The 71,389-nt window shown below is 50.6% G+C and overlaps 2 long non-coding RNA genes across 2 annotated transcripts; both read left to right on the forward strand.

Moving 5' to 3' along the window:
• Window positions 1–8,472: 8,472 nt before the first annotated feature.
• On the forward strand, window positions 8,473–41,392 carry LOC106730539. Its single transcript, XR_004326092.1, has 3 exons — window positions 8,473–8,706; window positions 25,234–25,374; window positions 40,356–41,392. It is a non-coding gene; the product is annotated as an uncharacterized LOC106730539 (long non-coding RNA).
• Window positions 41,393–65,630: 24,238 nt separating this feature from the next.
• Window positions 65,631–69,527, forward strand: LOC116668870. The gene is made up of 2 exons (XR_004326093.1): window positions 65,631–66,561; window positions 68,410–69,527. It is a non-coding gene; the product is annotated as an uncharacterized LOC116668870 (long non-coding RNA).
• The last annotated feature ends 1,862 nt before the right edge of the window (window positions 69,528–71,389 follow it).

The raw sequence follows: 71,389 nt of genomic DNA on the forward strand, positions 1-71,389 counted from the left end.
CCAGGTCAGCTGGTCGTGTCTTCCCAATGATGACCTCAGCCCCGCAGAAACCATCAGTCTCTGTCAGAGGGAGAGTTACCCGAATGACACACTGTTGCTGCCTGTTTGAGTTTCTTAATGCCTTGTCCTAATGGATTCCAGTAAGAAGTGATGGCGGAGGGGAAACGGGGTCCAGAGCCCCGGGGTGGCATGCACTGTGCTCCCATCCCCCAATTAAAGGTCTTTACCGTCCGCGCTGAGTCCTGAGTCATACCTGACGAAGCTCACGGGCAGGGCCGCTGAGGTCCATTCAAGGCAGGGAACCATTCTGCCGCCTTGAGAGGGATGAGTGAGTGAGCTGCAACAGCGTTCGCAAGACAGCGGGGCAGTTATTTTCCGTGTTTTCAGCAAGGAAACCGATTCAGATCAGGGAAAGAAGCGTGGGGCAGGGCCCCTGGTGTTTGCCCAGCGCATCTGTTCTCTGCTGTCCCCTGGTCCGGAGGCTGGCACGTTGAGTCCTTTAACAGCCCTGTGTGGTGGGTGGTGTCATTTTTGTTTCATAGGTAAGGAAACCAGGGTCCACACAGTTCAAGCAGCAAGTCAGAGGCCGTGTGACCAGTCTGCTACACCACTGGGGTTTCAGCGGCACGTGGGTGGTTCTACTTAAACGGTACTGAGACACACATCAGTGCAGCTTACTTATAAAACGGCTTCTCCCAGGACGTCTGATCTGAAGGAGAAAATAACTCGCCAGGCGGACTGAGGCTGACGACCGTCATGCCCTCCTGCCCTCCAGACGACAGCAGCGCTGACTGCGGGGGCCCGGTGCTCCCCTGTCCCCAGTCTCGTCGCAGAGTCACGGGAGGAGGGAGGCCAGGGAGGTGAGGGCCAGGAGGGAGGGGGAGGTGTGCGCGCTGCCCGCCTCCTGCGTGGCTCTGCGACTGTGACCTGGGGCTGGACAAGAGGAAGACCTGTAGGCCTGGCGCCATCAGCTGGTCCCCAAAGACGTTTCCGCGGCCCTGGACTCAGGGCAGTGTTGAGGGGGCAGTGCACAGACTTACGGCCGTTCTCTGGTCGCCAGAGCTGGCCCACTGCGTCCGCCCAGAGGCTGGGGATGCACACAGGCTCAGCGGGGTGGCTGTGTAGGAGCCAGTGGCCTCTGGGGAACTTACACCTTGTCACCTCTGCCTGCTTTATACAGAGGGAGTCTCTGCTTAGGTATCCTTTGACGAAAGGATTTCTTGGCTAAATCAAGCTGCACAATCACTTTGTGGGTCCTGTGTCCTCTAAGCTGACTGGATGTTTGGAAAGAGACTCTAGGGAAAAGACCATGCGGGGGTTACCCAGCGCCCTCCAGTGCTTTGATCACACAATCAGATACACTAGCACATAAGAAAATACACGCTTTTTCTTCCCTCCTCCTCCATAAAGGCACTTTAAGCTTGCACTCCTCCTCCGTCTCCAGCCCAGTTAAATTCCCTAGGTGGTCACCAAGCCTGGGAGGACATAATCGTCCAGGGCTGTTCTTCTCTCCTACAGCTCAGTGAGCTTGACTCAGTGTCCGTGCCTGCAACCAAAAGACAAGCCACAGAGGAATGAGGTCTTCCAGGAGCTTCCTCTGTTTTTCTATTGACGCTACTATATTTTTTAAGACACTGTCACTTTGTTTTGTTTACAAATATACTGAATATCCATCAAGGTTCCTGTTTTGTTATTGCCTTTTGTGAATTTCCTGCTCTATTTTGCCTGTCCTTTCGTTGCAGAAAAATGTGTTACAGCTCAGTTATGATAGCAACCTGGATCCAGGCAAGAGACCAAGCAGTACTTGGAGAGTTGGAGAACTCAGGTTTATTGCACCAGCAGGCCCAGAGAAGTTAACACTCCAAGCTCTGGACCCCGTCTGTCGGTTTACACCGGCTTTTATAGGCTACCAGTTGACACTTTGCCACATCATATGTAAATAAGGTATAAGGAAAGTTGACTAATTAAGAACAAACTTTGTAGAAATGGACCAATCAGGAGGGAGAGAAATAACCAATCAAGAGTGAGGGAAGTGGACCAATCAGGAGTGAGAGAAATAACCAATCAGGAGTGAGCTCCAAGCAAATGAAGTACTACCAATGGACCAATCAGAAGTTAAGGAAATGAACCAATCAGGAGTGAAGGAAATAACCAATCAGGAGCTCAGGGAACCAATAGAATTTTAGGTGTAAGTAAGCCGTTTCAGAGGCGAAAAGTGAGGTAGTGTCTCTGGGCCGGGGAACCGGGTGGTGCTGGCAGGAGAGCAGTGGCCCTGCTTGGGGGTCCTGCTGGTCTTTTTATGGGGCTTCCCACCTCACTTTCAGATAAAATTTATGATTTTATTAATGTTGCCAAAGACTGTAAGCAAAATTAGCAATTGTAGAGATAAAATTGTTTTTAAAAAACGAAAATAGAAACAGGAAAATAAAGAGGGAGATGCAAAAGTCCCATAGGTTAATATCTACATCTCTGCATTTAAAAAAAATCTATAGATTTCTATTTCTATGCATCTCTGGCTGTCCGCTTATTTTGAAGCAAATACATGAGAATGTTAGTAGTGGCTCTCTCTCTGACTGGTAGGCTTTTTGATGACTTTAAGATTTAAAAATTCCTCTATAAACATTTATTATTAATAATTAGAATAAGTAAATCATAGTATTTTGTAAAATGATGAACATAGAAATGATTGAAATTAGCATAGGAGTCTCAAAAAGTAGGACGCTTGAAAGAGTAATATACAGGGAATGAGCTGTCACTTGTAACCTTCATCCCGTAGTGAGGATAAAGTTCTGTTTTTCCGGAACAACAGCACATTAATTTCTCCTGGTTTATTTACGCAGAGTCAGCAATGAGTCATGTAAACACGCAATGTGAGACGCCACCCCCGTCACTGGTTCCTAAAATTTGTACAGGGAATGATTATGTTTCTGCAATTATACTACGTGACGTTTGATTTTAGCTGTGACATTTTTTATTCATTCTAAACCATGTAATTCACGTATTATTTGACTGGAAACGTAAAAACTGAGGCTCAGCTCTGATTGTTTGCAGGTTGGAGCCTGGAAGGTGGGGCTTCCCTTCTTGTTTAGACTCCCCACATCCCTCCCCATCATTTCCTGGAAACTACCCCATGGAATAAATCACCAACTTAGGAAATACTCGAACCAAGAAGAAACTAGGAATTACAATAATGCTGTAATTAGCTTAACTACTTAGCTCTTTGCGCCTTCTGGAATCTCTGCTTGGATTGTTGCAAATGGGCCTTCTGACTGGCCCCCCTTGTTTTCCATTCTCATTCCCCACAAGTATTCTTCCTTCTCAGAGTCACTTTGATTTCTCTGAAGTTTATATCTGACCGCCATGCTCCCATGGTGAACAGCTTCCCGCTGTTTTCAGGATAAAGTCCTAACAACAGGGCATGACGCAGAAGGTTTTCCATTAGATAGAAGTTTCTCCAAGGAAGATATACGAATGGCCAGCGAGCAAGTCCCAAAATACTCAGCATCAGTCCTCAGTGGGGGAATGCACGTCAAAACCAGAATGGGGTACCTCTTTACATCCCCTAGGATGACTCTAATAATAATAATAATAATAATAATAAGGAAATAAGTGTTGATGAGGATGGAGAGATAGTGGAACCCTCATGCATTGCTGGTGGGAATGCAGACACGCCAGCTGTGGGAAAGAGCCCGGCATTTCTTCAATAAGTGAAACATCGAATTCATAGGACCCAGCAATTCCGCTCCTATGGATACACTCAAAAGAATTGAGAACAGCTATTCAAACAAAGACTGTACAGGAATGCTCACAACAGCCAAAATGTGGTAACAATACAAATGACCATCAATTGATAACTAGATAAAATGTGACAGAAACCTACAATGGAATACTATTCAGCCATAAAAACACATGAAGTCCTGACATGTGCTGCCATGGAAATGAACCAAGGGGAAGAAGCCAGACTTAAAAGGCCACGTGTTCTGTGATTCCATTTAAATGGAATGTTCAGAGTAGGAGAAATTCATAGAGACAGAAAACAGATTCGTGGTTGCCAGGGACTACGAGCGGGGGGAGGAGAAGGAAATGGGGTGACTGCTCACTGCTGTGCGGGCTTTGGGGTGGTAGAGATGTTCTGGAGCTAGACAGTGGTGATGGTCACACAACATTGCGAATGGGTTCAATGCCACTGAATCGGGCACTGTAAAATTGTTAAAATGGTGACTTTTAAGTGATGTTCATTTTTTTTCTGTAATAATAATGTTTTAAAGGCTTTCCATATCCAAATCTAGTTTTTTCTCATTCTTCCATTCCAGGCCTGCCCTCAGTGGTCAGCCGGGCCCAGCACACAGAGTGTACAGGCCAGTTTGCCTCTTCCTTCTGGTGCTCACACTGCTCTCTGTGCATGAAATCCCTCTGCCTGGCGGACACTTACTGGAACATGTATTCGTCTTTTAGGGAAGAACTCTTCTTCTCACTTCATGGAATCTTGCCTCTACTCAAGGTAGACTGCACAACCACAATAAATGTGCGGAGTTTTATCAAATCCACGTGACATTGCTAAGGGCACTCTGGCTGTGTAACAAACCACCCTGAAGCTAAGTGGCTTCCAACAATAATATTCATTTTACTCACAAATCTGCAATTTGGACGGGACCTGGGGGTGAAGCTTCTTTGTTCCACTGGGCCTCAGACGGGGCACCCTGAGGGCTGGAGTCACTGAAAAGCTCACCCACTCATGGGTCAGGTGGCTAATGTGGCCACTGACCACAGCGCCAAGTGGGTCTTTCCATCTGGATCCCTGCACAATACCTGGCCCTGTCACCTGAACTCCCTTAAGCATGGTGACTGGGCTCCCAGGCAGGGTCCCCAGGTAGAGAGGGACGAGCAGACTGTCCTGCTTTGGATGGCCTAGTCTCCCGAGTCACATGGTGTCCCTCCTGCCACATTCTATTAGAGGTGAACCACTAATGGCTACCCATATTCAAGAGGGGGTGAATTAATCTCCACGTTTTAGAAGTGGGGTGCCAAATGATTTATGGGCGTCTTTTGAAATCATCACCCCTCACCCCAACCTAAGACAGGAACACCCACCTCGGGTTCCCATGGTCTTCCTTACTGCCACTGTTAATGTTCTTACTTACTTCTCATTTTGTGTCTCATCCTTTCTAGACGGTTAGCGGCATGAGATGACATGGCTTTGCTCAATATCATGTTATCAGCATGTAGCACTTGGCCTAGATATTTATTGCACAAATACATAGTATTTTATGGCATTTACCCGTTTGCTGTATTTTCTCATCCTACTGTGGCCTGAGGGCAGGAGCTGGGTTTTATATTGCTTCATAATCCGTGCACAAGTCACAGCAGAGCAGCGACGGCTGTTACCTGAGAAAGGAATTAATCAGGGCATGGAGTGACGGTTGTCTTTGGTACCTGGGCATGTGTGTTGTATTTGTGGGGGTGTGTGTTTGAGCGACTTTTTGTCAGCTAGCCTCAGCGAGAACAGACCTTTTTCTTGCAACTCCACACGCAAGGCTAGGAAATTATTCAACAGATAGTTAACATACAGTTTAACAGATTTCAGTGTATTGATTTGATTTACTACTTAAATGAATGATTGAATTTGAAGTGAGCACTTTCATAGGGAAATAAATTGGTAGCTATGAATTGTCAAATGGCTGCACCTCATGTTACATTTAATAGATTCTATTGTAATTTAATATTTGTTCAACAATCACTTATTAAAATATTAGCTGCGACCCAGTAATCAGACTGGAGCCGTGTCTCCCTGGCGGGGCCGACTTCGCCCTGAGGCACCATCTTGCCGTGTCTGGAGACGTCTCCAGTGGCCTCAGCCGCTCAGTGCCGCAGCCACAGTGTGTTTGGGGCCAGGGCTGCTGCTGGACATCCTATGGGGCACGGGACAACCCCCCCTCCACCAAAAAAAGAGAAGATTTCAGTCACATATTTCAATATTGCAGAGTTTAGGAAACCTGAAACTAGAATTCAGGGACCTACAGATGAAGAAGACAACCTTTGTCCCTAAAGGCACCACGGAAAACTAGACGTGGAAATGAGTGCTAATCTCAGGGTGGCTTCCCCACAACAACAGAGCACGTGGGATGGGGTGGGTGCTGTCAGCTGACCTGGACTCATTGAAACAGTTACACTGGCAGCGGAACAGCTTGTGCAGAGTCACACGGAAGCACTGAGCCTGGAGGCACACACGTCAAAACACCCAGAACGAGTAGGAACTAACTGGAAGGAAGTTGAGGTCCCTTTTATTGGAAAATAAACACTCAAGTTGGCCATTAAGTCATCTTCCAATATCTATAAAAGGTCTTCAGTGCTGCGACCGGCATAATGGACTTGATAGTGCAAATTTTTGATTTAATGATTGACAAGATAGTGAAAGGACGGTGTCTTCTTCCTCCCTTCCTCCCTACCTTCCTTCCTTCCTACCCTGTCCCTCCCTACCTCCCTTCTTTCCTTTCTTTTTGCTAAAACACAGAGCTTCTGAGGTTGGCAGTGGTCATGACTTCCTGTCTCTGCCTTTCTCCTCCCCTGACGTCTTCCTCCGGGTCGCGAGCTGGTGATCACGGGGTTGCCTCTCCGCTCTAAATCCATCCTTCTTCGCCCTGCCCTGTGCTCTGGCAGCTGGGCCCTGTTCACATTCCTCCTCTGCAGCTGGTGGAGTGTTGGCTTCACCAACAAAGCAAGGAAGTGCCCCCCAAAGGGCTGGAGGCTGAAGACTGTCCTGCTGGATTCAGGGCCGTGGCTCTTACTGCTCTGCTGTTACTATGTACAGTGATTATTGTTCAGTGCGGTGTCTGCTTACACATATGTATATGTGTGTAGTTTTCTATAAGGTCATGCAGCAGTAAAAAGTTGGAACTCACTGTTATCCATGGAAAAAGAAAGCCTGAAGAGAAGACAGCCAGTCTCTCCCTCTCCCCTGTGCACAGCCTCATCTCCGTTCCTGCTTCCTGGCTGAGCTCCTCCTCCTCCTCTGGTAACTCACGTGGTGAGTGAGTTTAGGGAGCATCTCAGTCAGACCTCCTGGGTTCCTATCCTGATTTAAAACTAATTAGATCTATCACTTTGGGCAGATTACATGATTTTTCTACGTCATGTATCATGATTGGGACTATTTTAAATGAGTATTGAAAGGAAACAGTTTCCCTAGTGCCCTGAGACTCAGTGGATAACATAGAAAAGGAACCTTACAGAATCCTCAGCACATGGTAAATGCTCAAGGCTTTGTTTACTTGTTTGTTTGCCTGTTTTGCTAAAATAAGACCCTGCCCAGGGAGCACAGGGAGGCGGCTTTATCTTGAAGCATCCGTGGGGTCTCGTCTCAACAAGACTGTGACTTCAAGTGTACACATCACAGCAAGAGGGAGAGTTCATAAGACAGCCATGGGCGAGCCGGGGCCGTAGACCAGAGCAACAAAGACAGCTCACTGAGCGCCACCCCCAGACCCGGCACAGCGCTAGGTGGCTGTGACATCTCAGCTCCTTTGATCCCGGCAGCCACTGTGTCAGCCCAGGTGGCGGATGATGGCTTTTCCGTCTTGGAGATGAGGGTGCCAAGGCTTCTGTCTCTTCCGGGACCTGTTTGAGCTACAGAGCTCAGGAGGGGGCAAGGTGATGGGTGGAAATCTGTGAGTCTTCGGTGGTGCCAGCGCCTACCCAGCTGATGGCCATGCTGCCTATGGAAGCTGTGAGTAGGTACCTTTTCTTGGCTCAAGAAAAGAAAGCTATTAAAAGGGTGACCGTGAGGATACTTTGGTACCAACTAGCCTAAATTCTTGGAAGCCTGGGAGCAGAGTGGAACCTAAGGGCCAAGTCACCTGCATAAGTCTGCACAGTGGTCCCCATCCTATGCCTTCTTCTGTGTCTCCCACGTTCCGCCAACAACACAATCCCCATTCTAATGTGCATTATTAATTTCCCACCTGGTTACATTGTTAAAATATCCGTGTCTTCCAGTCAACCTTATCCTTTCCGCATGGAGTTTAAATGCATATAAAGCGAATGCGAACAGGGCATTTTACAGGAAGGAAGGAAGGAGTGGTTGCTGGATTTCTTTTAAGAATAAAATGGCTTCGACTGATAGGCATTCCCAGGAAAACACTTGCTTCTTTACCAGTATCTAAACGCTGAGCACATATTCTAATTGGCTTAACTAATAAAAGAGAAGGACTTTAACAGAAGCCTTGGGATTAATCATTTCTTTGCTGAAAATGAAGAATTTTGGGCTGGCATCTTTCTCAGGGGGTGGGTTGTGAACCCCTGAATGTCTGGAGCCCCGGCAGAGGGAAGCTCGGGGTGTCAGAACGGTGGTATCGCAGGCGTGTGCATCCTTCAGAGACGTGAGGGCTGTGAGCTTGGGGACGAGACGGTTAATGCCTCCCTGCGCGAGCGAGTTATATCACACAGCGCCAGTGCCAGGTCAGCAGTCTGGCTGGAGCTCGGACGTGGCTGGTCGTGCCAGGCGGTGCCAGGCACCCCAGGCAGCCCTGGAGAGGGCTTCCAAATGCACGTTTCATTCTGCAGCCTGGAGGATGCTTTGACGACTGCCTTGCGAAAGGAGACTGGGAGCTGCATTGGTGATTCCCAGACCAGCCACGATGGAACGTGGAACTCTCCCAGCCGGAAGCCCTGATGCTGGGACAAAGGGAGCCCAGGCTGCGCCCTGCTCAGGTGAGACGAGGCTGCAGGATTAGCTGCTCTGCGTGGTCCTGCCTCTGCCGCGTAGGCGCGCGAGTCGGTCTGCTGGGACTAGACACTGCTATCAGGCAGATTGATTGCAAACGCCTTTCGCCTCTTCTCTAATTCCTTTTTAAAAAGGCTGAACTAGGCTGCTGGTGTGCTTGGGTCAGAAAGCCCCTCTAAAACCGGGGAGCCGGTTTCCTCTAGACTCTGGCTGTGGGGGAATTCCAGCTCAGGCTCCCAGATGTGCCAGCAGCAGACCAGAGTCAGATCAGCATGTCCCCAGAGGTGACTGCTTACACTGCCCCCGGATGAATACCGGGGTGGTGGCGACGGAATATGCCAGGGGGTCTGGGGTGCTGAGTTCTAACCAGGAAGCTGTGAAGTCTTAGAAAAAAAAATCGTAAAACCTCTTGGCATGTCAGTTCTTCATGGAAAAAGATGATTAAATATTTGCTGCGACAGGTTTGAGCTGGTTGGGGTCATAATCGAGTCCTGTTTACCGTTGCGTGCTGAGCCGCTGACACAGGATCTGGTGACCAGCACGCCTTAAAATTACCCATCCACTCGCAGTGAGCAGAGGACATAACACAGAATACGGGTGTAAACACGGAAAGGCCTGTGGGCATCTTGCGGACATCAGTTAGCCTTTCGGACCATTTGCAAAGTGACAAGAGGACAATGGTGTGCTGTGATGAGTGCGTGAGCTGAGCTCTGAGCAGCCGTGAGGTTGATGCAGGAACGGAGTGGGTGCCGTGGCCCATGTGGCCCGGGCGCTGGTGACATGAGACCCCAGTGAGAAGTCGTTGGGATGGAGAGCAAATGGTGGAAAGTCTGGAGCTCTGGGATGAGGGCATTTGGGGAACTGTCTGGAGGAAACCCAGTCCCAGTGGCCCAGGGGTATGGTGACCTTGAGCCAGACCCACACTGGGGTCAGCCTCCAAGATGTCCGATCCCCTGGGTGGGCTCTTTCCTTAGGAAGCCCCGTGGCAAACAGGGCTCAGAATCCAGCAAATGTTCTGGTTTTAATCACCAGCAAATTCATCCAAATGGCGCCTCTAACTGAACTCTTGAAAAGGCACACAGGACGGCTGCTTTCCTCACTGAGTCGCTGTGATGTCTCCTTGCTCCCTTGGGGCTGTGTTCGGGCTCCCTCCGACGACCCAGCAGGCTGGCCCCAGCCTCCGTCCTGTCCGCCCCTGCTCCCCTGTGCCTTCAGGGCTCGGCTCCTGACTCTGTTGTCCGCCTCCCGCAGTACCTGCTCAGTGCTCGTGTTTCCTGCTGGCTCTCTGGTGTTGTCATCAGCGGCTGGACCCTCAGCCTAGAGCACCCCCTCCAGCTGCCTATATGCATTAAGACCGAGCTTAGCTGCAGTTTCCTGCAAAAAGCTTTCTGGGGCTGATCTTGGCAATTCCCTTCTTGCCCTAAAGCGCCCTGTCTTGTTTCTACTACAGAATTGCATGGTAATTACTTGCATCCCCCACCCATCCATGCCCTGGAGGCCAGGGGCTGTGGCCTCAGATGCTGCCACACCCAGAGTCTGGCCCTCAGCAGGGAGAACCTCACCCAAGTGCAGGTAGAAAGAGAGAGTGTGCACCTCTGGGGAAGGCTGCGGGGGCCCCCAAGAGTTCTGTGGTCCTCCAGGAGTGGAAACCAACTGAAAAATCAGGGAACCAAAGCTGAAATGTAGCATCCAGACACCAGGACTTGGGGTGCAGGTCCCACACTCAGGAGGCTGAGTGTGACAGGTGCCCAGAGCTCAGCACAGGAGGGGAGGTTCGTCAGGTCGAAGGCACCGAGAGCCTCCCTCCAGGCTCCAGGACTGCCAGCCTGGCTCTGCACTAGACGGGAGTGGGGACCAAAGCACTGAGCTAAAGGCTGAAGCCAAGACACAACAGCAGGGCAGGCAGCGGTGGCCCAGCACCTGGGGGGAGCAGCTGCCTGTTTTCCAATGTGCAGTTCCTGCAGCGCTTCACTCTCACGTGAGGGGGCACTGTGATCGCCCCGCGGAAAATCTGCACAGAGGAGCCCGTAAGGCTCCAGCTTTGTCCCAGGATCAAAATCCAAGGCCGGCTGGTGTGGAACATGAGGAGGCTACCCCTGTGGGACCTGGGTGCCCAGGAGAAGAAACACGAGTGGGCGCCCTGGCCCCTGGTGCCACCCTGGTGCCACCCTGCCGCACTCTGCACAGGGCTGCGTGGGAAGGGCAAGTTAGAGCGCGTGAGTGACAAGCAGGGCCTAGCAGTCAGAGTCCGCGTGCACGTCTCAGACTGGTTTAGATGAGAAAGGACATTTATTGGGTGAGGGAACCAGGGAGAATCATGGTATGATTTTGCTTCTGTTCCCAGCGGGATCCAGGGGCTCAGTGAGGTCCACAGACACCTCTGGGTATTTATGTTTGTTTGTTTATTTTTTTTTTTCTGTCTCTCAGGTCTGCTTTTTTTCTTTTCTTTTCTTTTTTTTAGTTGATTTGATTCACAAGCCAACACTCCCTGTGGGGTGAGCGGGGATGACAGTTCTAATTAGTAAGCTCAGCGATAACAGAAAACCTCTTTCCCCAGCATTCAAGCAAAATCCTAGCATCCTTTGTTTGGTCTCGTTTGGGTCCCACTCCCATTCCTAAATGCAGCCCTGGGGTCAAGGGAATGCAGTGTTTTCAAGGGCCACTCCTGGGTCTGGATTCCTCCCCACCCCCAACCCCAAGAAGCAGTGGCAGAGCCATCCACAGCCACATGGGCTCCGAGCTGGCAGGCACAGGCCGCCCGGACAAGCAGGGAGCTTAGCGATTACCTGGTTAGCTTCCATCATTTTAGGTTTATTAGTTTTGGGGGGGGGGAAGGAGATGTGGAAATATTATACACGTATTGATTACAACTTAGAGAATAAAGAAAGAGGAATGATGAAAATAAGAACCATGCATGGTCCTCCAGCGTATAGATAACACCTCTCATTATTCAGTATTTTCCCCAAACAATTGAAAAGTTTTCTACCTAATTTGAAACATTTATATTTTGGAGTCCTGACTTGTACAGTAATCATTTTCTTTTATCATTTGTATTTTCTTTAAAATATACTTTGACGACAGCATGGCCTTCCCAGAAATGAGCACACAGGCTCATCTCAATTCTTTCTGCCTTGTCCGAGAATCAGGCCCTTCTTTCTGGAGGTGAGGAAGCTAAGGGCCAGAGAAGGGAAGTAATTTTCCAGGATTGACAGCAGGACAAAGATGAGATTCCAGGTGCTTCAATCCTGGTTCTCTCCCCTCTCACTTACCTAATGTCTGTATCCTCAATTATCTACCAGGGGTGCTGAAGTGTTCCATTTTTCTCTTTTTTGATGGCAAGAACTGATGGGTACTGTTTAAAGAGAGGCACATCTTAGCTAAGCAGGATTTCCGTCTATTGTAGGCACTGCCTGAAGTGCTAAAGAGAGAGTCCTACGGGGCCCTGACCTGCACGGCAGGTAGAAGGTCATTTCTAAAGGGGCAGCAGAATGAAGTCTTCTAAACTCTGTGAGGGTGGAGAATATTTTGAAAACACATATTTTTCTTTATAGGATGGTGTGTGTGGGTGAAAGTTCCAGGTGGTGCTTCTGCCTCCCCATTTATTTTCTAAGATGCCTTTTATGCCTTTTTTTATTTTATTTTTTATTAAAGCGTGGTTGAGTTACAATGCTAGTTTCAGGTGTACAGCAGAACAGCTCAGTTATTCATATACATACACATACATATATTTTTAGATTCATGTTATAAGACACTGACTATGGCTCCCGGTGCTATGCAGTAGGTCCTTGCTGTTATATCTTCTATATATAGTAGTGTGTTTGTGTTCTGCCTCCCTGTGTTCATTCATTTAGCAGACATTTATTGTGCATCTGCTGAGGACAAGCTGTGAGAGGAGAGTGGCTGTGCCCTCGGGGAGATCAGATGCTCTGCAGTGGAGGCTGGACAGAAGGTTAGACAAAGAAACAAAGGGAAGGGAGCACTATCAGATAGCGAGGAATACGAAGCAGGGAATTTAAACAGAAATCTCTGATGAGGCCTGGGGCACACTGATTTTGGACTTAAGTTGTCAAGATAGGCAACTTGGGATGTAAGCACCTGTTTGAGCTGGGAACAAGGTGAAGCATCAGGAGCAGGAGGGACCCATGCCAAGGGGAGAGTGAGTGCAAAGGTCCTGGGGTAGACTGTTCAGGGCTCATGTGAGGAGCAAGAGAGGCCAGCCAGCATGGCCGAGGCGAGGGAAGGGGGGGGCTGTGGTCCAGGCGGAGGTCAGGGAGAGGCAAGGTCAGTCTAGAATCTGTGTTTGTGAAGAGTGTACAGGGTGATGCTGGGAAGCTTTATAACTGGATTGTGACAACTGGATTGTGACACTGATTGGTGTTTTGAGAAATCCCACTGGCTTGTGGGGAAGGATGGATTTGGGGGGCAGGGATGGCGGTGGGGATATGGCTTAGAAGGTTATTGAGGAGGACCTGGTAGGAAATGATGGGCCCTGGACTTGGGGGAGAGGTGGCGGGGCTGATGCCTTTTGGAGTCCAGGGGACTCCTGAATGGCTGGATGGGGATGGGCTGGGGATGTCGGTGTGTCCAGGGGGAGTGGGAACGGAGGGGCATCACCGAGGTTTTAGCACACGGAAGCTTGGCACCTTGTCTGTTTCCCCCAGTTTCTACTTTGTTCAGAAGGAAAGGTGAGAAAGAGGGAGAAGTTCAGAGGCAGGTACTCCAGCGCTCCCTCAGACAGCCTGTCTTCACACTGTGCTTCCTCACGCACGCTCTCTGTCGTCTTGTACAGAGGAGTTCTGTCCCTTCGCGCCTGAGGGGGCCCCGGGCTTCCTGGTGCAGGGCATCCCCGTGGAGAGCAGCTCACAGTGGCTACCCATGTGCAGGTGGGGGTGCCCTGCCAGCAGAGCTGGGGCCACCGGCCCTCCTCTGCAGAATGACACCTGTGTTGTCATTTCGGATCCCCTGCCCTCCTGCTCTAAATGGTCTTAGATGGGAGGCCTGCCATCTCTCCTCTTCAGCAGCCTCCCCAAATAGAGGGGCCAAAAAGCTGACAGTGGATGCCAGCTGAGTTCATTCTTATCACCGGGACAGGATGGACACTGGGAAGGGACCTCAGAGGCTGCATCTCTGAGGTCTGGTCCAGGGCTGTGAGAGGTGGAAAGCCGGCCTCCATCTACGCCTGCTCTTACACAGTTTTTATAGTTTTATAATAAAAGGAGATTTAATGGCCAAACGAGAGAAGTGTCAGGCATCCAAGACCGTTGGGAAATAACAGATCAGGATGGGAATTGAGTTCCCCAGAAAGCTGAGCGTTTATTTATTTATTTTTTAATTTTGACCATTTTATATAGAAATTCTTTAAAATTAATTCTATCATTTTCTTTCTCCTTAAGAAGAGCAAACACCACACACTGTGTTGGAGTGCAGTGGTCTCTTCAGGGCTCTGCAGGAGGGTTTTCTGCTCCTTTAAGTAGCCTTAAGCTACCATGTCTCTTGAATTTTCATGTTCGTTTCAGGTAGTTCTCAACGTTTCATCATTTGTTTTTTTCCCCAGTCAACTGTCAGTTCTTGCTTCTTCCTCCCTTGGTGCATTTCCTTATCATAATAGCAAGGTTTCTCAGTGTGACGTTTTTCTTCTGATCTGGAGAGAACTAGGGATGTGCACGATGAAGCTGGTTACGACATGCGCACACGGGGCACGCTGGATCGCAGTGCGGGCCTGGAGCCGTCTAGGGAGACCCGGTACGCGGTGTCTGGAACAGGGCCCTCGCAGCTTCTGCTTCAGTTGATGCAAAGCGGTTTTGTCTGTTTATCTGCGGCCTTGGCTGTTTTACTGGTGGGTGAGATTGCTCGCAGTCTAACTCCCAGCCGTTTGAAGTATTTCAGCGGCAGCACAAATACTCCACTCCCCACAGTGGTGTAGGATGCCCAGATCCAATCTCACTGTTCAGATACTTGATTGACCCACATGGGCCTCGCAGGCTTAATGACCCTGTCCAGGCCGCTAAAGGGAACCCAGCAAGGGGCAGGGGGTTCACAGACACCCTCTCCCATCCTGGACAAAGCCCTGATTCCCTTGACAGAGCGGACACCCAGGCTTTCCTGATGGAACCTTTCTGGATAGTTGAACTTGTTCTGCAAAAACAGGCCACTTTTTTTGTTTTCTTATTTCAGTTTCTCAATAGGCTTATCAGTTACTCACCTGTTTGTGTGATGTTTTAGGTACAAGATGTCTGTGCTCATCTGTGCAAACAGGGGAGTGTGAGCAGATCTTCTTTGGTGCCCTGTATCTAGATGGTATTTTTATTGTTGTTTTTGGCATAACATTTACAAAACTGATGTTTGGGAGTCCCTGAGTGGCACAGTGCCTGACTGACTGAGTTAAGGACTTTGTGCCCTCGGTTTGGGAATTACATGTGCGCACCATTCGTGTGACGGGAGACTAAGGCTCCTGTCACCCTGGACCTGAACATAGGAGATTGGTCCCCAGGAACCTTGGTCCCTTTGGCACAGAGGTGACGCAGTCAGGTAGCCACAGGTGAGGCCACCGGCCCAAAGGGGTGAGGCGGCCCAGGTCCAGGGCTGCAGGAGCGCCCGCCCTGCCTGAAGCCAACCACTGGAGACCCCCAGTCCCGAGCTGCACGGGGAGCCAGATGTGGGAGCTGAACTTGGAGTCTTCTGACCCTGAGAGCCCCGGGCGCCACACCATGCCAGCTGTGGGAGGAGGTCTGAGGGTCCCCACTTTGCGACACCTGCTGGGTGCCATCCACAGAGTGCAGAGGTCTCCCCTGGAGGGCCCCGTCCCCAGGCCCAGACCCAGAACTCTTTCCTCGGGTTGGCTTAGTGATTAGAAAGTAGAATTTGAGTGGAAGTGTCTTTGAGGGGAGCTTCATCTCCGATTTTCCTCAGGCCTCACCGCGCCCCGCTGCACGGCACCAGCGCCGGTGCGCCCGTCAGCGCTTCCCATCTGACCCCGCGGCCGTCTGTGTTTTCTCCGTGTGTGCAAACAGACGCCCGTCGTAACCCCTGGTCTGTCCCAGGTTGCCCATCTCACTGGAGATCTAAAGCAGGAGGCCTGATAAATAAGCAGAGATAGAAAGTGTGATAAATGATGTCTCGGGGCCCAGCGGAGTCGGGAGGCCGAGTGCTCGCCGCCAGCCTCGGCTTCTCTTCTGCGGGAACCATCCCGTTCTGGCCTGTAACCCAGTTAATTGTGACACTAGAAACAAAACACCCAAAGCGTGGATTACGATGCCTAACGCGTAACAGGGACTCGATATACGGAAACAACCGATGGTTGCCCTGAGTGTCTCAGGATGATGATTTTTTCTACAGTAACCCACGTCAGGGGACCCAAATACACAAACGGCCTTGGAATCACCCAATGCAGAAATGCTTATATTCATAAACTCACACAGCCCCTCGGCAGTGTGCTTCTTACAGACACACACAATGGAGGTGGAATTCTAAAGCCCCAATTAAGTGGAAAAGGTCGCTTTCGTGGTAACAATAGGGCAGAGCTAAGCGACAAAAAAAAAGCTACTTAGTTTGGCAACCTTTGTTTGGAAGAATCCTCTGACAAAGCCCCCCTCGGAACCTTCTGAATGGGGCCTGAGCCAACCTTCTTAATTCCCTGCCTGTCTCACATAGGGTTAATTGAATGCTGGGGACGGGGTGGGTCCCCTTTTGTGGCAGGAGCTGGTCATCAAACAAAAACCAATTGCTAGGTTCCAAAGGGCTTCTCGCTCACACTCTGTGACAAAGCAAGCCCTGTGAGTCCTCTTCCTTCTTGGCCAGGAGGGCTGGAGGGAACGTTAGATCCTTCGAACACACAGAATTTGCTGGAAAAGGTGAACGTTCCATTTCAAGTTCCAAATTGAATGCAGACCCCCGGCCAGATGCATTGGTCCCTCTTTGTCCCTGTGCCGTCGGTGGACCCCACCGCTGGCCCCTGCCTCAGAGAGGGCGGGAGGGTCCCCAGCGCCCACCCCCACCCCAAAACAGCAGGCTGCACATGGTAATTAAACCTCTGGGGCCTGGAGATTCTGGACTCCGGTTTGGAGAAATATTAGGCAGAAGACACGCCCCATCCCCTCCTGCTCACCTGTGGGGATTTCCTTTAGTTACACATGGCTTCCCAGGTAAACAAGCTTGGGGAAAAAAAGTCACTGGTGGGGATCAAATTAGCACCTTAGTGTGGCTTGTAATGAACCAGTCTGCTTAATTAGATGATCATGAAATGATAATATTGAAAAACAAATTGTGGCTAAAAAGTGAGGCTTCCCCTGTCATAGGTCTCCTGCAGAACATCCTTTTTAAAGGTGCTGTTTTCTGAGATATGAAATGTGCTTTTTCCCAAGAGACAAGCGGGAACCGTGAAAGACCGGGCGCCTATCACCGAACGACTGTGCTTCTTCAGCGATGCCTGAGCCCTCGTTTCTCTGCGCCTCCTTTCTGCAAAATCTGCGAGACTCTTCCTGGCTGGCATCGGTCTGAGGATAATGTGAAGTCATCGTAAGGGCCACATTCTGGACACCGAGGACGTGCGCTGCGCTGGGCTCGTTCACCGGCACCTGCAGGCTCGTCTTGGACAGGGACACTCAGGGCTCTCCACGTGCAGACGGGGAAACATGGGGCACGTGGCGGGGGGCAAGCGCCCAGGACCACAGACAGCACGTGGTAGATGGAGCCAGGCTCCGAGGACTCAGAGCTTCTGCTTTCCTCAAGACGTGACCACTCCCGGCCCCGGGGCGCTCGGCGTGCATGGCTCGTTCACACGGACCAGCTGCCTCAGGGCCCTCCTCCTCCTTCAGGAGGGGAGGGGACGTCTTGCCCGGCCTGTGGTGTGAGGTCTACCTGGGAACGGTGGAGTGTTGCCCCAGGAGCCCCCGAGTCTACAATGAACAAACGGGCAATTTATTTCTGAAGTAATCCCAGGGCATCGCTGCTGGTCTGGGAGAGAAGGGAAGACCAACCTGTCATGAGGATGTCTTCAAACACACGGCTGGGACTGCCATGCTGGCCGCTCTCGAGAAAGGCGTGTGTGTCCGGGGACACGCGGAGGCCTTGGACGGGGTGGCACTGGGTCCCCTGGTATTTCTTTTATGGGTGGGCGTGGGCACCCCTGGCCTGAAATTCATCCCTCAGGCCTCGTGGACACACAGGGAAGAGGCGGGCTTCTCTAAGCGTCTTCCGTTCGCCTGAATTCCCACCGCTCCTCCAACAGGGAGAGCACGGCCTGCAGGCGGGAAAGGCCGGGGGCCGAGACCTGGGCTCCCCGCCCCTTCCGGGAACGTGACCAGGACTGGACGCTGAGCCGGCCTCGTTTCCCCAGTCATCTCTGAGTCCATTTCCGGTGAGACAAACCCAACAGTATCTGTCCACGTGTGGGCCCCACGGTCGTGATACCATCAGCAGATAAACGCAGAGCTGGGGAGACACAGTGGGAAGGCCGGCAGCTGCGAGGTTCGCTGCTGACCCAAGTCCCCGCGTGGTGTGAGCACGTTCGTCGTCGTCAGGACGCGGGGCTGGTCCGCTCGGCTGTCGCCGCCGCCGTCATCCGGCGTCCCCATCCTGCCCTGGGCATCCTGAGGGTGGGGGTGGGGAGGGGTGGGGGGAGGGGCGGGGGCGTTCTCCGAGAGGAGGGGGAGGATTTAGGGGAAGCGGGGAGACTTGGTCTTCGTTTTCTCCCCGCTCTGTGTCGGGGGACGAGGGGAGCTGCTCAGAGGGGGGGGGGGGCTGGGGAAGCCGGGGTCCGGCGGCAGCAGGACCCGCCCTGGGCGCGGTGGTAGCGGAAGCAGCGGCGGCGGTGCTGGTTCTTACTGCGCGTCCCAGTGCCCTTTTTACACGGATTTCAAAGTGTCCCAAGAACCCGGGAAGGTAGCATGGCCTTTCACTTTCCCCACTCACAGTTGACGGACCTGACGTTTAGAGAGACGAGAGACTTTCTCAAGGGACAGAGCCATCGGGGGCCCTCGTTTCAGCCCAGGCTCCGACATGAGCCCGTGTCCCACCGGGGGGGGGGGGGGGCTCTGTCCTCGGGGCTGGAAGGCCAGCTTCCAGCCCCGCCCAAGCCCGCCCGCCCCAGGACGCGCGCCGCAGCCCCGCGGACAGAGCGGGTCTGGTAGGCCCCCGCGCCCCGCGCCCCCCGCGCCCGGGCCCCCCATCAGTCCCGGCAGAACAGCTCCTCTCCTCTGCGCTGCTTTTCTTGGAAGCAAGAGGCCGTGGGGAAGAGACTGACCAGGTGCACGTGTGTGGGGCGGAGAGCCCTGTGACTCCAGAGAGTTCCTGTCGTTGTTCCCGACCCTGGAGAAGGACCGCTTTCATTCCGGTCTAAAGGTCACATCCTTGCTCTGCCTTTCAGCTCAAACCCTGGTCCAGCCAAGGCCCCCAGTCTCATCTGAAATTAGGTAGCGGGGCAGGGACCGGGGCTGGCGCTCCCCCTGGTGGCGGTCCTCAGAACCGCCCCGCGCCCCCAAACTGAGCTCACCTCCTGGACTTAGGCTCTAGGAAGACCAAAAGCTTCTTGAAGGCAAGGCCCCTCCACCCGTTTGCCACTCACAGAACTCTGCTAGAAGCTGGGGCACTTGGCATGGAACAAGGCATGGCGACCCTCTACAAGCACTTATCATCAAAGGGGGACCCGGGATGTGCACCCGGGAGTAGAGGACAGACATCGGAGCAGTATTTCGGGAGCACAGAGAAGGAACGCCCCATTCTGCACAGGGGAACCAATCGGGAGAGGCTGCAACGGAGGAGCAGCTCTTGGCCCTGACCTAAGGAACGAGGCTGCTTCAACAGGCGGTTCCTCGGCCGTTGTGGGTGAGGGGTGAGGCCACCTGGACCTAAAACACCGCGGGAGGGATGGAGTCATCTTGGGCAGCAGTGGAGGCGCGATGGGGAGCGGGCAGGTGGCTTTTCCCATCTGCTGGATCCCCTAGCATCTGTACTTTTGAAAATTGTCTCTAAGAGTCTAAGCGATGCCTGGGTACTTAACAGAAGTACAGAGTTTTAAAATGTTCCCAAAAAACCAGAGACAAAAAACGAAACAGGAGTAATATGCACAGAGATAAACACTAACTTTTCCCCCAAAGTTTCACTTCTCGTTTGCCTTGTTAGTGAAGACGGTGGCTGGTAGTTAAATGAGTGAGTGTAAAGCTGGAAACCAAAGGCCACCACAGGCCTGGTTCACTGAGCTGATCGCGTCTGACCCACGCCACGCACACGTCCCGGCCGCCAGCCAGCACCCAGTGGACTTTCTGGCTGAAAGCGTGGTACGGGCCCTCCAGCAGAGTGGGGCTCAGAGGGTCAGCAGACCTGTGACAGGCTGGGCGTCCAACAGAGGACAGAAGAGACGCCCGCCTGGGCTCCCGGACTCTGGGTATCCCTTGGCATTGGCTGTGTGGTTTTGTGTGGAGATACCTATCCTTTTGCCCCGACACCCCCCGTGAGGGGCACCTCAGTCAGCGTGACCCGGCTCCCGCAGGAAGCGCTGCGGGCCACCTCCCCCCCCCGCCTGGACGCGTCCTCCGCGGTGGGCACGCGAGACCTCATGGGTCCCTTTGGTCACGGAGCAGGTTGGCAGGGGTGCAGGCAGGCCCAGAGCTACAGACAGACCCTGACCGCTCCCCCACCCCAGCCTCGGGGAACGTCAGCTCAGAAGTCGGGCTGAAGCTCCTTCTGCACTTGTCGCTTGTGCCCGTGGCGGGAGCCACACGTGGTGAGTCCCACAGGCCGACCTGGCCCTCAGTTCCTGCCCTGCTTCCCTCCCCCCGGCCGACGGGCAGGGGTTTGGCAGCAGCTTTGCCCTGGCAGTGACCTCCATCTGGAGTCCAGGACCCATTTTTGTCCTTGTTGGGGAATTTGGCTGTCCCAGCACAGTGGGTACTGAGGGACTGTGCCCTGAATGGTCCAGTTCTCCGAAAGCCCGCTTCCAGCTGCCAGAGGACACTTTTGTGAGAAAGCTGTGTCCGTCCCCCTGGCAGGGCAAGGCGCTGAACCTGCCCACCCAGCGGACCGGCCGTGCCCTCCCTGTGCTGGCTGCGGGGCCGGGCCAGTGCCAGCAGTTCCCGGGTAGAGCCTCGGGGAGCACCGCCGACGGCTGGATTAGCGTGAGGCTGTGCCTTCCCTTTTTGCAAGAAAAGCCTGCTCCCCGGGGGGGGCGAGGGGAGCGGCTACCAGCCCTGACTGAAGGCTGCTGCTCCTCGCACAGGCGGCCCGTCGGCATCTCTCAGCCAGGCGAGGGGAGGCGGCGGGGGAGCCGCAGGCCGTCCCGGGAGAGCTGTGCGCGTGGCCAGGGGCCTCCCCTCACCCCCCCGTGCCCACAGGGCTGCCAGCCTTGAGAGAAGCCCCGGTGGCCCTCCTCCGGTCGGGCGCGCAGGGAAGACCGTCTGCCCGCCTTAGCTGGGTGTGAGCTCCGGGGGCGGGTCCCCCAGCCTCCCCGCACCCTCCGGCCCCTGTGCGGCCCGGTTCCAGGTCCGACCCTGGCCATTTCATGGCATGGTAGTTGGTTGGCCAGCTTCCTCTTCACGGAGGAAAGAGACCCTGCAGGGAGGGCTTGTGCCCTTTGTTTCTGTGCGTCGCCAAGATTACTGGATGAAATCAAGATGCTTGTGCTCAAAGAAACACACTTTTCCATTCATGCATCAGTTCCCCTCATTTACTCTCTACCCCCTCTGGCTCTGGTGGGCAACCTCTCCTCGCCCAGCCCTGCTGCCATTAAAAACAATGACATCAAAGATCCCCTGATGTCAGACGTTTACTCCTTAGTATAAACTAGCCAGCAGGTCACGTCCTCTCTAAGAGAACTCAGTTTCCTGCTGACCTCTGGTCGTCCGTGTGCACCAGGTGCCCCAGCTCAGGCCCTGTACCTGTGATGTCCTCTGTGGGAAATGCTCGTCCCCCGGATGCTTGCGTCGTCCCTTCCTTGCCACCATTGTCCTTTCAGCCTCTGCTCAGTGTCACTGTATACACTGGCCTCCTGGGCACCGTGTTCAGAATAGTAACTCGTGTGTCCCTCCGCACACGCTCCACCCCGGGCCGCCCTTAACGTTTGACCACAGCCCGTGCCTGACTCACAGTATTCTCTGCCCTTTACTTGGCTATAGCCCATGTCCCCTTTTAGGCTGTGTGCTCCCGAGGGCAGGCACGCTCCTGTGTTTCACCTGCTGCTAAACCCCCAGTGCCTGCACGTACGTGGCATCTAGCAAGCAGAAAGCGACTGTTGAATGAATAAGTGAGTGAACTGTGGATCCAAAGGCCCAGCTGGGAGTTTATCTTGCTGATGGCACGGTGCCCTCCTCGGGGGGCAACTGCTGCCCGGCCCCAGGGACAGCCCAGGGACGGGAGACTGGCTCCTTGGAGATCCTCTCTTCCCGGAGGATGCAAGTGGGCAGGGGCGGCAGCAACTTGGGGCAAAGCCTGGTGCTCCGGGCCCTGTCGGAGGGTGCGTACGATGCCAGGCGGGCGGTGTGGTCTGAGGCAGACGAACCAGCACGGCCTCCCTCCCTCCTCTCCCGCGTCTGGGTGGGTTTCGCCTGGTAGGTCTCTCAGCTTTTTGAAGTCTTCCTTTTCTCATCTGAAAAATGAAAGCAAGGGAACCTGTCTTGCTGGGTTTCTGTGGATAGTTGTGGAATGGCTGCTAGGAAGCTAGAAACACACCCCTCCTGGAGCACAGGGGCACTTCCTGTCTGCAGGCCCTGTGGTGCTGGGGAGCGGGGTCCTGGCCTCCGACAGCCACAGCCACAAAAGGCACAGACGTGCCCGCTGTCTGCCCCGCGCCTCCTACCCCGATGCTGCCCGGGCCCTCGGGAGGGAAGGCACATGTTCCGTGGACACTGCAACCTCGCCACCGGCAGGCCCGAGTGATCTGCTCTCCTGGCCTCTGCTAGGCTTGGCTGGAGGCCGGGAGAGAGGAGGTACTTCCCCGTGCTTGTCGGGCTGAGGGACCAGCTCAAGACTCAAACCTCTGCTCTGACTTCTCAACAATCCTGGCCCTTTCTGCCTCAAAATCTCCATAATATCAGAGGTTTTACAGACAACATTTTTCAAAACAAATGCTCCAGTAATTTTAATTTTTTTCCAAAGACTCTATTATTTGAGAGCAGGGGGAGATCAGAGATTCCCCTCCTCACACGGGCACGGTCCCCCCCTGCTATCAGACTCCCCACCAGAGTGGGACCTTTGTGACAGCGGGTGAACCCACACTGACACGTCATTATCACCCAAAGTCCACGTGAACCTGAGGGTTCACTCTTGGTGGTGCTCATTCTACGGGTTTGGACAAACACGGTGACATGAATCCACCATTATAGTATCACAGAGTGCTTCCCTGCCCTAAAAGTCCCCTGGGCTCTGGCAGTTTATTCTGAGCCCCCAGCCCCTGGCAACCACTGGTCCAGTTTTTCCTTACTTGATATCTGTTGAGGCTTCATTGTTAGAGGTTATGTGAGGAAGGAGTTTAACCATCGCAGCCTCAGGATCGGGTCTGGTGAGGCGTCCACCTTCAGGACAGAAGAATTTCAGAAACGTCCTGACACCAGCTTCCCTGTAAGTATCGGGACGCTGTCTCCATGGCGATGAGACTCGGCCCCTGCTCTGGGCGCTGTGGAGTGTCCTTCTCCAGCACCTGCTCCCTTCGCACCTTGGCACGTGCCCCGTCTGGGGCACAGGGATCCCAGATCCGTGCCCGGCTGTCTGGGCTCTTCCATCCCTGTCCCAGCCCACTTCCTCCAAGCGGGACCTCTTTGTCTTGCTGAGCTGTTCCCAGCACAGGGCACGCTGGCTGGTGACGTGAGTGCCCCGTGGATAAATCTTCCAGGACAGAACAGATGCTGCATTCAGATTGGCCTTTCTGATGTGATACACTTTCTATCCCTGAGTTTTGAGGTCTTATCTCAGGGTTTGTAGGACTTTGGGGTGCAGGGTCATCACCTTCTGAGCCGGGCCCCCTGGCTTCATCTGAGTCAGCGTGTCTGGGTTGCCTAGTAGTCTGCTACCCACTCAGAGGGGGCCCTGGGTTGCTGCAGGAGGCACTGCCCTGGGGAGGACCCCGTGGGGCTGGCGGGGTCATTGTCCCTTACCAGTGCGTGGTGACTGCAGATGTGCCAGGGCCGGGTGGGGACGTGCTGGCTGTTTTGTGGGGCCTCACGGGCTGAGTGAACTTGGGCAGGTTTCCTCCCTGTTCTGAGCCTCCTCCTCACCCTGGGAGGAGGGAATTCGAATATGTGAAGGTCCCTTTCTGTCCTTAAGAGCCCAGGAGAATAGGGAGCCAGGAAATGGCCTGGCTGTTGGCCAGTTCTGTGCCCATATCCCCAGGCTGCCAGGCAGCGGTGAACCAGGGGGCAGGTCGTGCCCTCAGCTCTGGGGGAGGCTACCCCCAGGGAACCTGCCTGCCCCCAGCCACCTCCACGCGGCCGCTCCCCTCCCCTCCCACCACTGAGAAGCAGAGCCCGCCCTGGGCCTCTCAGTCTCTCCACCCTCCGCTCCCACCTGAAGACTTGCCCTGTGCTCCCGGGTTTGGGGTCAGCCTGTGTTATGGAAACCACTCAAGACCAGGAGTCGAAACGCTCAGATTCCAGTCTGCCTCTGCCCCCGTGAGCCTGCGCCCGGCCAGTTACTGGACCCGACTTTGGTTTCCCGTGGACACAATGGTGGGGTTTGTGTGCGTTCCTGCTTCTCCACCTGGAGCCCCCGCCAGGTTTCTTTGTGTCAAATATTCATCAGTCAGTTTTAACCTCTGAGTTTCTGGCTCAGGAAGTTTGAAGCAAGGTCCAGACGAAAGATATCTGGGCAAAAGCAGCCGTATTGGGGAAGCTGAAGGGCTTGCTGGCTCTGGGCTACGGGGGTTCCCTAAGCCACCCTCGCTCCGTCTGTAACTCACCCGACACCCGACTGGCAGGCGGGCCCGTCAGGGCCACGCCCCCACATTTGGATGCTTCGCTGTGAGACTCAGCCTGCTGTCAGAGACCTCTGCCACCTACCTAGGCTGCAGGTGCACGTGGACCAGTTCATAAGTGAGACTGAGTCGGTCATAAAAATACCATCTATTTGTGTCATTTTTTTAGATTCCACATATAAGTGATATGATATGATATTTGTCTTTCTCTGTCTGACTTACTTCACTTAGTATGATCATCTGTAGGTCCATCCATGTTGCTGCAAATGGCATTATTTCATTCTTTTTATGGCTGAGTAGTACTCCATCATGTATATATACCACAAATGGATTTATTTACAAAAAAGAAATGGATTCATAAGCATAGGAAACAAATTTATAGTTATCAAAGGGGAAAGGGTTGGGGATGGATAAATTAGGAGTTTGGGATTAGCAGATACAAACTACTATATACAGAATAGATAAACAAGGTCCTACTTGCACAGGGAACTATATTCAATAGCTTCAAACAACCTATAATGAAAAAGAATATGAAAGGAATATATATATCTAACTGAATCACTGTGCTGTACACCAGGAACTAACACAACCTTGTAAATCAACTCTACTTCAATAACAGTGCCGTCTGGGGCCAGCACAGAGGCAGCCCTTGTCTGGCAAACATCTGCGGACCCCGTAACCAGGTGTCCAGGGCTGGGACCTAAATCACCTGAGGCCTCTCCTTGAGCATAGAGGGGCATCCTGCTGAAGAGTCCCGGAGGTAAGTGCATCAAAGTGGTGTCGCCGAGTCTCAGGAAAAGCCCAGGGTCGCGTTAGGCTCCATCCTCTCTCCTTTTCCAGATGGCAGCTGGGAAGTGCCGTGAATTGTGACGACCCTTTGATCTGCATCATTGTGATGTCCTCACCACGGTACGGCTTCCTACTGAACTATTTTATAACCACAGCAGTACTACCAGGTGCAATCTTTGGAGCATCTGCTGATGCCAAATGCTCTTTTAAGCCCTTCCCATGCGTGACCTCGTGCGCACACATGGGGTAACTCTCATTACCTTCACGTCACGTACAAGGGAAGCAAAGACCTGACCGTCTGAGCGGCTCCGCCGGGGGGTGGAACTGAGACGCTGTGACCAAGGGGTGGCCTGGCTCTAATCACTACCTCACGTGCCCCCCGAGGACTCCGCGTGGCCTCTGAAGGGAAGAAACCGTCGCGGGGCCCGACCACCTCCCTTCTGCGAGCAGGTTTTCTGTGTTACAGGCATTGAGGTTATGCCTGCCGAGTGCATTTGGGGGAAGGTATTATTTTGGCCTCTGGGGAGGTTGAGGCCTCAGCCCATTTAGATTCAAAATGAGAACAACCCCAAAAAAGTCAGAAAAATGATGGTGATCTGAGCCACCCAGCCCCTCTGTTTGGCTCAGAAGGAACCCCTGCTCTTTGACACCGTTCTGGAAGAGGGCTCACGCTGCCACGCTGCTCCGTCTAGGGGCTGGAACCGTGCACGGGTCGCACGGCGTCCTCCGGGCTGAGGCACCCGGTGTGACGTCGCGTCCGGCGCGGGGAGGTCAGCGCTTTTGCCGAAGCCCCTGATCTTTGCCGCGACTGCCGGAGGGAGCCGGTCCGTCCTGTTCCCAGACACGTGCGTTTGCTCTGAGCCATGTGACTTTGTGAAGCGGACTTTCCAAAGCTTGAGCGGCTGCTGCTCCTTCAGGTGGGGGCACGGGGGCCCCCAGCACAGTGCGGTCGGGAGTGGAGGGGCCGCGAGGTCTGACCCAGTCTCCAGTCCCGTTCCCCCTCTTCTGCTTCCTGAAGGGACAGCCGCCCTGAAGGCCCCGCCGGCTCAGTTTCAGGCCCGAAAACAAACCACTGCAGCCCTTGTGCCCGAAGGCAGGGCCGGACCAACCTTTATTGTGTGTAATTCTAGCGCCCGGCGCTCTGCCCCGTTCCTGCCGCTGCCAAACCCCCCTCCCGGCGGCACAAGTTCTGAGGTCCCTGGGGCGGCTTAGAAGGCTGAAGCCCAGGAGATGAGGGCCCGAGGTCGTACAGTGAGTGACAAACGGGGCCTCAAACCCGAGTTTCAGATGCCAACTCCCGTGCTCCAGTCACATCATTCGGTCACTACTTCGAGGCTACCGCAGGTCCGCTCTGCTTTGCGTCAGGGAGTAATGGGGTTAAATCGGATTCTCGCTGGCCCTGCAGCCATCAGTGTCCTTTCTCTCTGGGGTGCAGGTCCCCTGTTGTAAAGCGGGGGTGGATTTGTGTGAAGATGGACGGGGCGGTGTAAAACCCACTCTCTCTCATCCACCAATCTGCGCTCCAGATGCAAAGGAAAGCTGAATAATTTTGAAAACGCCACAGGTGTGCCTAAGAAGCGTGGAAAGGCATATTTGCAGATGTCGGAGAAGAAGGGCAGTTTAAAGAGGGTACAAGCAGGGATCACAGCCAAGCACCTCATGAAGCTGTCGGGGCCAGAAGGACATCTTAGGGCCTGAGGCCTGACAGCTGCCCGCACATGCTCGGGGAGCGTGCGGATGCTGTGAGCGATGAGAATCGGGGAGCAGCTTTGCAAAGCCTGGAGCTGGGACGGAGCGACCGTGTCTGCCTAGAAATGAGTGACGCTTGACTTTCTGCATCTGGGAAGGCAGAGCAGTGCCTCGCGCCGGCTCTGGACCCCAGGCACGCCTGGTGTGTGGGGCCTCGATTCACATAGTCTGCACTATTTGAAAAATTTGAGAAGGAATTGGATGTAAAAGCTGATCTGGAGCTAACTACCACCCCCACGGCCTCTGCCCGGCAGAAAGGATCACCGCCCCCCGAGAGGTGCCGGCACAGCCCCGGGCGCTTCCGGGACTCCGGGGGAAGACGTGCTCACAGCACCTGCGGGAACTCATCACTGTGAGGCTGAACAGAGTCAGTAAAAGGAGAACTCACGTCCAAGGACCTACAGATGAAGGAAGCATCCAAATGCACCTCTGATCATTCGGAACACGTTTTAAAGGGGAAAATAAAGGAACATGGCCCACATTCCAACAGCAGAACTTAAAAAAAGATAATCACTTGGCTGGTGGGTGTAGCTCAGCGGTAGAGCATGTGCTTAGCATGCATGAGGTCCTGGGTTCAATCCCCAGCACCTCCATTTAAAACAAGATAATCACAAAATAAAAAATAGAGTCACTGACAAAGTGAACGAGTTGGACTAGAATGTCCCCTGGTCTCTGATGTCTTTGTCCCCGATGGTAACGTCCTCGGACTGGGGACGGGTCTCAGCTGACCTTGAGTGTTAATGCCCCACGCAGCGCTCGGGGCTGGGTAGGTGCACAGAACGCGTGCGCCTGCTGAACCGGTGAGCCGTCCGTGCACGTGTCCCGGGGGAGCCGCTCCTTCCAGAACCTTCACATGTGCACGGGGGTCCTGCCTGGTGGATTCCATTCCAGCCAGGCATCGTGGGCCTCAGCTTGGTGTGTGAGGGGGCGGCGTGCACGGCCAGAGAGGAGGGCGGCCAGAGGGGGACGGTGCCCAGTTTCCTGTCTACACTCTGCAGGGCCTGAGCACAGCCTGGCGCGTGGATTTCATTACAGCCGGTGCGGTGGACACACAGAGGGTCTCCCCGCTGGGCCAGTGGACACGTGTGGGTCCCCTCAGCAGCGCCCCTCTCTGCCCTTTCTCCGTCACTCCACTGATTGTGATCCCGTGGTCCTGTGCTAACGAGGACCTTGGAAAAACGACGTGGGCGGCATGATCCGTATGGAGCTTACTGCGGATGGCAAGTAAACACGGTTAGCGGCCGGCCTGCCCTGGCACATCAGGGAGCCTGCGGGCTGCCACATACGAAGACACTTCCGCTGCCTCCTTTGGATCTGATGCATGACTCCGGTTTCTGCTCAAGGGGTCTAGTCTTGGGAGGGGATGACTCCCAGGCCTCCCTCAGCAGCGCGGTGGCTGCCTGGCTACCCCAAGCCGTGTTGGCGCGGCTTGACCATCCTTACTGCACCCCATAGTGTCCTCAGGGTGTCTGCTGGTCTTCACCAGCGCAAAGAGACATGAGCTGGCAAAGAGAAAGCTTAGACACGCTGCTGGGCGCGGTTCTCGCCCGCGGCGCGAAGTGACTTGGTGGCAAGAACTGAGGCTAAGCTCTAGGACCTCGCTGTCCTGAACTTGGCTGATGTCTAGATGTATCAGGCATTCGGCCCCAGCGCGAGGATGCAGAGTGGGCTCTCTCCCCCGTGACCAGCAAGCTCCGGAGAGTCAGACCTCATTCATCCTGCAACCTTACTGACCGGGAGACTCCAGAAGGAAGAGAAAGTTTGTGAGAAGCCAAAACGAGAACTAAGCGTGTGCCACCTACTCACAGGGGAACAACCAGACAAGAGATGGCCAGCCTGGCTCCCCCCACGCCCCGCGCTGACCGACTCCTCCCCCTGGCGTCGCCCTGGCCGAGGCGCGCACTTTTCCTTCCTGAGGAAATAGCCAAGACCGTGTGCTCGCTTGCCTCTGGGCTGTTGCCTACAAGATGCTAACAGTATCGTGCCATAGGGGCAAAGGCAGAAGAGGCCAGGCGGCTGACTTTGAGAGCCTTGGTCTCCTGAGAGGAGCCGTGCTGGCTGGGCCGGCGGAGGAAGCTGCAGAGAGGTGGGGTTTTCAGGCCAGGCCAGGGCAGAGGGTGTCTTGGGGCGAAGGGTGGGATGACTCCCTGTTGTTGACGTCATTGTGACTGCCGTCCCGTGAGTCCCTGGGACCCCAGTTCCATCAGAGACGTTAAGGACTGGGAGGATACTCAACACAGAGCCACTGCCGTGGGGAAAGAGGCAGAACACCCCCAGACTCAGCTCAGACACGGCCCACCGCAAAGGGAGCACCGGGGGTGACCAGAGAGCTTATCTGGGGCACACGTGGGGCTGATGAACAGAGAGCACGTCCTTGAATGTTTGAACTGTATAGAACCTTCTGGGATTTTGCTCAAGTCCAGGAGGAATGGCTCAAAACATGATTAATTTGCAGCCAGCAGGTTGAAGAGAAATTTGGATCAGGTTTTATTTCATTTGGAGAAATAACAGCATATGCTAGTTCTGTTGGGATCTAAAGTTCTATAGAGTTTGCTGGTGAAATGAATTTCCTCCGAGAAGCAGGGATGCAGGGGGCGATGTTACGATCTGTCTCGGCAGGGAGCCGGCAGCTGTCTTCGGAGTGGGACCGGCACAGGGGCTGCAGAATGCTGGGGGCAGGGACAAAGGACAGGTGCCGAGGGCGCTCCAGGTTGTGACCCCCTTGCCAGAATGGAAGTGATTGCTTCACCAAAATCAGAGTTTTGGGCTTTTTATTTTTGCAGCTTTATGGAGGTATCATTGACAAATAAAAACTGTCTATTTTCACACAGAAGGTGTACAGCCTGATGCTGCGATTTACACTTACATTATGAGCTAAGCACCACAGTCAAGCTCATTATGTACCTTGCTCCACAAAGTCGCATTTTTTGTGCGTGTGGAGGAGGGGCACTTCACCCCTAACCTCTTACCAAGTGTCAAGGACACAGCACGGTATTGTTAACTAGAGTCACCAGGCGGGACATGAGACCCTGTGACCAACGTCGCATTTCCGCTCCCCTGCCCCGCTGTTGGCAGCTGCCGTTCTGCTCTCTGCTTCTGTGAGTCTGACTCTCTCAGGGTCCGCACGTAGGTGAGACCAGGCAGAGGTTGTCTTTCTGAATCTGGTTTATTTCATTTAGCATAATTTTCTCCAGTTTCATCCAGGTTGTCTTGTGACAGAGTTTCCTTCTTTTTAAAGGCTGAGCATTTATATGACCTCGTCTTTAACCACGCATTCCTTGATGAACACTCAGGGCATCTCCATGTCTTGGCTGTTGTGAATAATGCTGCAGTGAACGCGGGGGTGCGGGTCTCTCTTGAGATCTGACTTCATTTTGTTTGGGTCTGCACACAGAAGAGAGGTTGCTGGACCACAAGGCAGCTGAAGTTTTAGTTTTCTGAGGAGCTGCCGTGTTGTGTCCCACAGTGGCTGCACCGGTTTCCATTTCCACCCGCAGCGCGCCGGGCTCCTCCTCCTCCACACCCTCACCAACGTTCATCTTGTGCCTTTTTGATGACTGCCATCCTGACAGGTGTGAGGTCGTCTCTCACTGGGGCTTCGATGTGCATTTCTTTGACGATTAGTGATGTGGAGAATTTCACGTACTTGCTGGCCATTTATGTATCTTCTCCTGATAAATGTCCATTCAGGTCCTTTGCCCATTTTTAATTGGATTTCTTGTGTGATTTATTTTTCTTTTTTTTTGGATATTGATGTGTAGTAATTCCTAATATATTTTGGATGTGAACCCTTTATAAGATCGCTGACTTACACATGTTTCCCCATTCCATAGCCTGCCTTTCACTCTGTTGATTGTTTCTTTTGCTGAGCAGAAGCCCCATGGTGTTTTCTAAGGCTGACGCTCCTGGGCTAAAAATAGAGACATTTGAGCTTTACCTGGCATCCCACTGCGAAGCTGAATCAATGGTCAGCCTCTGAGGCCAAGAGACGTGTCAGCTGATGGAGTCTCACAGGTGCTGGTGTTTGTTTGGGTACCAGGTGTTTGTGGACCTGGGGAGACTTCCTCTTCAATGACTGTGCGGTGAGGATGCCTGGATAATTTAAAGCAGGCTTTGAGCATGCTGCCAGTCAGAGAAACAGCACAGGTCACCCTTCTAAATACCCAGGGGGAGGTGGAGTCTGTGTTTTTCTGAGAGCAGAAACACGACATCAAGGCTCCGGGCAGGGAGCTGTGACAACGGAGGGATGGCTTGGGCCTCAGTAGGGTGGGCGTGGCGGGAGCAAAGCTGGGGGTGTCCAGCACAACTGGGTTTAAACTCTGTAAATATCCTCAAGTAGTGGGGATGTCAAAGGGAGGGAGAGGGGAGGAAACAAAGCGAGGCAGGAGGCCTTGACACCACTCACTAGCTGCGGCAGGCAGGGACCAATCTCTGCAGCAAAGAGATGTTCCAGAGAAGCCAGCGTGGGCGCCCAGGAGCCGGCCTCTCAGCGCCGCTGACAGCAGAGAGGCCACTATTACTCGGGGTTTCCTTGCACACGTGTGCAAAGGCTTTGGAAGAGGAGGCTTGAGGCGGAGGCAAATGCAGAAACAGATTCACTTGCCTGGAGCCTGAGTGGGGAAATCCACTCAGAGACGAGCTCCCAGAGCTTTGGAGAGCACACCCTTCAGTCTCACACGGTTTGTAGGGGCTTTGGGGGGTGGCACTGGGGAAGCAGAGATGGGTATTCTATGGGAGGCTGACCCAACAACGAAGATTCCTGAGTAGTAACCTGGAAGCAAAGGAATTCCTGGACAATGGCAGCCAACTGCAGGAGTCTCAGAGACTAGAGCCCTTTGGAGTTTGTAAGAGATTAGGTTTGCCCATCTGGCCCCAAGATGCAGGAAGTGATTGACCAAAAGGCCCAAATGCCCTCTGCCCCCTGCTCCCCCAACGACTGGAAGCCAGATCTGATGATGGTGTGGCTCTGAGTCAGGGCTGGTGTGGTGCAGGCTGGGAACCGACACTGTGGCAGTGCAGACTTGTTTAAATGATAAAGTGTTCCCCTTGAATTTCAGAGAAAACCGAACGGTCTTACTGACCTACCTCTTCTGACACACGTGGCACCCATCGCTTCTGCTCGCACCCTGTTGCCCAGAACCCCCAGCCACGGAGGGGAGGCGGAGGGCTGGGGGATGCAGTCTTGTTCCGATTGGCCACACGCCCAGCTAAGTATTGGGGGTCCTGCTATGACGAGAGAGGAGAGGGGTACGAATACTGGGAGTTGTCTAGCAGTCCAGACCACAGGGACCTTTCCAGTCCAAAAGAGGGATCAGGTTAAAAATTAAATTAAATAAGATATGAAGGTAAGGAACCCCTGAGAACCATGTCGCTTGAGTGGAACTTGAAGCGATGTATTTGCTTTCGTTCAGATCGTCTGCTTTCTTGAAGTTAATACTCTGATGATCGTGGAAGCAGTAACAATTCCTTGCCTTTGTTTAGGGGAAAAAAAAATTGTGGCAAGCCAAACAGAATTAACTAATGACCACACCGCCAGGAGGCAGACTGTCCCTCTGTGCTGACGTCTCTTGTTCCTGCGTGTTCCGCAGACGTACACTTTGTAGGTGTGTATTGACGTTAAAAAGAGACCCGTACTGTATCCGTTATCCTTCGACAGGACTGTTTTCATTTCAGTAATTTGGCCAGTGTCTCTGTGTTGGCTGTCTATGTCCTGAGAGTCCTTTCTTTCCTGGACGGAGCCAAATCAGAGAAAGAGGGAGACGCAGGGAGTGTCCTGAGGGTGCTCTCCCTGTGGGGCTTTGGGAGGGAAGATGCTGTAAAGAAGGGAAGTGTGGATACCCAGCCCCCCAGGTGCTGGTGGAGATGGACCCAGTGTCCAGGTCCTGCCGCCCACATGACCTCCACTCACTCAGCCCAGATGGGTTTTTCCACCAAATTTTGATGACACTGCCCCCTTCGGCCCCTTTGGCAACCCCCGTCCAGCACGCCTGCCCTCTGGGTGCTTAACAGAGAATAGTATGCATGTCACCTCCCAGGCGGTCTGCACTGAGAGGTACGGGTGTGACCAAAACCCATGAAGCCTGCAGTGCAGACCCAGGTCAGCCGAACCACTTTTGTCTCCCAAGCTGCTGTTCTTAGGGCATCTTATCCAAGTCCAAAGACAGTGACGTGAGTGTCCGTGGCCGTCTAAGGCCTGAGGACATGCTGAGGGGGCCGCTGGCACAGCCTCCTGGGTTGAGCTTTAATTTGAATTGGAAATTACACTCCTCAAGGTCAGCTTTTCCTGGGGTCGTAGGTTAGTTTTAGCGCCTAGGTGTGTGCCTGTGTGTGCCCGTGGGTGTGTGTGCGTGCGTGTGTGTGTGCGTCAGGGATTGTGTGAAAGAGGAGGGCAGACCCAGCTACATTAACATTTTACTGATGCTCAAGTCAGTCCTAGTTGGGAACAGACACTTCACGGCTGGTAACTGTTCCCGAGGATTTCAGTGTGAAATAATATTCTTTAGACACACACGCACACACCCCTCCCTGCCCTGCCGCCCCCGCCCTGACGTGGCCGACAGCAGGCTCAGCCCGGAGGGCAGAGGCTGTGCCAGGAGTCAGGCCTGGGCTCTCTAACTGCGCCCCCAGGAGGGGAAGGAGAGCTGTGCCCTTGCTCAGCGAATCCCAGGGTCTTCCCAAGTGCTGTCTCCCCGGCCACCCAGAAGGCAAAGCTTTTTGTTAAGGATCCAGAGGACAGGTGTGCAGATGCGGGGGCTGCAGAGGGGAGCGGAGGGTGACGCCTCCAGGCCCTCTGCTCACAGAGCTGGCTACCAGTAGGTCCCCGTGTTCCCCAGATGCTGGCATAGATTTTTCATAAGAACCACGTATCTGGAGAGAGCTGGGAGTGGGGGAGAGAGGTGGCTAGCCAGGGAATGAATCAGCCCCACATGGAGAGTGTATACATTGAAAAAGTCTTCCAGATCGCCAAGAGCCCGTGAAGGTCCCTGCACGGTGATGCTCTGAATAGGAGCTCCCATTCTCTGCAACGTCTCTGCTCTGTCAAAAGGGCTTTGTTGCCATGTGTGCTTTCCCCACACCTCCCTGTCTGTCTCCTCCTGGCGCAGCTGAAGGAGGGTGGGGAATTATCTGCGGCCAAGGGGGGGAGGCGTGAGCCTGCAGGTCCAGCGGGTTGGCAGGAGCCCAGGTGTCCTTCCCAGCACCTCCCATCTTGTCTGCGGAGATGGTCCTAAACGGGTCGAGGGAAGCCACATCCCAGGTCCATCCACAGGGCGAGATGCTGTCTGAGTGAGAAGTGCACAGCAACCCCAAGTCCCCTCCCAGCATGTGTCACCCTGTGTGGTGATGTCCCCTGTGCCCGTGGCGCTGACTCAGTGTGCTTTTATTCAGATGAAGTTGACTGCCCAGCGTCCCCATGAATGTCTCAGGGAAAAACCCTTTCTGCTTGCTTTTTTTTTTTTTGAAGGAATCACGTTGGCTTTGCTTCTTGACTCAACTCGATGTAATGTGGTGGCGTTGCTCTCTCTGCTTCAAAACTACACAGAAACATGTGGAAATGTTTTATTCTTTTCAGATCAAATACCACGTGCACCAGGTTTTCCCAGACCCGATCTTAATGTTGAGAAAAGTGGGAAACCCAGAGAGGCGTGCGCTCTCGAAGCCCTGCGTTGTGAGCTGTAACGCAGTCAGCCTGTGTTGCAGGGTTTCTGTGCATAAATCACAGCCACAGTGATGATAGCACCACTGTCACAAAAGGTGGTCTCTAGTCGACTCAGCTCTCCGAGGGATGGCCAGGTTGCTCAAAGCAGAGAGAGGGACCGCACCCGGGGCTGGTGGGGGACACTCGTGCAGCCGCCCCATCCCCTTCCCCCACCCCACCCCCTGCCGGCTCTTTGCCTATTCAGCTAATTTTCTTTTTCATCTTGAGATTTGCTACCTGCCTGGTTTTTATTTTCCAGGAATAAAGGGTTATGGGTAACGAGCACCACCCCAGTGTCTAGAGGAAGGGCTCTCTAGGGTGGCCTCCCAAGAAGAGATACTGGGGGGAAGGTAACCGCCCTCTTCCTCCCCGTTCCCCCATCCCTCGGACAAACACAGTTTGTAAATTCTCTGCATTTTCAACGCTCTCGGGTCTTCATCTGGAAAAGCACGGTCCCTGTGCTGCTCTGAATGGTCCTGGGCTCCTGGCCTGTATCTCCCCGGCCCTGAGCCCCCAAGAAGAGGGTCTCCCTCAGAAGGCCAGCAGCAGGTTTTGTAAGCCTCTCTATTGAGCCAGCCGTGCGTGTCTGCATTGTCGTGGTCCCAGCGCGGCCTGGACAATCCCTTTAAAAGAATGCGCTTGGGAAGATTCTCAGGACAGAGGCAGCTCATTTCCATCCTTGGAGCTTTATCTCACAAAGGACATTTGAGCTAAAGACAACATTGGGTCTTGCGGGAACTTGGCTCCTGCTTCCAAATGGGTTGACTCTAGAGGAAACAGAATTTTCTTCCCCCACATTTTCCCAACAGAGTGATTCTTTTAGTGCCAAAATCCTCAAAAGAGAAGATCACATATCACACCTACACGTGCAACAGCAGGAATGCACGATGGAACGTCAGTGGCTACAAGCAGAGAGCCGCTGTTCAACAAAGGCTGAACGAGGGAGTGAAAAATTCAGCATTGCCACTGCTGCTCAGAAAAGCAGTGCTTATCAGCATATGCAAATTTACACCGCCTTTTATTGAAATATTGTTGATTTGCAGATACACTGCATTTTATAATTAATGCAAAGCCTTATCTCCTATCAAACCACCATGGGAAACATTGATATTTATTCGTGGGGCAAACTAGGAGACCTGCCACCCTGTGCGTTTGTGTGCATGTGTGCAGGTATGCGTGTGCATGTGTGCACACATGTAAATCCACCCTGACAGCCTGTTTTGAAAGAACTCCACTTGCCTTGTGTATTTTTGGTGGGAGCTGGGGGGTGGTCATGAGTGAAAATGCTTCCAGGGAACCATGTAGGGGATTCCAGATAATACAGCCTTAGATGGAAGTTTTCCTCTGACTCCATTTATCTGCATAGATAGGAGGTCCTGAGTGGAAGTGAACACGGGGACGGTTGGGAAAGGCAGGAAGCACAAATACAACAGACTTTTATTTCTTCTTGGAAATCAGGTTGTCCCGTGCTCACCCTTTGATGCTCCTACGAGGTCAGATTCAATTGATGTCTGGACTAACAGCCCAGTCAACCCTGGTGTAAGAGCGTGTGTCTGTGTGTGTGTGTGTGTGTGTGTGAGTGTGAGTGTGTGAGTGAGAGTGTGTGCGTGTAGGCGTCCCCATCCGTGCGGGGGGACTCGAATCGGTCTGGCCGCCAGGGCTGTGCACTGACCCAGGAAGCAGCCCCTCCTCCCCACTTCAACAGGACCCGCCGACCGGGGAATCCTGCTGAAGGATTTGTGTTGGGGCCGAAAGAAAGCTTGGTTTAATAACATTCCCCCGTTTTGTTCGTACATTTCCCACATCCTCCACTTTCCCCCTTCCTTCCTTAGATTAAGAAAGCAAAATCTATTGAATGATTCTGTGGGGTTTCGCTTTTGTTAAACACAAGCCCCATCCCTCAGGGAGCCCTTGGTGCTGGGGATGTGAGTGGCACCAGCTGCGGAGTCAGGCAGACAGGGTGCCCACCCTGACTCCCTGTCTGCTTGAGCGCCATCTCTGCCGCCTGCTTTGCTACGACAGGCTCCTTGCTGAGACTTTTCTTACCTGCAGAACCGAAGCAACAGTTCCCACCTTCTGGGTCTAAGTGTAGGATGCAGTTTCAGAAAAACACACGCCTCACCACTGGAGCTTAATAAAGAAATAGGAATTATTACTTGTCTTGTGGGTGGATATCAGTGTATGCATTGCCCTTAATATTTTTCTAAACTGAGTGCATTCCAGATTAAAGACAGAAAAGTTCCAAAATGCTAGAAACATGCTTATTCGAAATATTTGCAACACTTTAAATAAGGAGACTGCTATGTGGTCTGAGCGCTGCCATGAATTACTTCTGCAGCCTTTGATACATCATATCCCCTCTGGATTTCGGCTCGAAACAGAGGCTGTGTCATAGCTGATCCTGAAGTCGTTAGTGCGATATGGAAGGAGCATCCAGCAGGGGCCTCGGTGACATTGCCCAGAAGGAAGTGTGCGTTTTTCACCCCAACCAAGCCCACCGGGTTCCTGGACCTGCTTCGAGATCCTCCTCTGGGGAGACAGAGGCCCTTCTCTCCGTGCTTCACTCTCTAGAGGATTTTGAGGTCCGGCATCGTCCCCATCCTCGGGTGCAGGGCAGCCGGGCCTCCGCCTCTCCCGCGGCTGCTCTGATGTCAGGCCTCCTCCCGCTGGGGCGTCCCTGCCCCTCCAGCTCCCAGGTCTCTGCTCTTCTGGTCGGGAGGTCAGGAGGGCCCACCCCTCAGAAGCCTCAGGTCCTCTCTCCCATTTCATACACTGGGAATCAGCATTCCTCAGCTCACGTTCTGGCTGGGCCTCAAATTCCCTCACCTCCTGGACCCTCAAGCTCCGCACGCACCCCTCACAGGAGCAGGCTGACCCCAGACTCCTCCGGCACTGCATCCCATACTTCCCACGAGACCCCACGTGGATGCCCGCATTGGCAGAGGACCTGGGGGGAACCTGTCATCCAGGTGGTGCTCCCTGGAGCAGACGGCCCCGCAGACCCACACAAGCAGATGGACAGACCCCCCCCCCCAACCGTCTGTAGGTGCACAGACGTAAGATCTCCAGTGAAACAAAAGGGAAATCCTGCCAGCGTGAGCCTGGAGGGAACACAGTCGGCATAGATGGCAGGGCGGACAGTGACCAGAAGGCTGGGACCTGGTGACAATTAGAGGGGCCAGCAGGCAGCAGCTGAGGCCCCAGCCCTGAGAGCCATTTCAGTTTCCGAGTCACCGCAGAGGGGCCTGTCGCCCCGCAGCACCTCGGCCTGGCCTTTTGTCCACAAGGGAAGTCACAGCCCCGGCCTCATTGCTTTGGGCTGCCGTGAGGACAATGCCGCCGTGAAAAGAGTTAAAAAGATTCTGAGGAAGGGGTGAGGGGCCCGCGCAGGGGCAGTCCAAGGTCTTTTAGACGCTGTTACAGGCTCTTTAATTAAGCCCCTCTTCCTGAGCTTGTCCGGCAGAAACGCACCTGCCTCCCGTCTGCTGGCCAAACTGGCAAGCGACAGAGGGGCTTCGCATGGATGGGCCCGGGTTCTGCTGTGGCCCACGGGGATGGGCTAGGGAGGCGGCCCCAGACTCCCTCGTGCCTTCTCTTTTTTTCTTGCTCTGATAGATTCTGTGAAAACCACATTGAAAAGTGTGTGAGCCAAGCGATTCCATTTATCAAAGGAAGAAGGTCAAAAATAGCATTCATTCCGAGAATATCAAAGTGTCCTGCCGGACTCCTGGGTGACGGCATGAGGCCGGAGCTGCCCGACTCGACCTCATCTCCGTTTCGTCCCCCACACTGCACATGTGCCTGAAAGCTGGGGCACCCGACCTTCCCCAGCAGAAGAGAGTGTTTTCCGCAGCAGCACGCGGTAAACGATCAGGGCCCGTGACACGGCTTTGTGGCCCTCTCTGCACACCCCCGTTCTGTTTGGTAGTCCCTGTGAGGGTTGCCTTCTCAGATGGCTGGGTGCTGACCCGCTCTGCAGGTCGGCTCCCTCCACGGGGGCCTGGAGTGGGCACGGTTCGCCTGTCCACCCTCCTGGAAATCCTGCTGCCGCCAGCACTGCCCTGGTGCCCGGCTCCACGCCCCTTGGCCCCTCTCCTCACAGCGCTGCTGCTGCGGTTCCCGGAGAGGCCCCGCGTGTGCTGGTCCCCACCCCACCCCCGCGGGAGCCCGCTGTCCCTCGGGGCCGGCTCCGGGGGACCAGCACCCGGCCGCCGCGTCGGAGAACTGCTGCCCTGTCCCACCACTAGGGAGGTTGGGGATGCTGAGGTTTCTATGGATTTGTGCAGGATGCAGGGAAAGCGTGAATCAGAGCTCCTCGTCTGGGCTGCGTGGAGAAACGACCTGTGTCCCAGAATCTGCAAGCGGAGCAGCGGGAGGCGGGTCCCTCGGGCCCCGGGGAAAGCCGGCAGCTCACGGTCAGACTCCTGCCCCTGCACGCCGCCCGCCGCCCGGCCCGCTCGCGTGCGTGCTGGACACACCCCTCCGTCTGCACAGCGGCCTCAGCGTCACCTGTCACCGGGCCCCGGCCGCAGACTCGGGCTCCCGCGGACGCCTTCGCTCTGCCACTGTGCGACCCTTCCGTCATCAGCCCCGAGCTCGCCGGGTCTCAGGAGCCGAGGGGGCATTTTTGTCAAACGCTGTTAATTATTCAGATAGAAGATTGCCAGGCCCAGATTTACCTCCACTGCCTGAAGATAAATGGAGGATTAAACGCAGCTCCACTTTGAAAAATGGAAGCTTAAAAACAAAATTATGATTCCATGCAAGGTGTACGGGAAGATTTGCAGAATGAATAGGCAGGATGGCTTGTAGCATTTCCAGCAGATTGTGAGCCATGATCATCATTGTGGAGACTGTGAACTTACGATTATTTGCAGACAATCAAAGGTGTCCACCGTCTAGCAGGGTGGGGTCTAATTTGGTGGCTGGAGAGACAGAGAGAGAGAGAGAGGAAGAGAAAACTGCCAACCCCCCCAAAAAACAAACAAAAAAAAGCTGACTTCTTAAATGACATACAAGATGGTTTGTGAAATTCAGGAAAGGAATAGAGACACGCTCGGGTGGGGCCTATTTATGTCCGGTCAAGGGTCTGGGCCACTCTCTGGTGCAACAAGATTTGAAATCAAGAATCCAGTGTCACAAGTCACACAGGCACTACGCCTTCACACACACACAGAGGCACACACACGCTTGCAGGTTAGGAGGGTTTGAGAAGAACGTTCTCCAGGGGGAGGGGCTACGTCTTACTCCCCCGTGGCTCCCCCAGCCTCGTGCAGGTGAGCGGGGCCCACTCTGGCTGGCCTGGGCCCTCCTGTAGGCGCTGGGATGTGCCCGAGCCCAGCCCGCCCCTTCCCCACTCCCAGCAAGCGCCCACGACACACCCAGACTCAGCGCCCCCCTGTCTCCGGGGCGCCCTCCCTCCCCCGTGGGCGGTTCTCCCTGGAGCAGCTTTCCAGCCACGCTCACTGTTTGTTTGTCCACGTCTTCAGACTTGTCCTTTTCCACAGAGCCTCCTACTGCCTGCCTTCATCAGCGCTGCACCTTTTTCCTCGATATTCTCACTGACATCTAAGACTTTGACTTCCAGTTTTACGTTCCGGATTCTAAAACCTTTCTACCCAACCCACATGTCTCTGCTGAATCCCGGACAGACAGCATCAAAGCCCGCTGGGCACCTCGCTGCCGAGTGGCCACCCGGAGTGAAAGTTCACTGTTGGAGCATCCCAAATGGCCAAGGGACCGTCTCTGCTCTTCTTCCAAGTGCAAAAGTTAGTTTGATTGCAGTGGACTGACCCCTACTCCACCCTGGCTGCTTTGGACCCCAAGGCAAGCACAGTGAGGGTCTGCAAGAAGCCTTTTCTGATTTCCTGTGTGTGTTCATTCAGCAGAGGGACAGGGAGCAGCCCCTGCATTCGCTCTGCCTCCAGACAGCAGCGTCTTGCCGGTGGGAGACAGGGACGCGTCAGAGTTGCTCAGGGAGCAAAAACGATTAAAGAAAACTTGGAACCTGACTCCCACGGCTGTGTGCTTCCTCCAGGAGAACAAAAGGCACCTTCGAAGGTCAAAATGAGGGTATGCATGCTGGCGGAATCCTCGGTGTAAAGACATGTGGAATCCCAGGAAAACGTGCGAGGCTATTACATCCACGTGCTCCCATTTCCCCCGGAAATTATGTTCCCTTGTGGCTGTTACTTCTAAGGCTGAGCCGCGAGGCTTGTGGCCCCAGAGCAGGAGGGAGAGGCTTCTGTGTGAGACCAAGCCTCGGTGAACCTACATTGTTTTGAAAGTCAGGCTTTGGAGAGAAAGAAGAGATTATTAAATGTTAGATTCTCCCTTCTGCATATCAAGATTTAGATTCAATCACAACGTTTTCCAAAGATGAGTCTGTGAGAGGAGAGAGAGATGGAAAACAGAGAGAGACAGAGAGACAGAGAGGACAGAGAGACACAAGAGAGACAGATGGAAAGACGGGAGAGAGAGGGATATTGAGACCGGAGGAGCTTAGGGCTGTCCACTTGCCCTGGAGAAGCTGAGACCCAGGAAAGGGAGGAGGGGGGCGGGTGCACTGGGCAGGGTGGGTGGGGCTGATCGGGGACTTCTGGGAGACAGGTACCCCAGTATCACCTCCATCTTTTCTCAGCTCTTTGTGTGACTGGCTTGCTTTCTTTGCCTTGTCTTTAATATCACTTCCTTAGAGACACCTCCCCTGATCATCGTACATGACACAGCACCCCTTCCTTCATTTACTGCCGTTCCCCGGAGCCTGGACGTGGTGCACCGCCATGCTTCTACAGTCAGTGAGTGCGGGAAGGCTAGCATTCCAAGGTGCTTCAGTCTGCTCGCCCTCCGGCCTGTGGCAGGAGAGCACCTCCCAGAGTGCCTCATACACCAACGTAGGGAAGCCACAACCCAGCCAAAAAAGCATCGTTGGCCAGAAGGAAGGCGACCCCCTCCCAGAAGGAAGGTGCCCCCCGTGAGTCTCTCTGAAGGAAGGTGATGATGTGAAGGTCAGAAAGTATCAGAAAAACAGAGACCAGATCCATGTGGACCGGGTCAGACACACTCAGGGCCATGGGAGCTTGATCCAGAATCCCTGGAGCTTCGATTTTTCTGTGACAGAGAGGAAACTATCGTGATTAGAGAAGTGACTGTGCGGGAAGTATCCCCCAGTGTTTTCTAAACATCCTTCTTATCCTGGAACAAATAAAGACATATGCATTTTGCATTAACGTTAAGGAATAAATAGTAAATTATAAACAGAATAGAAATTATACTACAGTGTCATGGTGTCTGTAGATTTTGACAGTCTGTGGAGTGTGCCTCTCTAGAAATGTGCATTCGTCCCCTGTTTAGAAATATGTGCAATTCTTTGTCAGTCCACTTTACCACACCCGTGTAGGAACACGGGAACAGAAAATATCTTTCGAATCCTATGGGCCCCATTCTTCCATCGCATTTCAGTTAGAGACGCCGTGTGTCTTGTGTGTTTTATCTCTTGGAACATCCTCCCGGGTGCTGTTGGAAGGTAACGCCGGTTTCAGGTCTCGGAAGCTGCTGGACTTTACTCTGTGTCTCCTGACGCCCCGTAGGTGTGCGTAGATGTGAGTAATCTCACTGCAACAGAATGTTGTCATTTCTTGTTGACTAATTGAGCTCCTTCAGTCCAGATCTCAGCAGCTGAGAGTTCAAGTGTTAAATGTTGGGATGGTGAATCCAAGAGGGAGTGAACAAGGACACAACTCAGGCACCAGCCGGGTTTCACTTCTCCTCCTTTGTCTTCTCTGTTTTCCCTCTGTCCTGCCAGGGGCTGCCTGGCTAGAGATGCTCAGTAGGCTCGACCTAGAGCCAAGGGTATCATCCAAACATGAGGTTGGGAACCAGATCATATGTAACGAGAGACAGCAAATTCTTATTGCTTGGTATTTCAGCAGGAGAGAGTAAACTGTTGTCATCAATTGTTTGTTTATTTGCACAGGAAACGCAGTGTCTACTGCATGCCAGAAACTGGGAAAAATATTGGTGTGACAGCCATCCATAAGACAAGCAGGATTCTTACCCTCAAAGTCCACAGTCTGGTGGGGAAGCAAGACAGACAGACAGACAATTACAGGACAACATGGCGAGGACTGAGGAGGGAGGCTGCTTAGGGGTCGGGCGGCTGTGAGGACAGAGGAGACTGGCGTCACTAAGAGGGGTCGGATCGGGGAAGGTAACATTGGACGGTATGAAAATCAGTCCAAAGCATGGTGTGGGTTGGAGTAGAAGAGGAAGCGGGGTCGAGAGCTCCCTCGAGGGCCACCCAGTTCACAGAACCAGCTTTTGGTGAAGGGCTGTTGCACAGATTCCAACTGGGAGGCTGCAAGGGAAACCCTGAAGCTGAAACCACGCCTTGGTAACTGTGCTCCAGAATCAGCTTCCTGGGGAAGAAAAGGGGGATGAGGGAAACTCCTTCAAAGACAAGGAGCCCGTGAGGCTCTGGGCTGAGGCGGCGACAGTTGATTCTTGAGTCACTTAAGGAGCACGTTGGGGAATTCAAAAGGAAGCTGGAGTGGGGAGGGTTGGAGTCCAGTTTGGCCAGCTGGAGTGGAGATGACACTCCTCGTTAAAGCAAGGGATGCAGAGATAAAGCACCCTTTGGTGATGACGTGATGATTGGAGTCAGGGTCACTTTTGGTTTGAGGTACCAGTGAGATATGCAGGGAGCAATGTGGACCGCCCAGCTAGCCATGGGAGCCCAGAGCTCCAGAGAGAGATGTGGGCAGGTGTGGAGATCTGTAAGTCAGAAGCTTTCCAGAGCAGTGCTGAACCAGTTGTATAAGCCACAAAAAAATAAAAGTAGCAAAAAGATATTTGTAAAATTCTGGGGAATAATTCAGTTTAAAGAAAATGAAAAGAAGGAAATTGGGGGTGGAAGCAGAGTGGGAGCAGATGATGCAAGAGGAAGGAGGAGCCCCAGAGAAGAGGAAAATCACAAAAGTTAAGAGGAGAGATGCCCTGGGCAGTGCTGGTCAGAGTAGCCAGGACCACTGCCCACTGGATTCGGCAAGTCTGAGGTCTCAGGTGAATGTCAGACGAGCGATGTCAGTAGGTCAAAGGGTGAACTGAAAACTAAGCAAAGTAAACTAAGCAAGGGGGAGCCGAGAGTTACTCTGGCTCAGTTGCCTCCGTGACTTGTAGATGGAGAGACTGAGGTGCAATGAGTGTGTTTACCCAAGGACACCGACAGGCTGGAGGACTAGGCTCATATAAAGGATAAGAGGAAACAGGCTTAGAAAGATGGCACCTGGCTCCTGGGGAGGGTCTCGGGTTCCTGTCCAGGAATACAGACTTCAGCCCATTGCTCTCATCAGCAGCGATGCAGAGCCACTGAAGTTCTTGGGCTGAGTGCTGGCATGTTCACAAGAACACTTTAAGATCAACCTAACGTAAATGAGCACGAGGCTGAAGGGAGATAAAGGGTGGTAAAGGCTGGAAGGGGTGGCGGGAGAGGGTGACCAACTCAGATGACGAGGGCTGAGCAGAAAGGATGGGAGAGACTTGGACAGAGAATTGTGAGGGCCGTGTCGATGAACGAACGGAGGAGGGGAATTAAAAATAAAGGCAAAGGGTAATTGGAAGGTTTTGTCTTGAAGGAAGAGAGATTTATTGGTAGAAATAGGAAAATCTTGACGAAGTATTGCTTCTTGGCATATAAAATGCCTTCTAAAATAAAAGGTGATTCTGATTTCCCAGAGAAGAGTCGGTCTAGATCATACCAGAAGGAGACTGAACACGTCACCTAGTACATTGCTTGAAATCTGTATGCTGCTCACTTACCAGCAAACACTGAGAAACCTTCATTGTGGTCCCTTAGTGAATTCTCACTGATTTTCACGCTGCCGTTTCCCCCAGCCCAGCCACTGGAATGCACGCCCCTCGGTGGTCTCGCCTCACCTGTCAGGGGCGATTGAATAACAGAAAACAGCAGTGAAGTCTCATATTACTAATATTCCATTACTTCTACAAAAGAGACAAGAGCGCATTCATTAGCGCACGATGAAATATTACCCTAAATAAGTGAAATTAAATTATGCTTGTCAAAATAAATGAACGCTGCACAAGCCACGATTCCGTGTCCCTCATTCTTTTAATTATGTTTTTTTTTTCCCTTACTTGCTAATTTGTGAAATTTGCTTTCTCACAATGGGCTGCCTGTCGCGAGTGGGCTTCTGCTGTCGCCGCGCGCACAGCCTGCCCCCCGCGGCTCCCGGCGGGCTCCGCCTGGGGCGCCCTGCGGACTAATTGGTTGGTTCTGTGCCCCTCTTCAAGCTTGTGACAAAGCTACACATTAATTCTCACCTTTGGAAATGGATGATGAGGACACGTACCTTCTCTAGGCAGATGGAAGGACCCCGTTTTGCTCTGCACTTGGAAATCCTCGTCCAGGCTTCACAAGGGCCACACCTGCCGTCTTTTAAGTGCTCTGTGTGTGTGCGTGTGTGCGTGTTTTCTTACTGATGCAAAGAACAACAATTGTGCTGGTTTCCAACATGCTGCGCTGTTGAGCCTTCTCTACTGATCCATCCCCCGAAGGGATGCAAATGTCACTCTGGCCTGGGTGCTCCCTGGGAGACCTTCCCATCTAGACGGTGTTCATGGGGTACCTCCTCGTGGTGTGATGCATTCTGCAAGGGGTCTGGACATATCATCGGACCAGTCCTCAGGCCGTTCCTGTGAGATAGGCATTTTGAATTCCCTCTAATGAGTCTGCAGCTCAGAGCAGCTAAAGGGACTCCCGAGTTCATGTCCCTAGTGAGGGGCAGGATGAGAACGCACGTCTTCCCGTTTCATGGTTTTCCTGACTCGTGGTGTGTTACTGGCTCTCATCAAGCTGCCTCTAGATGGTATATTATTAAGAAACAAGTGTGTTTGGACAATAAAGAAACAGGACATGTGAAGAGAGAGATTCAGGAGATGGTGGAGAGGCGTTAGATGCAGCCCTGAAAAACCTCTCAGTACTAATTTTAATGTTTTTTTTAAAGAAAACACCTACTGAAGAAAACTGGGGAAGTGCAATGACAGAGTAAGTACCTACCCATGTTGCATTCACGTATTTTGTCTTTCAATCTCAATGAAAATTTTCTTTGGGGGAAGTAATTAGGTTCACTTACTTATTTTTAGAGGGGGCGCTGGGGATGAACCCAGGGCCTCACGCATGCTAAGTGTGCACTCTGCCACTCGAGCAGACCTCCCCAGGCCCTTTTCCCTTCAGCCTTTTCTCTCTGGCCCCGGTGGTTGGAGCACTCATTTGTAGCCTTTGACATGGCCTGTGACCAAGGTGGGATTTTGTGCCCTCCTGTTGAACTGCACTGGCTTTCAGGTCGCACTTCTCAGGAAGAAGACACGGGACAGGGGGACACAATGTGCCCTGACTCCCTCCCAGGCTGGGCCGTGCAGGGCTTCCTTCCAGCTCCTTCTCTTTCTTGGGGTTGCGACCAGGGAGTCCTGAATGGTCTTGCGGTGTGTTTGTTCACCCCGGAGACCCCGAGTAGACGCAGAGAAACCCAAGGGGCTCAGTGTGGTCCCAGCAGCCACCCGTGAGTGAAGACACCTCCCCGGCGGGAGCCACCTCCCTGCGCCGGGTGAAGCAGGGATGCTGTCCCCGTGGAGACCTGCCCCAGAGGCCACTGGGGAGGAAAAGAAATCGATGTTGACCTTGTGTTAAGCACTAAGTTTGTCACACAGTCATAGTCGCTGGAACATGGCTCTCAGTGCCATGTCACATGCTTGTGATCATATCTTATCAGACCTTAATTCAGTGGATATGTTGTCTAAAAGAAAGGCTTTTTTTCAGATGCATTTCTTTGGTCTAATTATGTGAATGTTCATATGAGAAGGGGAAACAATTCATGCTAATGATTTACTTTTAAGGATCTAATATCATCATGAACCAAATCCTTTGGGTAGAGGTTTAACTGTGGCCAACTCAAAAGGACGGGTTTTGCCGAGATGATATTTAATTTTCCTAAGGAAACATTCAGGATACTGGGTCTGTTGATAACCTTTCGGTCAATCAATTATGTTTTTAAAATAATATCTTATATTCCCTTAATCAGATTTTATTTTCTCAGTTGGCTATCGTCATTCCAGGTAACACCTGTTATGTTCCCAAAGATAAAATGTTGACTTATTTTTAAAGCAGTTCTGTATCTGATGACAATATAAGTCAGTCTGGCTGAGCACAATTCCTAAAACTCAGATTTTATCCACCAGCACTCCAGAGCCGTCTACACGACACGACGGCTTAGTGCTTACTGAGTCTGAGATTCACCTCCCGTTTTGTTGCTTTTGTAGGTGAGCCCTGCCCACAACCCCTGCACCCAATGGATGAATAGAAGCTTCTAAGACGTTGCTTTATTCTTTTAATGTAATGAGTGCAGAATCGGTCTAGGTGTGGATCTAAGAAGCATTTGGGGGGCACATCTTCTGTATTCAGATATTTCTAGAGTCATGGATGTCCCAGATGGGACAGGGCATTTTTCATTGTCAATTACGTCCCCAACCCAGGACCTCTGTTCGTGTTTCGTGCTTCCTGGAAACGCTACTCCCATTAATTCATCTTCCTGCAGCTCACGATTCTCCTCAACATTCACATCTGGCCCCTCCTCGGGTTGCTTAGATCCCATTTTGTTCACGTGATGTAAGTCTCTTTTAAGGGCTTAAGCCCTTCCCCCTGTTTTATTTATTTATTTATTTTTAAGGTATAAATGATTATCTGCAAATATCCCATCCTCCCCCCGGCTTGCTCACTCCTGGCCTTTCTCCCACGTTCCCTGGAACTGAGACTGCGGGAGAGCCGGACACTTGCCTTGCTCACTGAGTTGCTCCCCACAGCCCGACACACGCCGGGAAGCTAGCAACCGCCCATCAGTCTCTGTCGAATGAACGCATGGAGAAAGGAGTGGGTGAATCTTGATTCCCTTAACAGAGACCCCTAAAACTTTTCATGCGTGTGCTCACCACATCCATCCCCCACCCTCGTGTCATTCTGGCCCCTGGTCCTTGCCACCTCTGATCCACACGTGGCTCCCTCTACAGACACGGCGAGCAAGCTGTGTTCAGATCTCCTGCTGCATTCTAGCAGTTTCCCTGCAGTCTTTCTTCATTCGCTTCTTGTATTGACCCTGGGTGCAGCGGACAATCTTCAGCACATCCCTCCACACGCACAACCGAGAGTGATGGAGTGTAACTGGTTCTGCAAAGTGGAGCGTTTGGTTGGGGGAGCATCACCCTTACGGTCTCGTGAAGCAGCACCCACAGAGGCAGGAGGCGGCTGGCCGGCTTCCTGAGGGCTGGGGTTTGGAAATTCCCTTCCATGGAGAAAATGGGGCTGGGGAACAGGATCCTTTTCATCTATTTTCAGACAGGCTTGGCACAAGTGCATGAAAAATATATGCATTTAGTTCCACTGGCCTTGTAGTTGTTGTAAATGTCTCTTAAATTCCTAAATGCGCCTTAAATTGCATTCTGTCTGTCAGTCGGATGGTCAGAGGCTTTGATCTCTGAGGCTACTCTCCAGGTGCAAGTTTTAACAAAAGCTGGTGTCCATTTGTCTTTACTGGAATACTTTGCTATGTGTACGCTTCACAGAGCAGTGCTGGAAAAATATTCAAAGAGGAGAATTTGTTTTCATTATCTCCCAACTGGTAAAATAAAATTATGTTTTAATTGATGTATAATTGACAGAGCCGCCGAAGTGGTTTGAAAACTCCGAGGTTTGACTCTGAGATCCGGCGGCGGTCTTAGCAGAGAAAGCTACAAGGCATCAAACCTGCATCCGGTGGTGGGACGACAGGTTTCGGTCGCATTGTGTTTGAATCAGAACTAATCACTTTCAGTACTGAGTCACTGCGGGTTACTCCTTCTGTCCAATTTTTGAGTGTATCCCTGGAAACTAAGCTGGGTGCTTTGCCTAAGATTGTGCCTTCGCCTTTGGCCTTAGTGCAAATGCCCTTCCTCCCCCAAACCAAAGCCTTCAGCTACTTACTCTCCAGAAGAGCCAAGGATCTCATCGTTCCGTGGGATGGGGGTAGGGAGAGGGGCTGGGGGGCTGGGGAAATAGCCCAAGGACCTCGCCGCAGGGGAGGAAGAGCGGCCTGGACTGGGGGCCAGCATGTGTGCGGCGTCAGACTGGGCTCCGTACACGGAGTCTCTTCATTCAGGCGAAAATCAGCACAGAGAAATTCAGCGTGGACTCTGCACTGTTCCTTCTGTCTTCGCTGGATGTCATCTCACTTGTGTGTGGAATACTCTGAAGACGACGTAAGCTTTCATTACATCACGCGGGTGTGCTCTTAGAGAGGATGTTGGCCCCAGGCTGTGAATCAGAATGAATAAAAGGAAAGCCCTAAGATCTGACGTTGCTTTTAGAATTGGTGTCTGCCCAGTGCCTCGTTCCGAATTTACCCCGAATGCAGAAAAGGGTGCTGTGTGCGCAAAAGCTTGCGGGCCGGCCGTGCCCCGCTGGGCGCTGTCCAGAGGCCGAGTCCTGTACGCGTCCCCTTATTATGTCGTGCGAGGCGTTTGCATGTACCCACGTGTTACTGCTGGGCTCCGAGCGGTCATCGGTGTTGGGCATTTAGCAGGAAGACAGACTGACACCTTGAACGAGGCTTATAAGTAATTACGACTACGATCAATGCCACAAATGAGCACACGTGCGGATACGGAACATGCCAGAAAGGTGCACCCGTTCCGAGTGACGCCGAGCGCCTGGACTGGACGCGGCCCCTAAGCGACCACTGCCCCTTTGGTGTCACAGGGAAACTGCTAATATCTGCACGTGAGTTTAACTGGTGTTTTCTTAACCTTTGTTTTCCTTCTGTCTTTGACAAGATGGCCGTCCTTTAAGACGGCTCTGTTAGGCAGTCAGAAGTTTCCGCCATCGCGCTTCCTATGATGGCCTTTGGATAAAAGAGACACGAGTAACTTGGAGCGTAGGCACAGAATCACAAAACCCAGCACTGGCTCACAACTTGGAGGGTTTTCCTCGACTCTGAGGGTAGGGAGGGTAACCCACGGATGACTGCATGCAACAAAGAAGAACAAAGGTACAAAAGCAAGATGCTTGCCCTCTGCTTGAGTTTATGTGTATTTGTAACCAGACGTGTTAATGTGTGTGTTTCTCACTGGCCTGCATGTGACGCAGGGGCAGAGGTGCTGGCCCGTCAGAAGGCTCCGGCTGTCAGTGTGGGGTTCGGTACTTTGTGTGTGGACATGGCAAAGGTTTTAAAAATATCTCACCGGATTCATCATTTATTCATTCTTGAGCAAACAAGTCTTGGGTTAATAATTACTATGGAGGACAAGATGCTGTAATTTTATCTCTAATGCTTGTACAATCTCGATGTAACTTTGTCAATTAGAGGAATGTCCCCTTTCCCATCAGTGTCAGTTTCCTCAGGCTGCTGTAATAAATGACCACAGGTTGGGTGACTGAAGCAAGAACAACAGATAGAGAAACTTATGGTGCACGATTCTGGAGGCCAGATGTCCAAGATCAAGGTGCGGGCAGGGTTGGCTTTCCTGAGGGCCGTGAGGGAGAACCGGCTCCCCCCCGCCCCCCTGGCTGTTGGTGGCTTACTGGCGACCTTGGTCCTCCCCTGGCTTATAGATGCTTCACCCCAGTATGTGCCTTACCTTCACCTGGCCGTCTACTTGTGTGCAAGGCTAGCTCCGAATTTCCCCTTTTAATAAGAGGTGGATCAGGCACCCACCCTCCTCCAGTGTGACTTCATCTTTAACTACACATACAACAGCCCTATTTCCACACGAGCTCACACACTCAAGTCCTGGGGGTCAGGACTTCAACATACAAATTTCCAAGGGGTACGTTTCCATCCATAACACCATCCAATGTCAAAAGTAGTATGTATGCTCACCATGGCCGGGGGTGGGGGGCGCTGCCTCCAATGTCCCACACCGTCACTGTGGATGAAACCCACCGAAGTCCACGCCAGAGCTGCCCTCTGGGGCGTTTGCTACCTGTGCATCAGACCCCTGGCACGACGCTGCTCAGATCTCGGTGTTCAACCCTTCCAGGAGACCACAGTGAAGCGCCTTCCACCTGTGCTTCCACTGCTGGGCATCCCTCTTTCTGGGCAGTGGGCGCAGCCTGTATATCTGGACTGTGGAACAGCTAGGGAAGAGACCCTGTTTTCGCCTCTGTGAGTCCCAAGCCAGCTTTCCATGGAGAGCAGACCGAGGAGCAAAAGGCTGCTGCGGAACTCCTGTCCATCACGTTGCTGCCCTGCACACGTTCCCAATGGCGACATTCTCAAAACCATAGTCTTCTTGTTGTCTCTCCTTGGATCACAAAGCCTGGTGTATTTTATAAAAAACGAATCAAGTTAGGAGGTGATAACATTGAACGATGGCTTACATTCCAATTTCAAGAACAAGTACCAAACAATTTTTCAATTCTGCTTAAAGCTGTTGCAACCATCTTAGAACCAATTACAAGTTTAGGAGTGGATTTGGCTCTGAAAGTCGTATGTGAATAAGGTGTGGTCAAGATTGGAGACTTTTGCTGGAGGATGACATGGATACTGAGTGTTCACAGTGGTGAGTTCCCCGTCAGTGTATGTGGTCCAGGCCAGGCTTAAGGATGCTGAGGCCAGCTATCTGTGCAGATAGCTAGGTGGTGCCTAACTCATCATGGGGGTTCAATAGTTGTTGGATGGATATATGAATGAATGGAGCATCCAGTGAGTCGCCAAAATTCATTGTCTTTAAAATGCCTTTTAACCCTGAGAATCTATGAGTCTATAATGGGCCCCATATTGACCCTATATAAAATCAGCATTATTCTTTCTAAAATCCGTGCACTATGTAAAATATTTTATTGCTACCTATGTCGTAGATTCATATTTTGGCATTCTGAGAGAGGAAATTCTCTCTGAATGCTCAATGCTGAGATGCGTATTGGCTGTCTGGCATGCCATCATTCACGCCATCTGTTCGAGTGGCATGATGCCTAATTGCAAGGTGGCCTGACAGCTTTAAGGGGCTCTGCTTGCCAGTCACATTTGAGCTTTGCTAGCTAACCTGCAGAACCCAGAACAGAACAAGCTGAAAAAAGTTACCCTGCTGGTAAATCGCAACTCCAAATGAAAAGATCATGCCTCATTAAAAATGGCCATATTTTTTGACTGTGGTAGGCATCCTTCAAAAAGCCCCTGTTGAGTCTGCCTCCCACTCAGTGACCACTGCTGTGGTCATCTCGTTCCATGGAGAAGCAGTAATGGACAGAGACTACATCTTGTCCAGCCGGCATCACTGACACCTTATAAATAAATGTTCACGATGCCTAAAACTCTCATGCTTGAAAACAAATGCACCAACCTGCCAGAATTTCACAGCATTGTCTTCCTAGAATAAGCAAACATCTGTTACCCTAAAGTCCAGTTTACCTTGTGGGAAAGATGCTGTAGGAGGCGGAATAGGGGTGAATTGGCTTACCTCCTGGAATTGTCATGGAAAAGACCCAATGTAAGCATTAAAATATGGAGATTGCAAAGCAGGAAATTAAACTGCTTTCTGGACATTGAAAGTCTGGGGATATGCATTTAAGTTTAGAGCTGCTAGTTACAGATGAGAAAGCAGGCTCAGAGATGTTCAAAGACTTACTCCAGATCAAACAGGAAGTCCACGCAGAGCTGGGGTTGCAACACCCAGCACGTTCTCCTTTCTCCCAATACGCAGTGGCGTAATGATCGTTGTTATTGTAGTGAAAATGATGATTGGGGTATAGTCTTTCTTTTTACTTTCCTGTCCTTTAATTAACTTTTTTAAAGCATTATCAGCCCATCTGGCCATCCAGTTAAACACGTATCTTCAGTACAGTGACTGTATAAAATATTTTGAAGACTTGATGTTTTTCGTCTTATAAGTCAAATCTTTGAGATGACATTTTGGTTAGTATTGCTGTTATTTTTATGAGGTAATCTCTATTTTGAGCCAAGCTCTTACTGAATGTACTGCAGACAGGTGCTTTTGTGTTCCTGTACGTTCCTCGATGTAGCACTTACCCAGCAGGAGCCCAGTGACATTCTGTACTGGGTGTAGATCAGTGAAATGGAGAGAGTAGAGAAAAGGGAATGGACGGCAAAGAGAAGAAATACTGTCAGTGACTGGGTATATGAATGACACTGGCTTTTTAAACACATCTAAACTTCAGAGGGGAATACTCCTCACACACTCTTCCTGTCGCACCATCCTCTGTTTAAAAACCTTTGCATGCGTGCATGACTGTCAGTGACGTACTGCATGGGTTGAACTTGACAGGCAAGTGAAGACAGTGTATTTTTCTCCCACTGTGGTTTTCAAACCCACTTTATTGATTTTCTTTTCTCTATTCCTGAACCAGTAGTTTTTATACCTTTATACGTCATATCCATGCATTGGAATAAACTCATTTTCCATCATTGAAAACTCCAAGCTGATCTAAACCAGCACTTGTATCTCACTTCCATGTTTAAATTGATTCCTACACAGGACCCAGGTCTGAATAAGGCTCTGCAGCCTTCAGTGGGAAAGCAGGCTGCCATCTGCTCTTATTCTTCATCTCATGTTATACCTTCTGGCTTCTTACATGTGCTTCCTCTAAAGGAGTGAGTGAGGACAAGGTCCTACATCATTAGGACCCCCAGACAGATTCCATAATGTTGCTTAGTCACGTTGAGGTGCTGGCTGTGGGTTTAACCAAGGTATAATTGGCTCTCTGTCCTCCTCCCATTCTCCCCTAAGGTATTAGATCATGCACTGCTTCTGGGATGGGCGATGGTCCCCCTGACATCCTGGGAGTTTTCTCTTGCTCCCCCACATCTGGAGATGTACACACCTCCCAGTGAAATGCAGGCCTCTCCCAAAGGAAAGGCATATACCCAGCAACAGACGTAGGGTTACCTAGAATGAAGATATAGACACCTTCAATGTTAGTGCCGCCATCTCCAGTGCAAATGCAGACGCATCCCTCATAGTAACACAGACCCTCCCAACAGAAGTGTGGGCATCTGCCAGTGGAGCTGCATCCACTTCCAAAGGTGATGCAGCCCCAACCCCCGACCCCTAGTGACATCCAGGCACCTCCTGAGAGCTCCTCTTGTTCCCCTTGGGAGAGACAAGTGTCCCCATGAATTTGCACCTGACTACGCCAGCAGCTTGGTTATTCTCAAACTATGGTGGAGGAACCAGCTAGCTTTTGGTCTTCTCTCAGAAGAGCCCCCTCTCTTCCCATAGCTCTGAGATGCCTCCCTCACCTGTGTGGGCCTGGGGGTGACCCTGGCTGCTCTCCACCCCGCCTTCCCTTTTCTCTTTCCAGCTCTGATTTGTTTCTAGTCTCCTCTTATTTAAAGTCCAAAGAAGAATATCAGATCCAGTATCTCAGAACAAGCTTTAACTACTTCTTGGCAGTCCCCAAAAAGGATGAGTCTAGCTACCATTTTGAGAAAGTGAGAGATTTGTCCACCTTGGTTCTCAGTTTAATGGCCTCAGCTAAGGCTTTAAAATGAGAATGAAATGAATATTCAGATACATTTATTTATGTCCAACCTTGATCTGAAAAGACTCTAAGGTGGTTCTTTAGAAAAAAAAAATGTCCATTTACTAGTGCATTGGACACAGTTGGATAATTTTTCTAGGAATTCACTCAATCAGCACATGTGGGACTCCATATTTCACGATGACTCAAAGCACCTGTAGTTCTAAATGTCTTCTTCTCTAGACCAAAGATATGTAATAATTAAATGTTTTAAAGTTTCATTGACAAAATGCAGCATTATTGTATCAAAGTTTACGGGAAAGCATCGAGCCATTTTCGCAAAGGACGGCAGAGAGCTATGAGCTACAGACGGTGTGAGCACAGCTGATGGCAGCTCAGGGCCCAGCGCTCACTCAGCTCTCAGCTCCCACAAGTGGCAATGCCAGTTTGACGGCTTTCATTTTCTGATCTATGAAAATAACGAGAATGAAATGTCTCTCAAAGTGTTATTTTAGGGTTTGCACAATGGAACATAAATAAAGCCCTGACTGGCACAGGGGAACATTTCTTTCAAACTTGTGGAAAAAAAATTGCTATTTATTAAAATCAGATTCTAATATAAGTAAACACGCCTTTTGGACAATACATGTCTTTTAACATTTGGCTCCTCAAAACCCAGATAAATAGTATTTCTTTGCTTAGATAGTTGGGAAAACTGAACCTAAGGACAACTTTGCTAAATAGATAAGAAACATCCTTGCAAGACAAATCAGAGCATCATGGTTTCTATCTTACACCAAAATCACCTTGCAGAGCTGAGTGCTCCGCGCTTGCTGGCTGGGTCAATTACCGTCACTTGGCCAGCGCCTCCGATTCTGGCAGGGAGGCCGTGTCAATGAGCCAAGCCCTCCGAGGCTTCATGTGGCTGCAATTAAGGTTCACCCCTCCCCTGGGATTTTCAGAATCTGGGCATATTGTGGATAAATCCACACCATCTGAAAAGGTGGAGAGTGGAGAGAAACAAACAGGGCAAGAGATCGTCCAGGAAACAGCCTTCCCCACTTCAGTGATGACTTTTATTATGTTCTATTGATTTTCATGGTATTTCCCATTTTTGAGCGGAGAATAGCTTGAAGCAACAGCAGCAATAAAGCAAAGCTTCTGTCAGTCACTTCTGTCTTTCTCACCCACACACGTGTTCTCTCCATCACATACACACAAGCACACATAGTTCTTGTGAGAGCTGAGTTTCCAAATATAGGAAATAAGGCTGAGGTTTCTGGAACTGTCACAGGACCATCCCTAGGAGCTTTCAGAACTCAGAACGATTCTTAGAAGGCATCAGAAAGGGACGGGAGTGCAGTGAGCTACAGACTCCCCAACAGCGAGTGCTGTAGACGAGCATAGACCATCACCTTTAGCATTTAACCTGAACGTACTTTTTTTTGTTTGTTTCGGTTCCTGCTCTGCGTTAGATCACGGGATGCTACTTAAGAGTATCCACAGAATAATTCTGAAGAGGACAACAGGGCAGGGTCAGCATAAAGCCAGAGGGATCTAAAGCCAGGGGACCATGGTAGACAAAATTATGATCCCTACCTCGAGTATAACCTCCTGGCGCACACACCTGGCACAAAGTCTGGGGCAGTGAACAGAATGGGGTCCCACTCCCATGGTGAGGGCAGGCTGCATAGCTCAGCCGGCTCTAAGGCAGGGAGGTTGTCCTGGGCAGCCCTGACCTCGGCACAGGAGCGCTTACAAGAGACATGCCTCATCCTGAACAAAGATGAGCAGATAAACAAATACATAAGAACCGAGTATGAGCAGTGCAATTTTACACAAGGAAGGTTTTTTAATTTCTGGCTTTGAGACGGAGAGGACTACCTGTCAAGGAATGCAGGAGGCCTCTAGGAGTTGAAGGTAGCCCCCAGCTGACAGCAAGCAGAGAAACAAGGACCTGGGCCCTATTTCTTTGCCAGAAACTGAATTGCACAATGGCAAGAATGAGCTTGGATGAGGGCCTCAAGCTCAGAAGAGAGCTCAGCCACCAAAACCTTGATTTTGGCTTGTGACACTCTAGCAGAGAACTCAGTTACATCATGTCTAGACTTACAGAAGGTTGTGTTAACAAATGGGTATTTTTTATACTAACTGTCTTGAGATAGCAATTATATACCATAAGATTGATTTTTTTTTTTACAATTTCTTGTTTTCTTAAATTATGATCACAGAGCTGTCCACTACCTAACTTCAGGACATTTTATCACCCCCAAAAGAAACCCCATAACCATCAGCATTTGCGCTTCATGCCTCCCTTCACAACTTCCTGGAAACCACAGATATGCTTTCTGTTTTTATGGATTTGGCTATCCTTGACATTTCATGTAAATTGAATTATATACCATGTGACCATTTGTGTCTGATTTCTGAGCATACTTTTAAGGTTCATCCGTGCTGTAGCATGTATAAATACTCCATTCCTTTTTATGGCTGAATATGTTTCCACTGTATGGATATACCACATTTATTTATCCATTCCTCAGTTTATGAACGTTTGGGTTGCTTCTCCTTTTTGCTATTAGGAATAATGTTGCTATGAATATTTGTGTACAAGTTTTTGTGTGAACATACATTTTCAATTCTTATGACTATACACTAGGAGGGGAATACTGAATAGAATGGTAACTCTATTTTTAACATTTTGAGAAACTGCCAACTTGTTTTCCGAAGGGACTGTACCATTTTTCTCTCTGCTAGCAACGTAGAAAGATCCCAATTTCCCCACATCCTTGTCAACATTTGTTATTGTCTGTCTTGTCACAGAATTATTGGGCATTTATGTGTCTTCTTTGACATGTCTTTTCAAATCCTTTACCCATTTAAAAAATTTGGATTGTATTTTTATTGTCGAGTTGCAAGAATTCTTTACATAGTCCAGATACAAGTCTCATACCATATATATGATTTGCAAATATTTTCTCCCATTCTATGGATAATCTTTTCACTTTTTGTATTTTGAAGCACAGATTTTTTTTTATTTTGATTGAGGCAAGTATATTTATATTTTATTTTGTCACTTGAGCTTTTTGTTTTATATTTAAGAAACCATGACCAAATTCCTAAAGACGCCATCAGAAAACTACTAGAGCTCATCAATGAATTCATTGAAGTTTCAGGATACAAAATTAATACACAGAAATATGTTGCCTTTCTATACACTAACAATGAAATACCAGAAAGAGAAATTAAGACCCCCAAGAAGCTGGCTTCCGCTATTCTGATGGGAAGAGGGGCAGGATTTCCGGCCGAGGGCCCCAGCTGGCTCAGCAGGGACAGCTGGTCTGGAGCCCGTGTTCCTAACGCACGGAGCTGGCCCAGAGAGACCTGGGTTATTGTAAGAGCTTTTCTGTTCTCCCTGTCTGCACACTTACTACCATACCATACTTTTTTTAAAGTGAATCCTAAATTATTATTTATAAGCATGAGTCACATATCATGTCTACTTTGTGCAAAACCCTCCACATATTCCCATCGCTTTTGGGAGTAGTGAGAGGTCCTCAGCAGGGCCGTTCCCTTGGCCTGGACCTGGGCCAAGCTGCCTTCTGGCCTCGTCTCTTATGCTCTTCCTCATTCTGATGGCGTCGCAGCCACGATAAACTGAACTCACTGTTGCTTGTTGGGCATCTTAAGACACCTTTGCTCGTACTGTTTCCACGTTTCCTCTCACCTCACTGAGGGTCAGTTCAGATGCCACGTCTGTGACCAGGGATCTCATCTGGCTACCCTCGCCACTCTCCAGCCTCTGTTGCTGCTCCATTTTTATTCCTAGAGTGTACTGTTCCCTGCTGTTCAGCAAAGGGGGCTATTTTGTGAACGACATCAACGCTGGTGACTATAAGAGTGTCCGGCATATTTTAGGACCTCAAAAACGTTTCTTGAATGAATGAATGCATATATGAATGAGTAAATGGAAAGTTAGAATCTGACATAAGAGTCAATAGGGACCTGTGATGAGGGCAGTGACTCAGCGGACCCAATGTCTTGGGGCATGAAATTAGATGGCAGTGTGCACTATGCTTGTTAAGAAATGAGGTCATGGCGAAGACACCGGAAAGGATGGTGCTTCCAGTAGCTGAAGTCTGGGGAAATGGAAATCTGAACCCTGTTAGGAATACCAAAGATATGAAAAAAGGGTCAAAAGAAGAAATGGCAAAAATTGTTGGCAGCCTGGATACAGCAACAAAGGGCAGACTTTGATCAAAGTGGACCCCAAGTCTTCTAGAGACAGAGGTCAAACCTCAAGGGAGTTAGGGCGTCTGGAAGGAGAACTCAGGGAAATGACATGGCCCAATCTGGACGTGCTGACTTTGAACGCTCAGCAGAGTGTCCGGCCAATGAGGGCTACTTGCTAGCTGATGACCGGGCACTAGGATCCCAGTCATCAGACAGGAAAGAGGTAGGCGGGTGTTGTAAGTGCGATTCTCCCAGAAGCAGACCCTGGAAAGATTAGAAGAAAGTGATTTAGTAGGGAAATCCCCTCGAGAAAAAACAATACATCCAGAAACCAGGACCAGCCAGGGGTAAGACACACCACACTGATGAAAAATCTGATGAGCTCCAGCAGGGCCCCACCCCCAGCACTTGCCGGAGGGAGCCTTCCCGACTGAGTGACTGACTTTCTCTGGTCTGGGGAGGTGAACGGGGTGCAGCTGTGGCCACGGAGAGGAATTCGTGTTTCCAGAGCAGGAGGGGAGAGCTTAGGCTCTGCTAAGCCCTAAATGTCCCTAATAGATTATTAAAAATGTATTAGGGGAAGAGGATTAAACAAGGAGCCTGGAACCTACTGAGAAATGCTACTTTGATGCTGAGTAATTTGTAGGATGGGATCACTTCTGGAATATGCATTCCAGTCCTCAGTTAACTGCACAAATAATCAGGACCCATATTTTCCAATGGTGATGGTGTGCATGATGAGGGGGAGTTGAGGTTAGAGCACTAGCTGCTCTTGCCAAAAGGGCTGAATGTGAGGAACATCAGTGCAGCCAAAGCAGCAGATCAAGGGCCCTGGCCCGGCCCCACCTTCTGGAAGGCTTCGGGAGGAGGAGGCCTAAATCGGGGATCTGGAAACGTGGGTGACCTGGAAACCAAGAGGCCAGGAGCAGCATCAGCTGCTGAAGACAGACCTGGGAATGATGAGCTCAGGAAAGCTCACCACTTCCGTAGCTCAGTGGAAGGACTCCCGGCCGGGTCAGCACGGGGAGGCGGTGAACTCTGAGCGGGAATTCCTGGGGTGTTCTGAGCACTGAGATCCAGGCCTGGTGGTCGACTTAAAATAATGGGTGATCGTATGAAGATGTAGGTACTTAACTCGGGGGACCGGGAAGTGAGGAGATAGAAACATCTCGCGATAATCAGGAGGGGTGGCAAAGCTGAGCTTCTAACACAAACAGCAAAGGCTGTTCACTAACAGTTGTTAGGACGGGCTCAGCCAGCTCCTGGAGCTGAGTCTCAGGTCACCGCAAGATCTCCACACTCGAATGCGCGCACACACACAGCCCCCGACTTAGGACGGCTACTTTTTGACTTTATGATGATGTGAAAGCCATAAGCATTCAGTAGAAAGTGTACACCAGATTCTGAATGCTGGGCCTTTTCCAGGCTGTACGCTGCAAGATGCTCTCTGGTGGTGGCGGGCGGTAGCCGCCACTGCAGCCGCCGTCAGCCACGTGATCACACTTACAACCATTCTGCACCCGGACAACTGCTCTGTCTTACACTTTCAGTGCGGTATTCAATCAACTACATGAGATCTTCAACACTTAATTATAAAACAGGCCTTGTGTTAGGCGATTTGACCCAGCGGAAGGTCAGTGTAAGTGTTCTGAGCATGTGTAAGGTAAGCTAGGCTAAGCTATGGTGTTAGGTAGGTTAGATGTGTTAGATGCCTTTTTCAACTTACAATATTTTCAGCTTCTGATGGGTTTATCAGGTTTATGTAACCCCATCATAAGGACAGGAAGATCTGTATGTCAAATAATATATATTATATATGTAAAACATACATGTAATTATATATTATATAACATGGGGATATATGTAACATATAGCATATATTTATTTATGTATTTTAATATATACAAAATAAATACATGTTTATATATTACATGTATTATATATTTATTGATCATATTTTATATACTATGTATAGCATATGTTATAATTATATATAATATATATTAAAATTTTTTCTTAAATCTCCGATTCCAGAAACAAGAATAACAAGCCTTCTCTTTGGACCCAGCAGGCTTGTTAACCAATTAGCATAAGTACGCCGAGGGGAGGGCAGTAGGCATCGTGGAAAAAGAGACGTCGGGCAGAGAGGCAGAGCGAGGAGGAGCCCTGTACCGTCGGCCAGGGCAGGGGTGCCCTGCCGTGTGGACGGGATAACACAGTGATTAGGAGTCTGCCTTTTGGGAAGAAGCTAATGAGATTTCTCCGTCTGGGTCTGCCACTTATTAACTGGCCACTATCGGGCAAGGTACGTAGCCTGTCTTTATCCTTATCTGCAAAATGAGAATAGTAACTCCCCGATTCCACACCACCGCTGAGAAGACAAAACAGTTGATGTACAAGAAGGGGAAGAGCTGTATTAGTACCACGTCTAGTACAAAGTCACTTTGTGCTGAACGTCAGCTGTAACTCTTCCTGTGTCATCTGCTTCTCACGTGAAAGAATCTGAAGGAAACGGCTGTTCCAGACTTAGATGCTACGGCCTGTGAACCACCCACTGACCCCTCGTGCTGAGCTTCCATTCTCACTAAGACAGCTTCTTATTTTGCTTCCTACACAGCCTGTAGAAAATGAATTCACATTCGCACTGAAATGAACATTCCAGTCTGTGGGACACAGACTTCCCATTAAAAATGAACATGCTGACATTATGGTTCAGGCATTAAGAATCGAGCCAGCATCGTTGATCCCCTTGAGACCAGTGGATTCTGGGTATAAACAAGCCTGGATTTCCGATCACACCGCCCCAAGCGTGATGAATGCATCAGAGTAACATCAATAACTAGGGTCTTTTGTGGTCAGCCCACGGTGCCAGTTCCCAGATCTGGCTGGAATCCAGTGAATTCCCCGAGGACGTCGCGGGGGAGTCCTGTGCTCGCTGGAGCAAGTGGGATGAGGTAACGCTGGTTCCTTGGGATTTGATAATTATGATATGACCTGATGCAGACACCTTTGCTCGTTGCTCTTTCCAGCAAAGTACCTGCAAAAGCACCCAACCAACTGTTAAGCCCACATCTAAGCCCTAGCAGTTGGACGGGACCCAGATCCAACAGGGGATGTACGCAACCTGTTACAGACTGAATTGTGTTCCCCCAAAAGATATGGGACAGTCCCAACCCCCGGTATCTCTAAATGTAGCTTTACTTGAAAACAGGGTCATTGCAGATGCAGTGAGTTAAGAGGAGGCCATGATGGAGTACCGGGGGCCTTAATCCAATATGACAGCTGTTCTCATAGGAAGAGGAGAGAGACAGAAAGAGGAGAATGCTATATGAAGACACAGAGACACAGAGGGAGGGGCGATGGCCGTGCAAGCTCCAGCATGTCACTGATTACTGCGAACACTGGAGCTCAGGGAGGCAAGAGAGGATACCCCAGATGGGTTTCAGAGGGAGAATGGCCCAGCTGACAGCACAGTTTGGGAATTCCTCTCTTCAAAACAGTAAAACAATCTATGTTTGTTGTTGTCAGTCTTCCAGTTTGTGGTATTTTGTTATGACAGCCACTCCCACCACCCAGCAGCCATTAGAATCCCTCGGGCCACGCTGACCCTAGATTTGCTTAAGGCATCATCACGCACTAAGCATGTGTTTGACGTGAGGCTGGAAAAAGGCAGTGCTTCACAAACAAGTACAGGTATTCGGGGAGCACTCTGGATAACGTGCCCTAGAAAATGCCCGTTTCTAGTATTTGCACGTGAGCTCAGACCAGCTAACTGCCTTCTCCTGCTCGAAGGAAGACCCATGGCATGATTTAATTAGTCATCTCTTGTAAATGGATGGTTTGGAAGAGAACGGCTTTAGCCAGGTATCCCTGTAGCATTTTTATTCCTCATTGATTCTGTTCCGGTAAGCACGTGCAATTCAACATGGAGAAAAAGAAGACTGTGCTGAAAAGGCATCATTTTATAATATGCTGGAAAGCAGATTTATAGAGATTCTTGTAGACTCTGAATGCCAGCCCAATTTTTAAAAGTGCTAATATTCTCCCAAGTTATTTGTTACTTGGGGAACATGATCCAAACAACGGTGAGCAATTTACACTGTAACTTAATATGCTGTTAGAAAAATGAGATACATTGATTATTGTCTGATCGAATACTGCATCTCATAGAATTCTTTATTCAGACATTCCAGCTTGACTGGTGGGGTTATTATTATTAGTAAGGAATAAGCTGGCTGATCCCATGAAAGCATTTATAGTGGGGGCGGTGCAGTTATAAAATAAAGGGTGTCATAAATTCTGTGCCAGGTAGCTCGCCGAACAGGCATTCACCTTCTATACAGATGGCGCATTTCAATTGCATAAGCAACCAGTTATCACCATCTCTCTCTTTTGTGTGCGTTACCGTGGCAGGCAAAGCCCGGGGCTATTGGCAGAGCGGATCATTTTTTTTTTTTTTAACATGATTGCCACTGCTTTGGGATTAGGTAAACTGCGAGAAACCAGAAGCTGGGCTTCCCAGCTTGAGAGCGTGTGCACTTGCCAAATGAGTGGTTTTGAAAATTGGCCTTCCTTTGCTGAAACATGTTTTTCTACACTCTAAGAAACCTCCAGCACAAGAGAGGAATGTTGTGTCAGGACACAGGAGGCAAACTGAGCACTGTGCCTCCTACTTTTTGCCTTTATTTTTATTTTCTTTTGTGGAGTGAAGACTGGCCAAATACAAACTGCGTTCATCCTCCACCCCTCTTCCCAGTCTGGAGATGACGGGGTGAGCCAGAACTCTCTGGACCCTGTGCCGGAGCACCCACTCGCCTAAGGGGAGTAACGGGTGGGCCAGATCCCCAGGTGGGCAGGGCCGCCTCCCAGAGGTATCTGAGACGGAGGTGCCCAGTGAACTCAAGTCAGGGCAAACTTTAACGAAGGCACAGGGGATTGCCACTCAGACGCCCTCCTTCCAATCTCTGGTTTCTTGGCAGAAAATATTGTAAACTAAGAACTAAGAGTCAGGTTAATATGTGGGGGGCAAAAAAAGAAAAAAAAACTTATCACACAATCCTGGAGGCTTGAGTGGGGAGAAATTCCTCCCCACCTTGCTGCCAGAGGCAACAACGAGTTGGGGCGTCAGGGAGAGAGGGCCCAGAGCGGGGAGATCAACACCGTCGCGGCAGCCGGCAGCCCCGGCTCCCGCCCGGGGAGGGGTGCACGTCCCAGCACCCTAAGGACGTGTGGGGGTGGCGCAGAGCCCGCCTCCAGACCAGGACGTTCTGGATTCAAGTCTGGAGCTTCCTCCACGACACCAACTTGTCTCCTCTTTTTCCCAACCGTAATACTGGAGACCAGCAAGCTCAGATGCTCCAGCTACAAGTGCTCTGCAACTGTGACTCACTTTTGAGTAGCCTGAGGGGGGTAGGTACTAAGATCACGCTGTCCTCGACCAGCATCTGAGTCCCAGAAGTTTGGACGAGTTACGGGATTTCATTCGGGAGCCAGGAGACGGCACACGGGTGTGCATCAGTCATCCTGCCGTGTGTGTTGCGCGTCTGACGCTGGCCCTTGGCTCGGAGGAGCAGAAGCGCTGTGCTGCTGTGGAGGCCGTCGGGCAGCACCCCCCCGAAGGGGCAGGCCCGGCGTGGGAGCGCTGGGAGGACGCCCAGGCACGCTGGGCCTGGCCGCCCGGCAGGGCCTGCCCCCTGAGGCCAGGCCGGTGGCCGCGTCTATGTTCGCACCTGCTGCTGAGTGGGGCCTGAGAGAGGAGAGCCTGAGCCGTGCTCTTGTTTTCTCACTACCTGATGATGGAGTTTGGTTTGGAGACAATTGAGGGGAGAGAAAATGAAAATTCAGGCAAGAGAAATATCATTTCATCTTAAAGGCAGACGAGCACTTGGTCACTGGCTCCCATGTCTGGGGAGGGCCCGCTGGCCGGAGCTGCGCCCTCCTTGCGGCCGTGAGCCGTTACGCCCCGACGTCCTCGTACACAGCGCTGATACGCACCTCCTGAAAACGATACACCAACCATGTCACTTTCATAGATAAATATGTTAAATGTATCCCAAATTGTCTACAGGTAAGTTCTACCTTTTTCTATCTGAAGTTGGAGATCTGCTTTCCACGTAGACTCTGAGCGTCTCCACCTGTCTTCCCTTCCACGTGAAATCCTTTGTTTCCCTTATCTAACCACCTCCAAATACCCCTTCCAGCCAAATGTGCCTTGTTTTAAGCTGCTAAATTTCGTGGTAACCTGTTACATGGCTACCAAGATACATAACACACGGTAGATGTCTTGACACAGCTTCGCTGTCCCTTTTAAGTTTGTAATAATATAATTTCTGCAAACAATTATATATCGCGCCCTATTGTTCTTGACAAGCAACAAGCAACATAATTCTTTGTCATCACATCCCAGGCGTACGACCATACAGAATCTATTAAAATACATTAATCTCAGTTTTCCCATCTGCAAAAGCAAGTTTTTTTGATTGTGATGACTGACATCCTCGATCCTTTCTAATTCTCTCATATCTTAATCCTTCATGCTTCTAACAGTGCCAAGTGCAAACAAAACCGAAAAAAAAAAAAAGTCAAGTTTTTGAAAGCTGATCAGTCAGTTAAGGAGTATTTATTGAGTGACTGCTATGTGCTCAGACTTTTGCCAGGAGCAATGAATTTCAAGACTCCTTTATGTGTCATTGACCATTTTGTTGAAGCCACTAATTTTTAAAAAATTTCCCATATGTCTTTCATTTCTACAGCAATTTTTAAATTAATAAAACTTAAAAATGAACACTATTTAAAGAAAAAAAAATTCATTCAAACCGAGAACATCTGTGTTACTTGTTAGTCATCAGTGGTTGCTGAAGGGTGGCTGGATGTGGGAAATGTGAATGAGGTTATCACGCAGAACTGACTTCAGCGCATGAGAGCGGTGAGTCTGTTTAATGACCTTGAAACTCAGTACGTGTTGAAGAAGAGGCCCCCATTTTCATTTGTCACTGGGCCGCACCCATTATATAGCCCCTCCTGCCCTCAGGTGATTCTGATACAGTCCTCTTCCACCGCCCTGTTGACAGACAGTTAGCAAAGAGGAAGAGGTGGTTCTAGGTTGGCTCCCCAGAAGCAGACCCTAAGATAAGAGTTTGTGGGCAGCTGACTTGCTAAGGAAATGTTCCAGGGAGAAACTTGTAAGGGATTTGGGGAACCAGGACAGGAAAGGGGAAAAAGCAGAGCCGGAGTGTGACTTCAGGACAGCACCCCTCACCACCCCTGAGGGTGCCCCCAGGCTGGAGAGTGTGGCCGGTGAGCTGTCCTCACAGTGTCTGGGCCTGAATGAGGCTGTGAGTTTCCAGCTTTCAACCCCCTACTCTTTAGGACAAGAGCTGGGAGTGAGGAGGGCCTCCCAAGAATAGTCAGCTCTCTGCACATAAAACCAAGGACACACCAGGAGCTGAGGGCCGTCCTCAGTGAACACCGCAGATGCAGATCTTTGGACACAGAAGCACCTTGCAGCTGAGAAAGGCAAACTGAAGCGGTAGCAGGAACCCAAGGGGATGTGGGTGGCGCACCGACAGCACTCACTGCGATGGTCGGTCACTCTGAAACCAATAAACTTTTTTATTCCTGAGAACTTCCCTGAGATTTCAAGTGGGATATTCTCTCAAAGTTTCAAATCACGATAAAGGATCAACAAACACGCTGTGTTCGTTAACTGTGTGCTCTGTGCTAGATGTTGTGTTATATACTGTGAAGAACATATAGAAAGATGAGACAAGACTTGTGCTGTATTCAAAAGGAAAAAGTTAAAATTGTGGGAGAGACATTCATTTTTTCATGCAGCATTTACTGTGAGCCAAACGCTAGCACTGAGGATTGAGATCACCGGGGCGGTGCTGCGTGGTCCTCGCTCTCAGAAATCGACAGTATTGAGGTAGGGCGCCTAACGGACACGTGAACACATCAACAAGGTGAGACCTTGCAGGGGCACACCCAGGGCCCATTCAAACCAAAGAAGATGATGCAAGTTTCCAGATGCGTTTGATGGGGTTAGACTAAATTTCTAAGAATAAATAAAATGAAGAGGAGGAAGGGATTTCAGGCTAGTCAATATGTTAGCCAAAATGTAAAGATTTTTGGTCATTTTTTTTTTTAACCAGCCTCATTGAGTAAGATTCTGGGGGGGAAATATTAAATAAAGGCGACCAAGTGTTTATCCTCATACAGCTTACATGAGAAAGCACGCATGCAGAGAAACTTCAAAATGTGATATTTGGAGACAAAGGTGTTTGCCAAGAAGGTAGGCACAGATTAACACAAGGCATTCAGATGTCTGTGTGTAGCTCAGTGTGGCCACGAAGCTGGAGAGACAGGACTATGAGAGCTCTGTTATGTTCTCTTGGGAGTGATGGAGAGCTGCTAGAGCGTTTTAAACACAGGGGTGACATGGTCATGTTTATATTTTAGAAACATCATTCTTGTATTTAATTGCTCTGGACTTACCTTCATACATGGTGGCCCAGTTAGTCTCACTGCCTCCTTTCACCTCTGTTATTTTAAGAGTCTCAATTATCTAATTCAAGGGAGCTTAGTCAGAAGAGTCTCTCCATTAGTCGTCTGAACCCAGGACATCGATGTTCTCCCAGAGGAGAGTTAGGGATGTCTGGACACATTTTTGGCTGTCAGGATCCAGAGATTGCTACCGGCATCTCATGTGTGGAGGTCAGGGATGCTGCTGACCTCTCTGCAGTGCACAGGACGCCCCGACAACCAAGCATTGCCTGATCCAAAATGCCAACAGGGCCAACGCTGAGAAAACCTGTTCTAGATGACAAAAGAGGAAGTGAAATAACTTTCTGAAGACAAGATAGTGCCTGGTGCCTGGGCGGGAGTGGAGGAGGTCTGGGGCAATCTCTGCGGGAAATGTGTTGAGCATCCTTCAGTGGCAACAGTTCTCAACTGCAGAGTTGCTGAACCAAGTGTGCAAGAATTTGAGGTGTGCTGAAGTACTTTATCACTAAAAACAAAGAACTACATTTGTAGATTAAATATTCTCTTTTGCAATATTCTCATTTATTGGGATTCAGCTACGTTCCTTGCTAGGAATGGGATGGTCATTGGTCATGGGCATTCAGCAACCACGTGGTATCCTTTATTCTGGGACAACCATTGCTTTATGACATTAAATTACAGCCTCATTTCCCATCCCAATTGCAAAGGTGTTCTTTCTCTATTATTCAAACTCATATTTAACCAACAAATATTGAGTAATTTTATGCACGGACTCTGGGATTATAAGTATGAGTAAAACATTGAAATTCAAACCCATAAGGCGGACAGACATCTCTAAAGCCCTGAGTGACTGGAGTAGGAGTTATTACGGATGTATAAAGGAAGTGCTAAGTGGAATGCTTTATGGGAGAGAGATTGCATGGAGATGAGATTTTATGGAAGAGGGGCAAACAGAGTTGAGATATGAAACATGCTCAGGGTTCCCCCAGGGTAGAAGTGGGGAAGAGAATATTCTAGGTGTAGGAAACACCCTAATCAGAGGCTTGAAGATGAAGGAATATGATCTTAATGCAGACTTCGAATTATCTAAGTCATCCAGGAGATAAAGCTGGAAGAAGACACATGGCAAATGTTGGGCTTATGCATAAATCATTCCTGTCAAATAGCACAGCTTCGTTAATGTCTTCATCACGGCATTCTATAGCTTTCCACATTCTCTGTAACTCACAGAACATTCGAGTTTCACTAGCTCATTGAACTTTACCACAAATCAATCAAGTTTAGTGAATGGTTACCGTTTCTTCCAGGGCAGCAGGCGTGGACTGCAAACTCCGAAGCACAGAAGGGACTCACGAGACATTCATCATCATGTTTTTGGCACCGGTGCTTGTCACACTGAGAAGGACTGGCAGAAGCCCAGGAGACAATGAATATGCAACACTGAACTTTTTTCATTCAAATGACATGCCATCCTTTAGATGCACCCTCTGACCCTCAGTATAACATGTATCTGAGAAAGCACAACTCTCTCTCTAGTTCTTCCTGCAATTTCAAAATCTGAAGTCATGTAGATCTGCTGAGGCTACTGGAAAGTGTTCAGATCTGATACCCTGAGTGAATTAAAAAAAATTCCAAAAGAGTTAATTGTTTAAACTGTGCAACTCGTTCTCTGGCCTGGATAATATTATTGATTTTTTATGACTTTGGTTTTCTTATTTGCATTTTCCAGATTTGGTTGCAATTTGATGTTAATTCTTTCAGATGAATAATCTTAATGGGTTATACATTTTTCTTGATTAATTGCTAAACTACTAGTGTTGAATTTGGGTAATTACTAAAAGCAATTAAAAGTTAAAATAAAGAGATAAATCCTTCGAGAAGTCCACACCTGAGCCAAAGCAATTCAAGGTCATGGGATCGCCACGATTATGTTTTGAAATAAACACAGAACATGTTCCTTTTTGGTCATGACATTTCATAAACAGCCAGTGAGAGCTGTCACCAGGGGAGAAAATTACACGAAACAGTTGGTACAAAAATAGACCTGGAGGTCAAACGATGTTTCATATCTCAACCCTGAATTCTTATTAAAGGAGCTCTTTGTCTAAAAATAATATTTGCCAAGTGTTTTAGTGTCTAAAAAGGACACCCCTCATTCTCTAGTTTCATGTGATTCTCTCAGTATCAACTGAGTCATCATCAGCCTTATTTTTCTGATGGAGAAACTTGGGATCACAGAAGTTAAATAATTTATTTTGTTGAATTGTGGTTTCCCTTAACATCCTTGAAATAAAGATTTATCTTGCAATGAATTCATTTAGCAACCATGCGTTGGTGTAATGGCAGTATTTTCTTTTGTATCAGTGTAACACATGCATCTTACCATTAATGGCATCTTCACGTCAATAAAATGCGGTGAATTCTCCGAGGTCATGTGACTTCATGTGCGTAGTGTTTAAATTCAACTCTGATTCCAAGTTGTATGCTCTTTCCTTGAAACTGTTGCCTCACACAAGATCATCGGTGAAAAATAAATCAACCAACAGAAAAAGATTTGAGCTGCAATTGTAGTGTCTGTATTCAAAATATACAATACTATGTGCTGCATTTGCTTTTTAATAACAGAAATATTGATATATTTCTATCATATTTGCATTAGCTACATATTTTAAATTCAGTTTAATTATGTAAACACTTACCAAGGGCATATTTTGTGCAGAACACATTGCTTTTCATTGTAGGGTCTATGTAGCTTCATAAAATTCAAATTACGCCCTGTATGAGACTTGTATTAAGAACTTTTACACATTTTACCTCATTTAATCCCTGTTTTGTAGGTGAGTAGGCTGAGGCTCATACAGTTATGCTTTTCCCATGTTATCAGAAGGAAAATGTTGAACTGAAATTAAAACCAGGTCCTCTGGCTCACCAAACCGATTTTACCCCCATTATTTCATGGAAATAGGTAGCTCTTATATAACGTGTGAGAAGAGTGAACATAATTACCTTGGCGTTTTGTAAGAAGGAGAGTTTTGTATTCTATCCAGAAAGCTAGTACAGATCACCTCTCCTCCAATCAAACAGGCATTCCGCTGTTTCCCGAGGACGCAAGCCTTCTGCTGGGGATAGTGCTCATGAGAACTTCTCATCTCACAACTGGAGTCTGAAGTCAATAAAATGATCAAAGCACTGGCAGAGTAGAAGAGAGAAGGTCCAGCCATTTTGTTTGTTAATAATAACACCAGATAATTAGAAACTTTAAGTTTGCTTGTGAGTTCTTTTCATTCCATAAAAATAGTTCTATCCAAAGAGAAGAAGAAAAGAGTATTTCTTCAACTCTAACCCCAAGCTGAGCACTGGATGTTCAGCATCATCTTTTATTCCCATGACAACCTGAGAGTTATTATAGCCACTATTTTGTAAGTGTAAATACCCACAGATATGCTGAAATGCCCAGGATCACGGAACTGTGTCTCATTCCGGAACGCATGACCTTCCTCCTACATCACATCGACGGGAAGGGTTATTTCCGGAGGCTGAGGAGCCCAACACACACACACGCTGACCAATGAAGGGACAGCTGGAGTCCAGCTCTGGAGACTGCCATCTTGGTACCTAGGATACTGACTCAGTGAAACCGTCGGATTTTCTGTCTGAGTTCTAATAGGGTGAAACTAAATGAATCTGTGTTAATAGTAATCATGCATTTAATCGACCATTATTAATCTTCAAACCTGTTTACCCCTCTCATTTATCTTCCTGATCCTCCACTGTAATTACTATTGTTGTTAGAGCTGCTCCTGTTATTCAGACGATAACGAGTAAGTGAGGAAACAATCTTACGGTTCCCGGGAAGGTCAGCTCCCAGCCTAGCCTCCCTCCACCTGCCCTGTTTACACAGTTTCCTCTGGATTTAGCTCCACTGTGTTTGTCCACAAAGGCGTCTTCTTTGTCATCAGTGTAGGTCACCTGCGTGCCTCTCAGGGAGTCCAAGGCAGAGGAGCAGACACTAGGCAGGAGGCAGGCTGAAACTTACAGGAGAGGCGGGGAATGCGCAGGAAGTGAGACTAAAGCCAGAGCTCTGTATTCCTCTCCGTCCTTCCAGAACCGCCCCGTCCCCTTTCCTCCTCCTCCGTCAGCAGGATTCCTGTGCCCTCTGGGCTCCAGGAGGGCTTCTCCAGCTGGGGCGTGAAGGGAGGAAGGAGGTCTCACCTCTGTCCCTGCGAGGTCACCTCGGGTCACTGTCGCCGAGTGAAAGATTGTGGACCCTTTCAATGCACCTTGTGC

The sequence above is a fragment of the Camelus ferus genome, chromosome 15, assembly GCF_009834535.1.
Source record: "Camelus ferus isolate YT-003-E chromosome 15, BCGSAC_Cfer_1.0, whole genome shotgun sequence".
Taxonomy (NCBI): Eukaryota; Metazoa; Chordata; class Mammalia; order Artiodactyla; family Camelidae; genus Camelus; species Camelus ferus.